Source organism: Siphateles boraxobius, unplaced genomic scaffold (genome assembly GCF_051911475.1).
Source record: "Siphateles boraxobius isolate OS27281-9 unplaced genomic scaffold, OSU_SipBor_1 2, whole genome shotgun sequence".
In the NCBI taxonomy this organism is placed as follows: Eukaryota; Metazoa; Chordata; class Actinopteri; order Cypriniformes; family Leuciscidae; genus Siphateles; species Siphateles boraxobius.
In genome coordinates this window covers 105,680-177,768 of record NW_027508810.1, presented here as the reverse complement: position 1 = coordinate 177,768, position 72,089 = coordinate 105,680, and the positions used below count along the sequence as shown (strand labels likewise).

The 72,089-nt window shown below is 44.4% G+C and overlaps 1 long non-coding RNA gene and 1 pseudogene across 1 annotated transcript; one reads left to right on the top strand and one right to left on the bottom strand.

Moving 5' to 3' along the window:
- Positions 1-28,402: 28,402 nt before the first annotated feature.
- LOC143744165 (uncharacterized) lies at positions 28,403-29,239 on the top strand (annotated as a pseudogene).
- Positions 29,240-41,043: 11,804 nt separating this feature from the next.
- Positions 41,044-42,489, bottom strand: LOC143744175 (uncharacterized). The gene is made up of 2 exons (XR_013205785.1): positions 42,359-42,489; positions 41,044-41,274 (listed from the first exon to the last, which is right to left on the bottom strand). It is a non-coding gene; the product is annotated as an uncharacterized LOC143744175 (long non-coding RNA).
- Between the last annotated feature and the right edge of the window lie 29,600 nt (positions 42,490-72,089).

Sequence of the window (72,089 nt, the reverse complement as noted above, 5' to 3'; positions counted from 1 at the left end):
CTTACCTCTGCATACTTTGCACTTTATTTATATTTCTCTGATGTCTAGTCACTTGTTATTTATGTGAGTTTAATTGATGTCTGATGTCGCTGGGAGGATTCGCAGAATAAGAATTTCATTGTACTGTGTGATGACTGTTTCCTGTGCATATGACAATAAAGTTCGAATTGAATTGAATTGAACTGGACTCCGTGGCTATGACGGCCCTCTTGTCAACACAGCGCGCAGGAGTACTCAATAGATTAAAATCACTGTTATTTTGGTGTATTACACGCTGCTCTTAGGGCAGGAGTACTCAATAGGTTCAAATTGCTTTTATTTTAGTGTACTACGCGCTGCTCTCAGGGTAGGAGTACTCAATAGATTAAAATCGCTCCAGTATAGTGATGGGGACACTTTACTGTCAAAAAGTACCGTCTTTCGGATGAGATGTTAAACCGAGGTCCTGACTCTCTGTGGTCATTAAAAATCCCAGGATGTCCTTCGAAAAAGAGTAGGGGTTTAACCCCGGCATCCTTGCCAAATTTGCCCCTTGGCCTCTGTCCATCATGGCCTCCTAATCATCCCCAAATACTGAGGGGCTTCATCACTGTCTCCTCTCCACCAGTAAGCTGGTGTGTGGTGGGCGTTCTGGTGCAGGCGCATCATCCAGGTGGTGCTGCACATTGGTGGTGGTTGAGGAGATTCCCCCCTTCCATGTAAAGCACTTTGAGTACCCAGAAAAGCAATATACATATGTAACAAATTATTTTAAAACATTATAATACAAAAAAATCATAATTTCCATGGGTCTAGTCTACTCCTAACATCTGTTTGTTTTAAGTTTGAATCAGGTCTTCTCCGTTGGAGAAAATTTGCCTGTGTCACAAAAAACTAGGTTCCTAGAAATTAGGTCCAGCAATATTCAGGTATTGCAGGAATTTTGTATTGGTACTATGTGCTGATATAATTGCATTGGATAAACTAAGGTAAGCTCTAGAATAATTACATCTTCTCTGTACTAATCATTGTTAATTATTTTAAAAAAAACACTCATTAAAGCATTCAGAAACATAGCTGTCAGCTCCCAGGGAATTCTTCAGGGCATCACTGTTGTAAAACTAAAGCAAAGTTGTAACACAGGAAGTCCCATAATTTACAGTGTACAAAATATTTACTCCCTCATTTGTTCTATAGGTATCACTTTATTTTCCATGTTCCCTATGTTATGTACATATTATAGAAACTGGGTTATAACAAGGTAGTCACCCTGAATCTACCCCCAAACCTAACTGGGTTAACATGGGTTAAGGTTAGGTTTGGGGTTAGGTTCAGGGTGACTACCTTGTTATTACCCTGTTACTATGTCTCACCTTATATCATCTAGTACTTTCTTAGGTAAGTACACTGTAAAGTACATGTAAGTGCAGATACTGTAAAAAAAAAAAAAAAAAAAAAAAAAAAAAGTGTAACCATTCTATAGTATTGATATTTTGGTATATTTGTTTCCATTTTTTTATTTGCTGGTTTTATAGTCTAGTAAATCTATACACAATTTTACGGGTATTTGATTAGTTTTAATCATTTCATTGTTACATCAGTAGGCCATTTATTTTCGGTTTATTATTTACTTGTTCTTTTATCTCATTCTTTAGTTGCCTGACTGAGCTGGCAGAAACTGGATGAATCAAAGGAGCAAACACTGAAGAGGCCTCTGATGCTGCCCAGTCTATGATTGCAAAAGGCGTGGATGCAAAGATGGAGAACGTTTGGTTCCACCTGATACAAGCGCACAATCTCACAGAGTTGAGTTTGTGATGCATAAATCCTAATGCGGATCTATGTGCAAACACTTAATTTTCTCACTAGGTATTGCAGAGAAACAAGGACTTGTAATTTAAAGAGTGCACAAAGCCTGTAGGCCGAAATGTGTGTACTTAGGGGGGTTTTGAATCGTCACACCTTTAGTACAATGAGGGAAATTGTAATTAACTGATTGGTCAGTTTGAACGTCTCACATTTGGGTTGCTCTGGCCCTTTCATTCTCTGAATCTCTCTCTCTGTCTCTTACTCTACACTCTCTATCTTTCAGGTAACATTTTACATATATGCTGGGTACAATTAATGGTAGAAGTTATCATCTCATCTATTTTGTAACTATTTTAAGTGTAACCATAACCACATATTGTCATTAAACCCTTTCCATTACAAAAAATTGTCTAACTAGTTTTGATCTGGTATTGATTTTGAAGGGCTACCTATTGCAATACAATATCATCACACTATATCGACCCCTCCACACGTATTTAGCTATTGTAACTGCGCTTATTTCCGTCTTTGCTATAAGTACATTACATTTATTCATTTAGCTGATGCTTTTATCCAAAGCGACTTACAATTGCTAGATATGTCAGAGGTCACACGCCTCTGGAGCAACTAGGGGTTAAGTGTCTTGCTCAGGGACACATTGGTGTCTCACAGTGGATTCGAACCCAGGTCTCTCACACCAAAGGCATGTGTCTTATCCATTGCGCCATCACCACCCCAAGTAGAAGTGGGTGGTAATAGACAAGAATACCATTTTCTATTATCTTACTAATAATCAAGCGTAGCGTCAGTGGTCCTGACAGAAACATTTACATGAATTCATTACATGTGCATCACAGCATTACAAGTGCCATAGCCTAGCTCTCTGTCTGTACGTCACCCAAATCCGTCCGTGCGTCACTCCAATCTGTCCCCTTGGGAACATGACAGGAAAACTAACAATCCACTTGTTACATCCTTTCTCTTTTTTCTTTTTTCTTTTCCTCACAAGTTATACATTTTCTTTGTAAACAAAATTAATATTTTCTTCTTTGTAAACAAAATTAACATTTTCTTCTTTGTAAACAAAATTAATATTTTCTTCTTTGTAAACAAAATTAACATTTTCTTCTTAGTGCCTTCAGATGTAAAACATTAATGCTTCAGAAAAATGCATGTAATGATCTTGCCTAAACTCAAAAGCAAACTTATAATATGTCCTCTTAGGATATTACTTCAAGTGCATATTTTGTAAACTTATTCTTGACAAATTAACTGTGCAATCAATAACTCATTTCCCCTTTTCCCCTCTCTTGTACAGTGCAACCGCAACTCACAACCATACCTAGAAAATGACCAAACAGGTCATATTTTAAACTCACTTAGTATAATCCCTCAAATAGGTAGGCATTTTAACCTGACGACCAGAACTCGTAGTAACAGTGCTTTGATCACTACCCTGACCACATTCAGCAGCTACAGTTCGTGTGTTTGTCAAAACCCCTGTTTGTGCAGACGTTGAGGGTGGGCAGTAGTTGTGCCTGAGGTGGCGACGGTTTCTCCTCAGAACACTACCCGACTCCAACTCAACCTCATAAGATCTGGGACTCACTGGTCTAATCACTCTAGCTGTTTTCCAGGTTTTACAAGGCTCAAATGGTTGGACTCGAACACTGTCCCCTGATGTGAAACAGTCCAAGTCTTTTGCCGTACGGTTGTAGTATTTCTCCAGTCTTTGTCTGTTGTTAATCAGTCCCTGTTTGTTGTTTGACACTTTAGGCTCCAACAGTGTCTCTTTAGTAGGAAGAAGGGTCCGGGTCCTCCTGCTGAGAAGTCTCTGTGCTGGACTGGTGGCGAGACCTTGGCTCGGTGTGTTGCGATGGTCCAGTAGGGCTAAGTATGGATCCTGTCCAGCAGCTGCAGCTTTCTGCATAAGACGTTTTGCTGTTTTGACAGCTGACTCAGCCTTTCCATTGCTTTGTGGATACCCGGGTGACGATGTTCTGTGCATAAATTCCCACTTTTGGCTGAACATTTTAAAGTCGTGTGATGAGTACTGTGGTCCGTTATCAGAGATGAGCACATCTGGAATACCCTGCCGAGCAAAGTGTGCTTTCAGTTTGTGAATCACTGTGGTACTTTTGGTGTCCGGTAAATAATCCACCTCCCAAAAATTTGAATAATAGTCCACAGTTACTAGGTAGTCTTTATTGTTCCAAGAAAACAAATCAGTTCCTACCTTAGCCCAAGGTCTGTAGGCAATGTCATGGGGATGCAATGTCTCTTTTTGTTGCTTAGGGTCAACTGACCTGCAGATGTCACATTTGGAAATAAACGTCTTTATTTGCTCAGTCATCCCTTGCCAGTACACACACTCGCGTGCTCGTCTGAGGCATCCTTCCACGCCCAGATGTGTTGAGTGTATGCGGCTGGTCAGGTCAGCTCTTAGTGTGTCAGGAATAACTGCTCTTTCTCCCCTGAACACTATGCCATTCTGAAAGCTCAGCTCGTCCTGAAAAGCAAAATAGTGTTGAATGTATTGCTCAATGTCTTTTTTGTTCTTAGGCCATCCTGTAAGAATCAACTTAATCACTTCTTGCAACTTTGCGTCCTCCTTTGTTGCATCGCGAATGGCTGTTAGTCTTTCTGCAGAGATAGGCAAGTATGTGATCATGTTAACAGTCTCTAGATCTGCCTCTGTGTCTCCCTGATTGCTTTCAGGTAAATATGCTCTGCTTAGTGTGTCAGCTAGTAGCATGTCTCGCCCAGGCACATAGATCACATTAATGTCGTATTTCTGCAGTCTGAGTAACATTCTCTGCAATCTCTTTGGTGCACTAAGTAGCGGTTTTCTCACAATATTCTCCAGTGGCTTATGGTCACTTTGAACAGTCACTTTTCTACCATAAGTATATTGATGGAACTTTTCCATTCCGAACACTATGGCCAAACATTCTTTTTCTATCTGTGCGTAACCCCTTTCTGTGGGTGTCAGCGCTCTGCTTGCAAATGCCACAGGTTTACCTTTCTGTGTCAGGGCTGCTCCTAGTCCGGTCTCTGAGGCATCACATTGCAGGGTTAACTCCTCATTTTGATCATAGTACTTTAGCAGTGGTGCGTTTGTTATTTTGTCTTTCAATCTTTTAAAAGCTGTCTCGTGCACCTCAGTCCACTCCCACATGGTGTCCTTGTGTGTAAGTTGTCTCAAAACTTCACAGTCATCAGATAGATGATCACAAAACTTTGAAAGGTAGTTCAGCATACCTACAAGTCTCTGTACCCCCTTGACATCTGTAGGCCTCGGCAACTCCCGCACTGCCCGCACTTTTTCCGGGTCAATGCGGAGGCCTTCTGCTGTCAGCAAGTGTCCAATGTAGGGTACAGACTCTCTCCTCAGTTTAAACTTCTCTGCATTGAGTTTAATGTCTCTTTGTCTGCACCTCATTAGAAAACATCTCAAGTTTTCCTCATGATCCTTGTCCGCTTCCTCTTGTGTATCACCCTCCCCCGTGATCAGTATATCATCCGCAATGATATACAAACCCGGTAAGCCCTCTAGTGCTTGCATGAGTTTCCTTTGAAAGACTTCCGGAGCTGGGCTTATACCCATTGGCATCCTGAGCCAACGATACCGTCCGAAGGGGGTTGCAAACGTGGTGAGGTAACTGGACACTTCATCCAGCTTGACGTGCCAAAATCCATGCTTTACATCACAAACAGTGAATACCTTGGATTTTGAGAGTCCTGGTAGGACATCATCAATAGTCGGAAGAGGAAAATGGCTCCGTTTTAGTGCTCTATTCAGTGGTTTGGGGTCTATACAGATCCTTGGCTTTCCATTTGGTTTTGTCACTGACACCATACTGCTTATCCAGTCAGTGCTGCGCTCCACAGGTGCTATGATTTCTTGGCTTTCAAGATTCTTTAGTTCCTCTTTGAGGGGGGTCATCATTGCTACTGGCACTCTGCGTTTAGGCAGTTTTACTGGTGGTACACTTTTGTCTATTTCAATGTTGTACTCGCCTTCTAGGCAGCCAACGCCTGTGAAAACATCTCCGAACTCTGACTTTATTTTCTCCATATTTGTCAGCTGCACACCGTTGTCAGTCGTTTTGTCTGTACTTTGTGTTTTCACTATACTGTCAATCGCCAGTATGTTCTCATACTGCACTTTGATCAATTTCATGGCTTCACTAGCCTTTCTTCCCAGTAGCGGGATCCTGTCCTCCTGGTCCACCACTTGAAACTCAAGTCTGTATAGTTTCTCATTTCTCGGATTTCGGAGTTTGACATTACATTTTCCAAGTGGGCGTAATCTGCTTTTGTTGTACATGACAAGTACTTTCTCTGTGTGATCCAATTGTATATTTGGGTTCAACAGTTGCATTGGGATAACATTACAGGTAGCACCACAGTCTATCTGAAAGTTAACTAGCTTTTTGTCCAACAACATCCCTGCAAAGAGATGTTGACTTTTGCTGTGTGCTTCTTTCACCTGATTTATTGTCTCTTGGTTTTCTTTGATGTCTGTTATTGTCATGATGTCCTCACACGATTCACTTGACTCTGAAATTGTGTGTACCGGTCTGCCTTTCTTGTTTTTCTCAAACTTTGACTTGCATTTTGCCGCAAAGTGGTTCTCTTTCCCACATTTCTTACACTTCTTTCCATAGGCCGGACATTTGTGTTTATTTTTCTCATGTGTGTTGCCACAAAAGTTACAGTTAATCTCCTCCTTTTTGTCTCTCCTTGGATTTGTCTTCATTGCATGTATTTCTTCCACCGTTTTACCTTGTATGGTTTTGCTGTTCTCTTTTGACAGTTCAGTAGCTCTGCATATTTGCATGCACTTATCCAGCGTTAAGTTGTCTTCCCTTAACAGTCTTTCCCTCATCGCAGGGCTCTGTGTACCACACACAATGCGGTCTCTTATTAGTGAGTCCTTAATGTCACCAAAATTGCATGTGCTGGCCAATACTCTCAAATCTGTGACATATCTGTCAATATTTTCGTCTTGACCTTGGTCTCTAACAAAAAACTTATATCGCTCAACAGTCTCATTCAGTTGCGGATTGCAATGTTTATCAAACTGCGTCATCATTGCACTCACTGTCCTCCTTGCCGATGTATCACCGCTTGTCAGCGTGTCTAAAAGTTCCCTCCCCCTCTCTCCGAGGAGGTAATTAAACAACTTAACTTTAGTTGTCTCCTCTGCATCGGGCATCGTGAGGTCCGTATACAGCGTAAACTCCTCCTTCCAACTTTTCCAAGTTTTCGCTAAGTTGGCCGTATCCAAACAAAGTATTGGAGGCGGCCTGAGACCATCCATCGCGACGTCTGGCGCTCTTTTCTGCTCCCGCTTCGGCTCCGTAAACACTGGGCTGTCCCTTGCTCGAGCTCGCGGGCTAGGCTAACTACAACAAGCTAGCGGCACTTTTTCAGTCTTCACGGCTCGGTACTAACTGCGGCTGAATTCACGACCGCTGCCACCATGTTTCATACTGTTCTGTTATTGTCAACTATACAGAATGGACGATTAAAGCAGTATCATTGCTTACTTTATTCATTACATGTGCATCACAGCATTACAAGTGCCATAGCCTAGCTCTCTGTCTGTACGTCACCCAAATCCGTCCGTGCGTCACTCCAATCTGTCCCCTTGGGAACATGACAGGAAAACTAACAATCCACTTGTTACAGAAAATGCCTAGGAACCCTGTTTTACCTTGCTTTTACTGTCTTTTCATTCAATGACTGTTGTGGAGATTCTTTGTTTAAGAACAAAATGAAAGAACAAACGTTGATTGTAAATAATCATTTCACTAATTATATTTTTTATTGAATGGTGTTTTAATATTAGTCCGATGTTACAATAAAATAATCAATTCACATATAATTGACTTTCCTTTTTTTAAACTATTACAAAATATTTCCAGTGAATTAAATTTACAAAACAGCAACATATCCCAAAAAATGCAGAGCAAAGATGTATCATTAAAGTCCCTGTAAAATCAAAATTAAGTATGTGTTCTGAGTTTGTCACACCACAGAAAAATGTGTTATTAGCCACCCAGCCAAATTTTAATGATAAAAAAGCCACAAGTACATAAAATAAGCTTTCAAAATCCTGAAAAAACGAGCAGTAGTCTCTGCTCTCAAACGCTGGGGGCGTGTCCGCTGGCTTCGCTGAAACGACGCCCACTCACAGGAAAGCTGCCGTCGCCACACTCAACTGTCACCGCTACAGCCTGAATGGATGAATTTAGTAGAGTTACTGTGGACTACCTACTATAATTATAACTTAAAGCTCCCGTCGGCAACAATTTTTTGATCATATTCAGTGAAATCGACACTATAATCCGACAGAACAACATAAATAAAGTGGTTTTAGAAAAAAGACGGAGCTTCTAACTCCACCTGGAGCGTGTTATTTGTTTTGGAAAAATCCACCCGTCCCGGATCATCGGGTCCAATCAGCGCAGGGGGGTGTGAGATCTGACTGTCAATCACAGGTCGTGCACACGCCACCCCTCGCGCACGTTACAATCACATGCACACACCTGAAGTTCGCGCAGTAATGAAGAGTGATGGCGGAAAAGATTCCAATTCCTCGGTTAACCTCAAGAGCTAGGAGGTCAAAAACAACACAGGAAAAGAGAACACCTGCTGAAAATAAAGAAGTAAAGAAAGAAAGTGCGTAAATAAACCAGGATCAACATCGGATCGGCATTTGAAAGGTGGAGAGATTTACGTGATTTAATTGGGTTCAAGCTGGATGCAGAGCTTGCAACATTTCTTCTCCACCGGTAATTGTGCTTTATCAACCAGTTACTTTATTTCTTAGTGTTATGTTAGTAATTCCACAGGTAATTGTGCTTTATCAACCAGTACCTTTATTTCTTAGTGTTATGTTAGTAATATAAGTATGTTTGCCCAAATGTATTGGTATGGATAGCTAACGTTAGCACTTGTTGGGCAGGTTCGTTTGTTTGCATTGAAATCCGTGTGAATGTAACGTTAGGTGGATAAACATGTCCAGATGAAGGGATAAAGTTCGGCTTTTAGGAAGAATCAATGCTACTCTATCTTTCTTACGAGAGTAAGAACAGTAGTAAAGCTACTGTTATTGTATGTGCTATCTTACTAGCTCTGATATATAAGCAGTAGAAAAATGTACAATGACCATATCTGCAACATACAGCAATAATAGCGTTTCAGACAGACGATGGTGTTTATTTACGTTTAATTGGTGGGTAATCCATTTCATAACAATCTACACCAAAATGACAAAACAACAATAACAAAATACTTCATGGTGTTGATGGATGCTGATGAGACGGGCGCGTTCACAGAAAATCTGGTGCACTGGCACTGACGAGCACGAAGCCACGAACTCGGTGGGAGGGTATTCGTTGATAGTGGGGGACGGGCATGAGAGTTGTAAACATTCAAAATTTTGCCTAAGTCCACTCAATCTGCAGACTTGCCGACTGGAGCTTTAAGCACACAAGGCAACTTACTGTAGTGTAACCAACTGGTCACTAGATGGCACTCCAGTTGAGTAAAGGTTAAGGAGTGCGAGAGAGGATGATGAAGAATAAATGGATGTTCAGTAACTGAGCTGTTTGCGTGTCCTGAGGTTTTATTTCAGAGTTTAACATATAAACGTCTGTTACATGGTGTCAGAAGTGATTTTCACAACCTGAAAAAAGGAAACAAAGAAGTGAGAGGAGAGAGTGATGTTGTACACGACGGCTAGAAACAAAGAAAATTGAAACAGTGCACGAGTGCAATTGAGAACTGGTCTGTGAAAAGAAAAGAAAAGAAAAGGAACAGCGGAGCAGTGCGCACGAGATTAAGAGTGAGTGAACACAGTCAAAATATGGATCAGATATTTTCGCTGACACCTCCGGGAAGTTTCAATTTCGACGAGCCCAGTTCATGGCCACAGTGGATGCGTCGCTTTGAGCGATTCAGAGTAGCATCGGGCCTTGAAGAAAAACCCTCCGCCTACCAGTTAAACTCTCTTCTTTACATTATGGGGGAGAAAAGTGACGACATATTAAATACGTTACCCCTAAGCGAGGAAGAGAAAAAGAGTTATGAAGAAGTCAAGAAGGCTTTAAGTGAGCACTTTATTGGCAGACATAATGTTATTTATGAGAGAGCGAAATTCAACAGCAGATTTCAACAGCCTGGTGAGTCAGCAGTGAGTTTTATAACGGACGTGTATAAGCTCGCGGAACACTGCAGATTTGGCGACCTCCATGAGGAAATGATCAGAGACGGTATTGTAGTGGGCATAAGAGATGCAAAGCTATCAGAAAGACTGCAACTAGATCCAAATTTGACATTGGATAAATCAATAACTCAGGTCAGACAAAATGAGGAAATAAAACGTCAGCAGCCAATACTAAGACGAGAAAAGTCCGAAGTGAAAGAAGTGAATGTTGATGCAGTAGTGACAAAGAGAACATCTAAAGCAAGAATGACATCGCAAAAAGCAGAGGGGACAGTTCAGAGAACGCAAAGTTTTTATAATGCAGCTCATAAAACAAAACAGACGGATTCCTGTAAGAGATGCGGAAAAAGTCCACAGCACCCATGGAAATCGTGTCCAGCCAGAGAATCGGAATGCAGAAAATGTAGAAAGAAAGGTCATTTTGCTGCAGTATGCCGGTCAGTTCAAAGACTTGAAACGATAGTTGACAGTTCATATGATGAGTCTGCTTTCTTGGGAACAATCCAGACCCAAAAACAAGAGAATATGTGGCAACCAACAGAAAATCCTGGTGAATAATGAACCAATCTCCTTTAAAATAGATACAGGTGCAGCAGTTACAGCGATTCCAGCATCTATGTATTCAGCTGAAAAGCAAGGGAAACTCAAAGATTCTAAAAAGATGATCTTGGGACCTAACAGTACTCCTTTGAAAGTAATGGGTACGTTTAGCGCATGGCTGCAGAAGGATAAAAGGAGAATCCGGCAGGATATATATGTCGTAACGGATTTAGTGATGAGTAGAATCCAAAGCTTACAGTTACTCCAACAGGTAGCCAACGTACATGAACCTGGAGAGCAGTACAAGGCAATGTTCCCCAAAGTGTTCTCGGGACTCGGAAAATTAGAGGGCAGCTACAGGATCAAACTGTCAGAAGGAGCCGTCCAGTATGCACTATCAGCCCCACGACGAGTACCTCTGCCGCTCGTGGAGAAAGTGAAACTGGAACTCCACAGAATGGAAGAAATGGGAGTCATTCGACGAATCGAAGAGCCTACTCCCTGGTGCGCTGGAATGGTTGTCATGCCAAAACCAAATGGCAATATCAGGATTTGCGTCGATCTCACAAGGTTGAACGAGAATGTGTGCAGAGAAAGACACATACTGCCAGCTGTGGATGAGACTTTAGCGCAGCTAGAGGGAGCAGCTGTGTTCTCAAAATTAGATGCCACATCTGGGTTCTGGCAAATACCCTTACATGAAGACTCCGAGCCACTAACAACATTCATTACACCCTTTGGGAGATACTGCTTCCGGCGTCTTCCTTTTGGGATATCTTCGGCCCCGGAGCATTTCCAGCTCAGAATCTCACAGATCATTGCAGGAACGACTGGAGCTCTTTGCCATGCAGATGATGTCCTTGTGTTTGGAAAAGAAAAAAAAGAACACAATGAGAGACTGTGTGAGGTGCTGAAGAAGTTTGAAAAAGCAGGACTGGAGCTGAATGATAAGTGTGTCTTCGCTGTCGATAGAGTGAAGTTCCTAGGCCATACAATAAGCGCTCAAGGGATCAAAGCAGACAAGGACAAGATTAAAGCCATTCTCAACATGCCTGAGCCAGAGAATGTGGAAGGAGTGAGACGTTTCATGGGAATGGTTAACTACGTCGGGAAGTTTTCACCTCATCTGCCGACTCTCACAAAGCCACTGAGAGACCTGTTAAGGAATGACAGCACCTGGACATGGGATGCACAGCAGAAAGAAGCATTTGCAAAAGTAAAGGAAGAACTCAGCTCACCAGCCATACTGGCACAGTATAGTCCGAACAACGAGACTGTAGTTTCAGTCGATGCGTCATCCTATGGTCTTGGTGGGGTGCTCATGCAGAAACAAAAAAATGGTGATTGGAAGCCTGTCATATATATCTCAAGAAGTCTAACACCCACAGAGACACGATATGCACAAATCGAAAAAGAAGCTCTTGCGACAACATGTCCATGTGAACGACTCAGTGCATATTTGCTTGGATTGGAATTTACGGTGCATACTGACCACAAACCCCTAATTTCACTGTTGGGCAACAGACCAATTGATGATTTACCTCCAAGAATTCTTCGGTTCAGACTGAGGCTGCTCAGATACAAGTACAACATCACGTATGTCCCAGGAAAACAACTGGTCACGGCAGATGCGTTGTCACGAGCGCCATCGGGACCTGAAAAATCAACAGAAAACAAAACTTTGGAGGATGAGTGCAGAATTTTTGTGGATCTCATAGTTCAACAAATCCCTGCAACAAAAACAAAACTGAAACAGATTCAGGAAATACAGAAAGAGGATCTAACCTGCCAACAACTAAAACAGTATACGCAAAAAGGATGGCCAGGACATCAGAAAACGGTGTCGGAACATCTTGTGCCATACTGGTCTCATAGAGCAGATATCCATGTAGCGAATGGGATCCTAATGAAAGGGGAAAGGATTCTGATTCCAAAACCCATGCGGAGAGAGATGCTCGAAAGAATTCATCAAGGTCATCAAGGAATGACGAAGTGCATTGCAAGGGCACAGCAATCTATATGGTGGCCAGGTGTTATAAGGGACGTAAGAGAGTTAGTGGAGAGATGTGACATCTGCTGTCAGCATTCACAGCAGAAAACGGAGCAATTGATGCCAACACCTTTACCAGCGAGACCCTGGCAACGAGTCGCAGCTGATATCTGTCAATGGGAAGGAGGCCATTATCTGGTGGTGGTCGACTATTTCTCGAGATACATCGAGGTTGCAAACTTGCCAAAACTCATAACAGCAACAACAGTGGAGAGGCTGAAGGTTATTTTTGCCAGGTTTGGGATCCCTGAAACACTAGTGACAGATAACGGTCCACAGTTTGCATCTTGTGAGTTTGCAGAGTTTTCCCAAGACTATGACTTTGAACATGTCACAAGCAGTCCACGATACCCTTAGAGCAATGGAGAGGCAGAGCGAGCGGTGCGTACAGTAAAACAAATGCTGAGAAAGAACCAAGACCCTCAGAGAGCTCTTTTGGCCTACAGATCGACTCCATTAGCTCATGGGATATCACCTGCAGAACTCCTGATGGCGAGGAGAATAAGGTCAACAGTCCCAGTTCCACCTAAATCTCTCACGCCAAGATGGCCTGACCTGAAAGTGTTCAGAAGGAAAGATAGGATGTTAAAAGAGAAACAACAGGAAACATTCAGATCTAGACACAGGGCGAAAAATCTACCAGTCATCATACCTGAACAGAAAGTGTGGATCAGGACATCGAAGTCCCCTGGAACGGTCCGGGGAGAAGCATCAACGCCCAGATCGTATCAGGTAGAAACTGAGATGGGAACACTGAGAAGGAATAGAGCTCATCTTACTGTTCTTCCGGAACCAACTCAGCAAGTTGTCAACGGTACAGTGACAAGGTCGGGTAGGATTTCCCGTCCACCAGTAAGAATGGACTTATAAGCTGAATTAGCATAGGAAGACCTGCTGTCAAGAAATAGGGCAGAATAATCCCTTCAGCAGAGTCAGGAATGTCCAGGCAGTCTACCCTGGCTTCCAGCTTAGGAAAGAGATTACAATGTTATATGTTATTGAGATGTTTGTTCCCTGAGAAAAGAAAATATACAACCATGGGAATATAACAAGAGATGTTCAGACTAAAAGGGGGGGATGTAGTGTAACCAACTGGTCACTAGATGGCACTCCAGTTGAGTAAAGGTTAAGGAGTGCGAGAGAGGAAGATGAAGAATAAATGGATGTTCAGTAACTGAGCTGTTTGCGTGTCCTGAGGTTTTATTTCAGAGTTTAACATATAAAGGTCTGTTACACTTACAATCATTGGTGGGCACGAACTACCGATGATGGCACCAGTTGTCGGCGCGAAGGGAGGATGAAGGCCGAGGCAGGAGATAGTCGGTTTGGCCCCATTCACCTGTAACAGTGGATTATCAGTGAATCCAACTTGGTTCCGACGAAAGTTTACAAAACTATCCCGTGTAAAATGTCGTTGAACTTGAATGTGCTTCCCATTAAACCAGGCCTTTCTTTTGTGGAGTAAACTTGGTGCCAGGAATGTTAATGAAATGTATATCACTTGAATATCAATGTAATTAACTATAAATTTAAATACAACTTACAAGCGATGCTTTCCCAAGGCACAAACAGAGTGGGAACAGGATAAGGTGACTGAAGCTGCAAGCTGACCGCATGGATTATAACTACTAATGTTTCCTTATCAGACTGCATCATGTGATAAAATCAGCCAATGAAAGCAATGTAAGAATTATATATGAACACAATGAATTACTCCCAGATGACCACTAGGGGGAGAAAGTAGCAAACTAAATGCAAAGGTCTTACAGAACATAATTACTATTGAATGTAGTTTCATGTTCAATTAAATGAATGTATACATATTAATAACAATAATATCACAATAGTTTACATTTAATCAATTATTCATAGAAAAAAAAGTCCTACAATATAACTTTGTATATTGTTACTATTAACTCTTAAATCTTATTTTCCTGGTTCAGTTTTGCCACTGTATTTCTTTTTAAGGGCCTTGTTTTAACATTATATCCTAATCTAAACACACACACACACACACACACACACACCTACGATGCTTTTGGGAAACGCTGCCCTAGTTATTTGTGCGATATGGTGAGTAAAGTTACACAATCTTATTTTTACATCACTTCATTTTATCATCACACTAAACGCCACTTCAGAATTAAAAATTGTAAATAAAATTAGAGAAAGGAAGAGTAGCTTGCCTGTACTCACCATGCAGAGATGAACAGCGGAAATGAAAACATGCTAGAATCGACCAGAGCCATATAGAGTGAGAGTTGCGACAACTCCATTGACTCCAATGGAACGTTTTTTTACTGCAATGGCGGCTCGCGGAGCCTCTCAATAGTTCCCGGAAGTAGCAGCAGCGCGGTAGAGTTACAGCAGAACAGACCGTTTGTGATGCACTTTTAAAAGGTAAGACGTTTAAAGAATAAGATTGTATATTATCAGTACATCTGAATCAAATTAACTTATGTATTAAGTGCATGCTAGTTGATTATTGCTCTCTAAATTAGTAGTTTTAGGGGACGTTATCAGGTAAAATAAAGGTCATTGGATAAAGTTAGTACCGCATAACAAACCACGAACAGCCTATTAATGGTTAAACGCGTTTTATTAATGCATGTTTATCCTTTGTTGTGTAATAAGAGGGAAAGACTTCTAAACAGGGGTTAAATATAACATTGGGGAGTGTGATAGTTGTAATTGATAAAATGAGTCAACAGAAACACAATTAATAAAAAACTCCAACCATATGTTTTTGCTTACTCAAATATGAAATCTAAAATAAGGATTTTTTCCCCCGTTATGGCACATTTAATATGGTTTCATTCCATATTCATGCTTGAATATGTAAATAAATGTTGTTTAGAAGTCTTTCCCTCTTACTACACAACAAAGGATAACGTAAACATGCATTAATAGAACGGCTGTTCGTGGTTTGTTATGCGGTACTAACTTTATCCAATGACCTTTATTTTACCTGATAACATCCCCTAAAACTACTAATTTAGAGAGCAATAATCCCGTTATTGCACATTTAATATGGAATGAAACCAAATGTGCAATAACGGGAAAAAATCCTTATTTTAGATTTCATATTTAAGTAAGCAAAAACGTTGTAGTTTTTTATTAATTGTGTTTCTGTTGACTATTACCTGTCTATTATGTTTCAGCGCAGCTGATTTGTTTTGATGGGAAAGGGAGATGGAAGTTTAAAGTAAGATTAAAAACCATGCTTAAAACGGCAGCAAGCCGTGTTCTAGATCAAATCACACTAGGCTAAATGGGGTATTATAAAACCATAACTGTATTATATACTAACTACTATATAATTTATCCCGTTTTTGTTTCCTTTATCTCTTTCAACACAAGAAGCACAAAGGGGATTCGGTGGATCCTGAAGACTCCTGCACTGACGCTGTACCCTCACCTTCAGTCTCACATCCTTGGATTTAGCAAGACTTTACTTGCTCCTTATTTTTTTTAAAAACATTAGACTTCCCAGTGTTGGTCTTAGGTGTATCTTAGGTGTTGGTCTTAGGAGTGACTTCCTGCTCAGCTACTGTTCGGACGCTCTCGCTTACTGCGCCGCGCTTTGCTCTATCGCTTTTATATTTCTATATTTTATCTCCTTTTATCACCTAATTTTAACTTCAGCAAATCAGCACAGTGCTCAAACGCTTGGATTACTACAAAAAAAAGGCAAGGCAAGGCAAGGCAAGTTTATTTATATAGCACATTTCATACACAATGGTAATTCAAAGTGCTTTACATAGAAGAAATTAAAATAATCAAAAGAAATCAGAATAATTAAAACAGTTTAGAATAAAAGATAAAATACAGAAATCAGAATAATTAAAACATAAAATAAAATACAGTGCAAACAGTCGGACGAACAGTGGTACAGTGCTCATTCACTAAATGCACAGCTAAACAGATGTGTTTTGAGTCTGGATTTGAATGTGACTACTGTAGGAGCACATCTGATCTCATCTGGAAGCTGGTTCCAGCTGCGGCTGGCATAGTAGCTAAAAGCAGACTCGCCATGCTTAGAGTGAACCCTTGGTATTTCTAGCCGATGTGATCCTAATGATCTGAGTGATCTGTTGGGTTTATATTCAGTGAGCATATCTGCAATGTATTGAGGTCCTAGGCCATTGAATGATTTATATACCAGTAATAATACTTTAAAATCAATCCTAAATGTAACTGGCAGCCAGTGTAAAGACCTGAGGACTGGTGTGATGTGTTCATATTTTCTGGTTCTGCTCAGAATCCTAGCAGCAGCGTTCTGTATGAGCTGCAACTGTCTTATGGTCTTTTTGGGAAGGCCAGTGAGAAGTCCATTACAATAATCCACCCTACTGGTGATGAAAGCATGCACAAGTTTTTCTAAGTCTTGACTGGAAACAAAGCATCTAATTCTTGCAATATTTTTCAGGTGATAATATGCTGATTTAGTTATTGCTTTGACATGACTACTGAAACTAAGGTCTGACTCCAGAGACACACCCAGATTCCTGACTTGATTTTTAGTTGTTTGACCCCTAGACTGAAGGTATGCGTTCACCTTGAGAACTTCATCTTTGTTTCCAAACGCAATGACTTCAGTTTTGTCTTTGTTTAACTGAAGAAAGTTTTGGCACATCCAATTGTTTACTTCATCAATGCATTGGCAAAGGGAGTCAATGGGGCTGTAATCGTTAGGCGATAGGGCTAAGTAGAGCTGTGTGTCGTCTGCATAGCTATGGTAAGCGATTTGGTTCTTTCTCATTATTTGGCTCATTGGGAGCATGTACAGGTTGAATAGGAGTGGCGCAAGAATTGAGCCTTGAGGGACTCCGCATGTCATGGATGTCCACTCAGACTTATGGTCTCCTATACTCACATAATAACCTCTGCCTCCTAAGTATGACCTGAACCATTTTAGGACTATCCCAGAAAGCCCGACCCAGTTTTCCAGCCTGTCAAGAAGTATTTTGTGATCGACAGTGTCAAATGCAGCACTGAGGTCGAGTAGTACCAGCACTGATAATTTGCCTGTATCAGTATTTAAGCGAATATCATTTATTATCTTTATGAGCGCGGTCTCTGTACTGTGGTGCGGTCGGAAACCAGATTGAAAATGGTCAAAGTATCCATTCGAGCTTAAGAATTTGGTCAGCTGATTGAAGACAACTTTTTCAATGATCTTGCCTATGAAAGGAAGATTTGAGATCGGTCTATAGTTGTTTAATATGGTCTTATCCAGATTGCTCTTTTTCAGGAGGGGCTTGACAACAGCAGTTTTCAGGGAGGTCGGAAAACTCCCAGAGAGAAGTGAGGCATTTACCACTTCTAGGAGATCTGCTTCTAGGCTGTGTAACACATTTTTGAAAAAAGATGTGGGAAGTGCATCAAGGGCGCAGGTTGATGTTTTTAGTTGCTGTACGGTTTCTTCCAAAATTTTGCCATCAATTTCTTCGAAATCAGACATAGTGGCTACTTTCTCGTGCTGTTGTTTGATCTGCCTGACCCCAGCGCAACTCAAGGATGAGCTGATCACCTTTCTGATATTATTGATTTTCTCAGAGAAGAAAGAAGCAAACTCACTGCACTTTCTCACTGAGAGCATTTCACTGGGAATCTGGCTTGGGGGGTTTGTCAGTCTCTCTACAGTAGCAAAAAGAGTGCGCGTGTTGTTTATATTGCTGTTTATAATATTCGAGAAAAAAGTCTGTCTAGCTTTGCTTAGTTCCTTATTGAAAGCATGGATGCTGTCTTTGTAGATGTTATAATGGACTACAAGTTTTGTCTTCCGCCACATGCGCTCTGCTTTTCTGCATTGTCTTTTCATATTTTGCACTGCTGTTGAGTTTCTCCAAGGTGCTTTTTGTCTGCCACTCTTCTTCCTGACTTTCACAGGAGCAATATCATCAATTACACTCTTAACTTTTGAGTTAAAAGAATCAAGGAGAAAATCAACAGAGTCAGCAGATATGCTTGGTGTTAAAGATATAGCCTTCATAAATAGTACACTAGTATTCTCATTTCAGCATCTCTTCTTGACAGACACAGATCTAGCTTCAATGGCAGGAGAGATCAATATATCAAAGAAAATACAAAAATGATCAGACAGTGCTACATCCTTAATAACAATTGATGAAATGTTTAGACCCTTACTGATAAGTAAATCTAGAGTGTGTCCACGATTATGTGTGGCTCCATGTACATGCTGAGTCAGATCAAAAGTTTTTAAAACAGTTTTGATTTCTTTTGCCATATTGTTTTCTGCATTATCTATGTGAATGTTAAAATCTCCAGCAATGGCAAAGCAGTCAAACTCTGAGGAAATAGAACTTAACAGTTCTGTTAAGTTCTCAGCAAAAGCTGGAGAGTATTTTGGAGGCCTGTAAACAATGATAAGTAAAATGCGTGGAGCACCTTTTAACACAATACCCAGATATTCGAAAGACGGGTAATTCCCAAATGATATTTGCTTACATTGATAGACATCTTTATAAAGAGCAGCTAAACCTCCGCCTCTTCTGACAGCTCTGCAGACACTCATAAAAGTAAAGTTAGGAGGGGCTGTTTCATTGAGGACTGTTGCACTGCAACTTTCTTCTAGCCAAGTTTCATTTAGCAACATAAAATCCAGGTTGTATGTGGTTATTAAGTCATTGACTAAAAGTGATTTATTTTTAAGTGAGCGGATGTTTAAAAGTGCTAACTTAACAGTCTTACTTTTTGTCCCCACAGCAATCTTGGTATGTCGTGTAATAGGCACCAGATTAGATGGGTTTGCTGTACGGCTTTTGAAGGCCTTAGACTTTCTATCATGTAATTGAACAGCAATAGAAAAAGATACAGGCACACTGGGTTCCCGCTTGTTCTGTAAACATTTGAGAAAGTTATTGTTATCATAGCGGGGACCCGACACATATCACTGAGAGCTGGTATCAGTTGTTTTTGGTTCACCTCGAGCCGCTGGAGGAGGGTGTGGGCCCTGGCGCTGTGGCAGAGGCCGAAGAGCTCTCACAGGGGGAGGGGGAGGGCGAGCTGGGCCCGTAGGCTTTGGTGGTTGTGGGGCCTGGCGTTTTTTGGTTGGTATCTGGGGGCTCGCAGCAAAAGAGTGGGATAGTCTAGTTCCAGCGTGCACCAGTTGTTCCATTTTCTCTGAGAAGCACAGAAGTGGAGATGCTGGAGAGAGTGATAATGTTTCCAGTGAGAGTGATTTTTGCTCTGGTGTTATTGGAGGCTGTAATATGCTGTCCTGGTTTCCCTGGCTGTTTTCCAGAAAGTCGTCCTTGGGTGCTGTATATTGGAGCAGTGCTGGTATGTCACAGTCTGTCTGTGGTGAGCTCTGTGGGCAGGGCTCAGCTGAGATTGTGTCCGTGAGCAGAGGTTGTTGTGGCTGAGTGGTGTTATCACTGTCCTTGTGTGATGTGTCAACCGCATGTCCATTCAGGGGCTGAAGTGAAATCCTGTGGTCATTCATACTGTATCCAGGTGTGTGTGTGCCATCCAGGTTGAGTGGATTGGCACACATTGCAGAAGGATGACGGAGGGAGAAGTAGATATTGTCCTTTAGCACTCTTGAACCAAGTTTGTTTGGGTGGTGGCCATCCTGTTGAAACAGTTGCCTCTGACTCCAGAAAAGATTGAAGTTGTCAATAAAGTTCACTCCTTTTATATTGCAGGTTTTTTGCAGCCATGTATTAAGCCCAAGCAACCGTGAAAACCTGTTTGTTCCTCTTGCTGGGAGTGGTCCACTGATGAATGTTTGAACTTTCAGTCTTTTAAGTGTTTCAAAAAGTTCATTGAAATCCTTTTTAAGAAGTTCCGACTGCTCTTTATGAATATCATTCTTCCCCACATGAATGATGAGTCGATTTGCAGTCTTATGTTTCATCAGAATGTTCTGAAGTTCCCTGTTTACATCAGATGTTGTTGCTTGTGGAAGGCAGCACGTTGTTGTATCCCTGCTATTAATGTTTCTGATTACGGAGTCGCCCACTATCAGAGTCCTGGGCTCGGCTGCACTGTGAGCTGAGTGCCGCTGTCTGCTCGACCTTGAGCCCCAGTTAGCATCAGTGTTAGCTACTGGCTGATTCTGTCTGTGTGTGATCACATTCATCAAATTTGGGGATTCCTCATTCATTAATACTTCAAATCTGTTCTCAAGATGTATAGGCGGTGGTAGGAGACCAGTGTTTGCAGTCCTTGTCAGAGCCGTATCTGGGGTAGAGGATGCTACTGCAGTAATATGTGATGCTCGTGACAATCTGATGTCTCGAGTGCCTTTGGGTCTCGCACCCTGTTTGTGCCATTGATTAGTAAAACGATCGGCTTGTTTCTCTACACTCAGTATGGCCTGTCGAGAAGCACTAGATTCATGGGACTCACCGGCTGTATGCTGAGGACGTCCATGACGAAGATCTGTTATGTGTTCCGTCTGGTTTGGTGGTCCCGCAATTAACTTTGTTTCAAGAATTGCAATCCTTTGTAAAAGTCTGTGGCAGTTGGAGCAGCAAGTAGATTCCAGAGGAGGCATTTTCTTATCCTTATGAATGTAGGCAGTTTTGTTTTCTCTTCCCCGGAATGTAAGCTTTCAGTGGGAGGCTGGTTGAATAAAATAATTCTGCTTTATTTTATAAAAAGCAGAATTATTTTATTCGACCAGCCTCCCACTGAAAGCTTACATTCCGGGGAAGAGAAAACACAACTGCCTACATTCATAAGGATAAGAAAATGCCTCCTCTGGAATCTACTTGCTGCTCCAACTGCCACAGACTTTTACAAAGGATTGCAATTCTTGAAACAAAGTTAATTGCGGGACCACCAAACCAGACGGAACACACAACAGAGATTCGTCATGGACGACCTCAGCATACAGCCGGTGAGTCCCATGAATCTAGTGCTTCTCGACAGGCCATACTGAGTGTAGAGAAACAAGCCGATCGTTTTACTAATCGATGGCACAAACAGGGTGCGAGACCCAAAGGCACTCGAGACATCAGATTGTCACGAGCATCACATATTACTGCAGTAGCATCCTCCACCCCAGATACGGCTCGGACAAGGACTGCAAACACTGGTCTCCTACCACCGCCTATACATCTTGAGAACAGATTTGAAGTATTAATGAATGATGAATCCCCAAATTTGATGAATGTGATCGCACACAGACAGAATCAGCCAGTAGCTAACACTGATGCTAACTGGGGCTCAAGGTCGAGCAGACAGCGGCACTCAGCTCACAGTGCAGCCGAGCCCAGGACTCTGATAGTGGGCGACTCCGTAATCAGAAACATTAATAGCAGGGATACAACAACGTGCTGCCTTCCACAAGCAACAACATCTGATGTAAACCGGGAACTTCAGAACATTCTGATGAAACATAGGACTGCAAATCGACTCATCATTCATGTGGGGAAGAATGATATTCATAAAGAGCAGTCGGAACTCCTTAAGAAGGATTTTAATGAACTTTTTGAAACACTTAAAAGACTGAAAGTTCAAACATTCATCAGTGGACCACTCCCAGCAAGAGGAACAAACAGGTTTTCACGGTTGCTTGGGCTTAATACATGGCTGCAAAAAACCTGCAATATAAAAGTAGTGAACTTTATTGACAACTTCAATCTTTTCTGGAGTCAGAGGCAACTGTTTCAACAGGATGGCCACCACCCAAACAAACTTGGTTCAAGAGTGCTAAAGGACAATATCTACTTCTCCCTCCATCATCCTTCTGCAATGTGTGCCAATCCACTCAACCTGAATGGCACACACACACCTGGATACAGTATGAATGACCACAGGATTTCACTTCAGCACCTGAATGGACATGCGGTTGACACATCACACAAGGACAGTGATAACACCACTCAGCCACAACAACCTCTGCTCACGGACACAATCGCAGCTGAGCCCTGCCCACAGACCTCACCACAGACAGACTGTGACATACTAGCACTGCTCCGAGATACAGCACCCAAGGACGACTTTCTGGAAAACAGCCAGGGAAACCAGGACAGCATATTACAGCCTCCAATAACACCAGAGCAACAACCCCTCTCACCGGAAATGTTATCACTCTCTCCAGCATCTCCACTTCTGTGCTTCTCAGAGAAAATGGAACAACTGGTGTATGCTGGAACTAGACTATCCCACTCTTTTGCTGCGAGCCCCCAGATACCAACCAAAAAACGCCAGGCCCCACAACCACCAAAGCCTGCGGGCCCAGCTCGCCCTCTCCCTCCCCCTGTGAGAGCTCTTCGGCCTCTGCCACAGCGCCAGGGCCCACACCCTCCTCCAGCGGCTCGAGGTGATCCAAAAACAACTGATACCAGCTCTCAGTGATATGTGTCGGGTCCCCGCTATGATAACAATAACTTTCTCAAATGTTTACAGAACAAGCGGGAACCCAGTGTGCCTGTATCTTTTTCTATTGCTGTTCGATTACATGATAGAAAGTCTAAGGCCTTCAAAAGCTGTACAGCAAACCCATCTAATCTGGTGCCTATTACACGACATACCAAGATTGCTGTGGGGACAAAAAGTAAGACTGTTAAGTTAGCACTTTTAAACATCCGCTCACTTAAAAATAAATCACTTTTAGTCAACGACTTAATAACCACATACAACCTGGATTTTATGTTGCTAAATGAAACTTGGCTAGAAGAAAGTTGCAGTGCAACAGTCCTCAGTGAAACAGCCCCTCCTAACTTTACTTTTATGAGTGTCTGAAGAGCTGTCAGAAGAGGCGGAGGTTTAGCTGCTCTTTATAAAGATGTCTATCAATGTAAGCAAATATCATTTGGGAATTACCCGTCTTTCGAATATCTGGGTATTGTGTTAAAAGGTGCTCCACGCATTTTACTTATCATTGTTTACAGGCCTCCAAAATACTCTCCAGCTTTTGCTGAGAACTTAACAGAACTGTTATCAACAATTTCCTCAGAGTTTGACTGCTTTGCCATTGCTAGAGATTTTAACATTCACATAGATAATGCTGAAAACATTATGGCAAAAGAAATCAAAACTGTTTGAAATCAAAACTCAGCATGTACATGGACCCACACATAATCGTGGACACACTCTAGATTTACTTATCAGTAAGGGTCTAAACATTTCATCAATTGTTATTAAGGATGTAGCACTGTCTGATCATTTTTGTATTTTCTTTGATATATTGATCTCTCCTGCCATTGAAGCTAGATCTGTGTCTGTCAAGAAGAGATGCTTAAATGAGAACACTAATGTACTATTTATGAAGGCTATATCTTTAACACTTTAACACTGTAATTGATGATATTGCTCCTGTGAAAGTCAGGAAGAAGAGTGGCAGACAAAAAGCACCTTGGAGAAACTCAACAGCAGTGCAAAATATGAAAAGACAATGCAGAAAAGCAGAGCGCATGTGGCGGAAGACAAAACTTGTAGTCCATTATAACATCTACAAAGACAGCATCCATGCTTTCAATAAGGAACTAAGCAAAGCTAGACAGAGTTTCTTCTCGAATATTATAAACAGCAATGTAAACAACACTCGCACTCTATTTGCTACTATAGAGAGACTGACAAACCCCCAAGCCAGATTCCCAGTGAAATGCTCTCAGACAGCAAATGCAGAGAGTTTGCTTCTTTCTTCTCTGAGAAAATCAATAATATCAGAAAGGTGATCAGCTCATCCTTGAGTTGCGCTGGGGTCAGGCAGATCAGACAACAGCACGAGAAAGTAGCCACTATGTCTGATTTCAAAGAAATTGATGGCAAAATTTTGGAAGAAACCGTACAGCACCTAAAAACATCAACCTGCGCCCTTGACGCACTTCCCACATCTTTTTTCAAAAATGTGTTACACAGCTTAGAAGCAGATCTCCTAGAAGTGGTAAATGCCTCACTTCTCTCTGGGAGTTTTCCGACCTCCCTGAAAACTGCTGTTGTCAAGCCCCTCCCGAAAAAGAGCAATCTGGATAAGACCATATTAAACAACTATAGACCGATCTCAAATCTTCATTTCATAGGCAAGATCATTGAAAAAGTTGTCTTCAATCAGCTGAACAAATTCTAAAGCTCGAATGGATACTTTGACCATTTTCAATCTGGTTTCCGACCGCACCACAGTACAGAGACCGCGCTCATAAAGATAATAAATGATATTCGCTTAAATACTGATACAGGCAAATTATCAGTGCTGGTACTACTCGACCTCAGTGCTGCATTTGACACTGTCGATCACAAAATACTTCTTGACAGGCTGGAAAACTGGTTCGGGCTTTCTGGGATGGTCCTAAAATGGTTCAGGTCATACTTAGGAGGGAGAGGTTATTATGTGAGTATTGGAGATCATAAGTCTGAGTGGACACCCATGACATGCAGAGTCCCTCAAGGCTCAATTCTTGCGCCACTCCTATTCAACCTGTACATGCTCCCAATGAGCCAAATAATGAGAAAGAACCAAATCGCTTACCACAGCTTTGCAGACGACACACAGCTCTACTTAGCCCTATCGCCTAACGATTACAGCCCCATTGACTCCCTTTGCCAATGCATTGATGAAGTAAACAATTGGATGTGCCAAAACTTTCTTCAGTTAAACAAAGACAAAACTGAAGTCATTGAGTTTGGAAACAAAGATGAAGTTCTCAAGGTGAACGCATACCTTCAGTCTAGGGGTCAAACAACTAAAAATCAAGTCAGGAATCTTGGTGTGTCTCTAGAGTCAGACCTTAGTTTCAGTAGTCATGTCAAAGCAATAACTAAATCAGCATACTATCACCTGAAAAATATTGCAAGAATTAGATGCTTTGTTTCCAGTCAAGACTTAGAAAAACTTGTGCATGCTTTTATCACCAGTAGGGTGGATTATTGTAATGGACTTCTCACTGGCCTTCCCAAAAAGACCATAAGACAGTTGCAGCTCATACAGAACGCTGCTGCTAGGATTCTGAGCACAACCAGAAAATATGAACACATCACACCAGTCCTCAGGTCTTTACACTGGCTGCCAGTTACATTTAGGATTGATTTTAAAGTATTATTACTGGTATATAAATCATTCAATGGCCTAGGACCTCAATACATTGCATATATGCTCACTGAATATAAACCCAACAGATCACTCAGATCATTAGGATCACATCGGCTAGAAATACCAAGGGTTCACTCTAAGCATGGCGAGTCTGCTTTTAGCTACTATGCCAGCCGCAGCTGGAACCAGCTTCCAGAAGAGATCAGATGTGCTCCTACAGTAGTCACATTCAAATCCAGACTCAAAACACATCTGTTTAGCTGTGCATTTACTGAATGAGCACTGTGCCACTGTTCGTCCGACTGTATGCACTGAATTTTATTTTATGTTTTAATTATTCTGATTTCATTTGATTATTTCTGTATTTTATCTTTTATTCTAAACTGTTTTAATTATTCTGATTTCTTTTGATTATTTTAATTTCTTCTATGTAAAGCACTTTGAATTACCATTGTGTATGAAATGTGCTATATAAATAAACTTGCCTTGCCTTGCCTATCTGCACTTTTTCACAAAGTATGATTAGCACAAAATGTTTAGTTCTATTCAGATTTCTCCTGACTCGAGCATATTTTCTGCTCTCTGTGTCGGACAGTAGGCTACAAGAACAAAAAAGAGGAAAGGGCAGATAACATGCTTGACGTGCAGTTTATTAGACATTTATAAATCCCTTTGTGCTAAATCAGTGCAAAAGTCTATATATAAATATATATAGGTCATTGACAAATATACAAATAAATGTTTTTATTAAATCTTTTCAAAACTGATGTATATTTTTGTGTCATGAACAATGTATTTAAACAAGTTTTAGTTGTGAACATTTCTAAGTGTTTAAATTCACCTGAAAGTATACCAACCTACCCATACTTGAAAGCAGTTTTTACCAGTATTTGATAGAGATCTACAAGGATCATTAAGGCTCCTCTGGACAATGCATTATCATGCATACTGTAATTACCATAATAAGAGAGCCATGTTTGCAGTTGTGCCACCCTGACATGCAAATTGCTAGAAAAAAGGTTTTCAATTATCTCAACAGCTATCAATCTACTGAAATGTATAAAATTTGTTTATATGAAAGGGTAAAATGATGCCATAGAATTTCATTTTTATTTTTGTATTCTTAAAACACCATTTAAATGAGTATTTTAGTCTGTTCATTTGTGCACAACCTGACATTTTGGGGGGTTTAAGATAACAAAACATTAAATATGTATTATCTAAATGTACTAAAAATTAATTTAAACTAAATAGGTTTTATAGATTAAAGTGATGCATGTCATGAATTTAACAAATTATGTTAAGAAAATAATGTACTTGGACACTTAGGAAATAATGTATGTGTGTGTGTATAATCATGTTTTGTTTTAAAATTAAATATATTATGTATTCATTTATATAGTAATAAGTAAGCATTGTAAACATTAAGATGAATGCAATTTTACATTTTACTTGTTTGCAATGGCTTTTTAAGACAATCACATGTTTCCTGCAAGTCTCCTGTCCTTGTGAAACCATAGTGAACATTACATGATAACCTTTAAATAACATACAAGTTTAAGAACACAAAAATACTTCAAAACAACTGCAAAACGGTCTGTAACCAAGGTAAAGTTAGCCAGAAAATATGTTAACAAAGGCAGGCAACGCTGGTTGACCACAATAAACATTAAATATTAGCCGATTTTTATCTTTTAAAAACAATATTGCTGTAGCTACATACACATACTACATCCAAATGTCAATGTATTATATACACATATTGCAAACCAACGCATTTATTGACTACAAAATACCAAAAAATCACAGTTCTGCTCTCTAACTCCATCGACTTGAATTGGCGCCGAAGCACTTCCTGGACTATCTGAGGTCTACGTGAATCACGTGACAACCAAGTATTTAGAACTTCCGTTGTCGCAACTCTCTCTCTATAGACAAGTTTCCTGAGTGAAATAGGCGGGCCGCCATTAGCCTTTCACTCTGCCAACGACTTCCGGTTGTGTCTGCCAAGCACTTCCGGTTAGCGTCTTTTACTGTCTTTGGTTAGCGTGCTGAAAAAGTAAACTATGGATGGTGTTACACGCCGACACGGCTCCGGGACATATTGTGCTGTTCGCGGTTGTAACAACTCGTGGCGATTGCTGAATGTTTGATCGGAAGGAGAATGTTTCGACCATCAACCATCTACAAGGCGCCAATGTGGATGTGCTCCCCCATTTGCGTTGTATGAGAAACCAAAAACAGATGTTGAATCTCGGAAGTGGCTAGCGGCTTTGAATTTGAAGAATCCGCCCAAAAGACTGTTTGTTTGTTCTTATCACTTCATTGATAAAAAGCCCACAGAGGAAAACCCTTTCCCGGAACTTTGGTTGGGGTACGAGCGACCTCCCCAGCAAAAGAGACGTAAACTCGACAGAAACACAAGTGACACGCAATCGGATGGTAAGTGTATCTTGATATTTCTCTAGTTAGCTAAAGTTTGCAGCATAAGTTCGACTGTTTATATATGTCTCTGTCCTGTGTTAGTAGGGTATATACATTTATAGTTGATGCTGTTTGTCTTTTAGAAGTGTGCATCGAGCCGAAGTTTAAAGATGCTGCAACACAATGGGAGGACCTAACAAAAACTGACCATAGCTACGCGGCAAAGTTGGACCACGTGAACAAATCGACGCAGACTGGGGATCAGACTGTGGCTGATGATATGCTCCTGGATGATGATACCTCGCTGCTGTACACAGGACTGCGTCTATTATATTTTCTTACTTTGGTGAAAACGATGTTGCCATTTAGTAAACCATCATGTAGTATTCCTGTTGTTGACCAAATACTGATGACCCTCATGAAACTGAAACTGAACCTTGTGTTAGGGGATGTGGCAAAGCGCTTTAAAGTGTCTAAAGGTGAAGTAAGGTGATTGCTCACTGGATTGATACATTGGGTGAGCAGCTTGAACCCATGGTTGCCTTACTGCCAAGAAGTGTTATTCGTGCTAACATGCCACCATCCTTTAAAAAGAACCACCCCCAGACCACTTGCATCATCGATTGTGCTGAAACGGCTATTCAGAGAGCTACAAACCTTAACTGTAGGAGTGCCACTTTCAGTCATTACAAGGGAACCAATACTGTCAAATATCTTGTTGCTGTGTCACCTCATGGGCTGATAATGTTTATATCAGAGGCCTATGCAGGTAAAAGCAGTGATAAGTTCATCACTATAAACAGTGGGTTTCTGGAGGCCCTAAGGCCTGGTGATGAGGTAATGGCTGACAGGGGTTTCACGATTCGAGATGTACTACATGAAAGGAAAGTGAAATTGAATATTCCTGCCTTTACCCACAAGCGTGGTCAATTGACCAATGAGGAGGTAACACGCACTAGACGAGTGGCCAATGTCCGTATACATGTGGAGAGGGCAATCCGAAGACTTAAAGTCTTCAAAATTCTGTCCCAAACTGTCCCCATCTCCATGACCCCGAGGTTGGACAAGATTCTTATCATATGTGCTGCTTTAGCAAACATGAGGTCCAGACTCATCCGACTGCCACATGAGGTGTAAGTTCCTATGAAAAGTAAAACCTGGGTTACCTGCAGGTTTTTTTTTTTAAATTGTACATATTATATATATATATATATAAAATATCAGCTAGAAAAACCTGTGTAAATCTATTGTTATTGTACCCTTTCTGGTGTTATGATTGATAAGCCAAAACAGTTTTAACTAAGAAAGACTTGTGTGAGTGCTATTCTTTTTCTTGTATTGTAAATATTGACACATTACAATAAACAATTTGTTTTTTGAGAAGAAATGAATAAATTTGTATTTATCCTATTCCATAACAAAGGGACAATTTCATTAACTCCTTATTGGCTGCATTTTTTTTATAATTAAATAAAAACAAAGTAAATACAGGAAAAAATCTCAAAATATTACAAAAAGAATAAAATAATACATTAAATATATAAAGATAAATGATAAGTGACTGATATAAAAATAAATAAGAGTAAGTAAAATAAAATTAATTACATAAATCAGTTTGATAAAAATAAATAAAAGCTAGAAAGGATTTGTCACCAATTTGTGACAACAGGGGACAAGGGGTTAAAAAAGGAATGACTAATCAACCCAGTACACATAAGCAGGTCATACTGATTTTACAACATTCATGTACCTGGAGCACAACTCCAGTCTTCCATCATCGAAGTCATCGACAACTTTTGGCAACATGTGGGTGAAATAGAAGGAGTGCAGCCTTGAGATATGTCCCTCAACAAAGGTTTGGTCGTAGGACACGTTGAGCTGCAGACATTCAGTGTTACTCCAAATCACCAACAAGGCTTGCCGTAGGCCTGTGCAGTGCATGCCCAGTTGCACCTGCATGTAATATCCCTTTGGCCCATTGAAGGACAGATGGAAGTCCCCTGTGGGCATGCGTTTGATCTCACTGCTTTTAGCAGCAAGTGCTTCAGTAAGGGACTGGTTTTTGACTAAGACAGGGCACTTGATCTCCAGTAGTGTGTCTCTGTTCATGACACCATCCGGACTCGCAGCAAGCCATGGCTCACTCGGGCAAACCACCAAACCTTTCACATCGATGTCATGACCTTGGTCTTGCAGGTATTGCCTGGCGTGCTCTTCACCCTCTGCTCCTTGCCGGGTTGCAGCGTTACCGTGAAAGGTAGGATGGAGGTGTTCAGACAAGAATTTGTCTGGTGCTGTGGTAGCCCGAACTGGCACATTCTTGGCTGTGCTTGCTGTTATCCGTACCCGTCGCATGTCATGCCACAGTTGTTCCCTGCTCTGTTCTTTTGTGTGCTGCTCAATGTACATAAATTGGGTTGTGGTCATGTCAATGTATGTGGTGTAGAATGCCCTACATTTCTCACATTCAAGTTGTGTGTTGTGATCACCATGATGTAGGGGCAGTGGAGCTTTTGCTGTCTCGGCAGACTGAGCAGGGAGGCTGGTGTTAAAAGTGAGCTGCATTAGTCCACTGCCAGGTGCAGTAAAAAGTGCCGCTATTGGTGTGGAGAGACAGTAATTTTGCCATTCTTCCAGTGTCTCATGGACTTTTACCTTGCGACTATGTGTAGAGCTGGAGGAGGATGCTTTTGATGCTGGTTGGTATAAATTATTTCTGCTGTGTCTTCGGAAAGACACATCTCTGATTTTTTGCTGCCCAGTATTGCTTTTTGTCCCGGCATTCCAGCAATTCTGCACATCAGTGCAGGCAAGCCCTGTCTTCCCTTGCCTCACAGCATTTTCTACCTGCAGACAGATAGAAACAAAATCACACACTTTTTAAATAATGGTTTGAGCATCATAGCACAATTGACTTCTTTTAGAGACAACGTTTTGTAAATCAAAATAACAAGGGTATGATGAAGGCAGAGCGTTTTTGTTACTTTTTTAAAAACAATTAATGAGCTGGGCCTGCAGTCATCAACATCAATGTTTAACCCCTTAATGCCTGCATTTATTTAGACTTATATAAAAAAATCTGGAAAAATAGGAAAAGAATAATAAAAGAATAAAAGAAAATATAAGTATTAAATAAATAAATAACATTTAATAAAGTGATAAATGATAAGTAATATAAAAAAATGAGTAAAAGCAAATAGATAAATAAAATAAATCAGTTTGATAAAAATAAATAAAATAAACAAAAGCCAGAAAGGGTTTGTTGCAAATTTGCCCAATTCATACGGATTACACCGTTTTCTTTTGTTTTGATTTGTTCTGTTTAAAAGTATCGTTCCTAGTGTTTGTTTTATATTGGTCTGTGATTGGTTCACACACCAACCGCATTATATATCATTAGATAGGCTGAAGTAACATTTCTCTGTTTTGCGGTAAAATGCTATAGATTTGCACTCAAATACGGAATGCTTATCATTCGCGGAAGTCAACACAGTCTACTCATTATTACGCAGATTAACACACGGATACATACAAAACATCTTAATACAAGCATAAGATGGGCTAACGTACCTTCCAAAGCACGGCGGCTGCATGGCTACAGGAACGTCCAGGTCCGGCGATACAGGTACAGCCTGCAGTCTCCACATCTCCCGTCTTGGTAACCAAAACCCAGGCGTTATGCGCTGAATTGTTAACGGACTGGCTTGGTTGAACATCGGCCTTTAGGTAAATTAAACTGCCCATATCGTGTAAAAGTACACAGCCCACTTTGTCGGAATGGAGGTACTGAAACGCCTCTGAGCTTTTCAGGTTATTAATTGCATTCCCATCCACCGCCATGGAATCAATAAAATAAGAAAAGATCTTGGATGTTGTGATGCTGGGCCATATCAACATGTTGTCCGCCCATGATGTTACCTTACTTGGATGCGGAATGGTCAAAACACCATTTTTAACGAGATTTTCGGTCGAATGTTGCCATTCCAAAGCCATGTTTACACCACTACTCAGCCTGCGCCGGAAGTTCTTGGCAGAAACAGGAAGTAAACCGGAAGTGCCCGGGAAACTTGTCTATAGACAAATCCGCCGCGAACTCTATGGGCGCCGCCATCTAGCTTGCCGCCATTACTGCGGGCCTGCTAAGGATGACGGTGTGACACTTGCCGGTGCGCTCATGACATTTCAATGAAAGCGGATCCTGCTCATGAAAGAAAAAGTCTGGTGAAAAGGGAACATTAGATGTGGTCAGGTATAGTAGTCAAAACTTACAGATAAAGCTAATTTATTGACAACACTGTCAAATGCGTCAAAAACACTGTAAAAATGCGTCAGCCAAATGTAATGTAATTAAGACGTGTATTAATTGATGACAACAATAAAACTGAACGCTGTCATTACTAGTTGTGTTGCTAATACGTTCACAAGCTTCACAAGTTGCAAATAACTCAGTGTTTCCCCTATTGTTTTGTAATAATACTATAACGTTACCCCGCAATAATACTATTTAAATACGAATCCTACGTGTTCTGTGTGAATGAATGGTGCAGTCAACGCGCAGTTTCATTTAACACGCGCGCGCACACACACACACACACACTGAATCATGTGTGACGCTCGAGCTGTTTAATTGCCTACATGAGGACACGACTGCATGAACTTCCTCGAGACGCGCTTGATTCCTGCCGGTTCCATAGTGAGAGCAGCGCGGCCAGAGAAATGTTGGGCGCTGCGGGATATTACATATTATAAATAGTTTTTCAGCGTGAGAAATACAATGTGTGGCGGGAGAGCGTGACATAAGACCGAAATGAGTGACACTTGAGAGCCCTGCAACTACTTTCTATGTTACTTTCTCCCGCCGCAAATAGACTTTTTTTCTGTACCTCCAAATAGTTTCAAGTTAGCCTACATGTCGCCACCATACACATCAGCGTAAATACGCCTGATAAATTATTTGTTATTATTAAAGCATTAAAGGTATTGTAGGTAGAAATAATCCACAAAAATACTTTTTGTCAAAATTTGTTTAAACTGTCTTTATATATCAATGTATACTTAAAATGTAAGTACTCTGGAAAAGAAATTATAAAAATCGAGTGTCTGTAGTCCTCTTAGGACTACAATAAACCCAGCTCATTATTCCATTAACTCCCACTCCCTCCCTACTCGGCTCCTTCCAAAGCCACGCCCCCAAAACAAATGAACGCGCGATCCCGGCCATTCGCTCAGCTGGAAGAGTCGGACGTGTTTACCAGCTTTACCAGATGTAGTGACATCATGTCAGAATCACAAGTAATAAAATAACTAACTTTATCAGTATGAATATAAACAATTAACATGGCTGTTAGTACTCACTATCCAGCTCGCATAACGATACTTGTAAAGTTTAAAATATTTTACTAGCTCGTAACGGAATCAAACTCAATGTAAGGCAAAGCTATAAATAGCTTCATTGATACAGTTTGCCGTTACTATCAGTTACACTGTGATGAAGGTGAATTTGTAAGATTCATAACATAAGATTGTTTACAGATAAACTGAATTACATACATTCAAACACCTTCTCACAACTGCATTGCAGACCCAAGATAATATAACACACACACACACACAACATATATTGTATAGCACATACAGATACAACATAAAGACATATGTAAACATATGTAGAGCATATAACAACAAACCAAACGTGAAAAAACGGAGTAGATAGAGTTCACGGTGAAAATAGGAACACAGTTTAGGCAGAGGGTAAAGATAGGTATAAAAATAGATCCCCTAAACTTTTTAACCTAAAGTTAGATTCGGCGAAATTAAATAAAACAGCTTTCGACTGCAGATAGGCCTATTGCTTATTTATCGTCTCAACCCTGGCTCACTAACAGTAACGTTATACTAGTCGACACCAAAGTTACACGGTCATAGCTAAGCCAGTACCGTTAGTTATGCTACGTAACGTTAGGTAGCTAATATTAGGTAGTTAGGTGTGCTAGTGATACATGCTTCATGAAAAAATAAATGCCATCAAAATGAAAACAGCAAGATTACCTGTCCAGCAGAAATAAAGCCATCATGGAGTCACTTTTCAGCCCCTTGAGATCACTCAGTAGTAGCCAACGCTGGAAAGCCACGCCGACTCCCTTATGATTTCTTTATTTATCCAAAGACTTTTTGTTCATAGCCTTTTCAAATTCTGTCTTCCTTTTTTTAACTCGTTTGACTTCGCTGCCTCTATATGCAGGTAACGTTACTGAGAATTGTGACTGTTCTTTCTCTGCCATAATTGTTTGTTATTACTAGCTTCCGTTCCTTTTCAAACGGGTGCGCGCATTTGGGCTCCTCCTGTATCAGCAGAGGTGGTATCCATGGTAGCGAGGGAGAGTGACAGTCGCCCCAGCCAATCATTTCTTTCGTCCCGAATGGAATAATGAGCTGTGTTTATTACAGTCCTGAGAGAACTACAGACACTCGATTTTTATAATTTATTTTCCAGAGTAGGCCTACTTACATTTTAATTATGCATTGATATATAAAGACAGTTTGAAAAAAATTGGAAAAAAGTATTTTTGGGGATTTCTACCTACAATACCTTTAACACACCACTGTTATAAAAGCAAGCGGGCTACTGCGTGCATGGTCTGGAATGTCTGAATGCGCGCAAGTGCGCTCCCTTAATAATTCCTAAAAAGCTGACATCAGTTCATCGCGAACTCACACATCTCTATTATTATCAATGAAGCTGACTGCACAATGAATATTTCATAATATATACACTTTGTTTGTTATAATTAGAGGATTTGCCAGCATACAGAATTCACACACAGAGTGAGTGCATTACCGCCGCACCAGGAACTCTGTGTAATCCGTATGGCCTTAAACATGGGCAGTCAATGCGCAACAAAGGTTTGTGAATTTTACAAACGGTATTATTTGTTGTTAAAACAGCCAATCACACAACACGCTCTTCCCGGCAGGACAGCATACGTACTAAAAAAACTACACAGAAATAACATTTCGTACAGCTAACATCATGCACATGCAGCCCCGCCCCAGGTGCACCCCCGCCCAAGGTGCACCCCCGCCCAAATCTGCAGGCTGCAGCCAGGTGCTTCTCATCTGATTGCCAAAGCCTTACCACGCCCCCCACAAATTAGCCCTGTTATTTAGTGGCGCTTTGCCGTATATTCCATGTATTATCATGGAATCATTATCATTTATGTTATAGTGACCATTCGCTAAGACCCGCCTTTTTTAGTTACTGCGTGACAAGCCAGGCGGCTCTCACAAATCACGCACATCATGTTCTCACTCACGCAGTGAAAAATACATTGCGGGGCAAAGACTAAGTTTACACTGAGTGACTACGCGCCGACATACAAGAGAGAGCTCAGAGCAGCTTACTGTTGATATGAAACAAAGTCTCAACTCTCATATATTGTCATTTAAGTAATTTAAACAATAATGTTTTTCAAGTTCAAGTCCACCGACGTTAATCTACTGACAGCTTTGTTGTTGGACAAAATTGTGCATTCGGCGTTATGATTGGTCAGGTCACCTGTCAATCAAACCCCCATGGGCAGCAGGGCATGGTGAATTGAGACGTCACGTTTCAATTTGATATACCAGTCAAATACATTTATTCTATATTTAACTTGTGAACGACCGACCTGCTGCTGCATGTAGGCCAATCAGATGATGGCGGCCTGCGCCTTATTAGAATATATGCATCAACCAATCAATCGCCTCCACTCTTCACTTCTTTCTAGACTATTCTTAAAATTGTCACGCATTATCTTCGTCTTCGATAACATAGCTAAAAATGTCATCTTTAAAAAAACATGTTTGAGTGGGGCTCAAAAAAGGATTTAAAAAAAAGCTGAACAGCAGAGGAAACATGAGCTGCTCAGTAAAATCCCCAAGTTATCTGGTTATTTTACTAATATAAAAAATATATTATTGCCATAAATATTATATTACATAATATATGGCTAATATAATGCTGATGATCACGGAGAAGTTGTGGAACAGCAAGTAGGCCGGGCACATGTTTGAGCAGATAAAGACACAGCGTCATCATCATCGACCCCACCAATTTTCGATAAGTTTGATTATTAACCCCTTACCAGTCGCCCCCCTTTTGGCAATCGAGTGCAAAATCACATACCCATAATAAAATGGTTGTTGCTAAGGAGTCCTTCTGACTACACACAAAACCAAGGTATCATTTAAAAGCTAACACTTGACAGTTTACTGTGAAATACTCAGAAGTGCTCTAGCAATTACTAATAGAGAGATAAAGCAGCTCAAAAACAATGCACAATTTGTTTTAATGTAAAATTCGGGATCACCAGTGATCCCTGCGGCTCATTAACTTGATGGATGTATGATATTGCTTTTTGTGTTTGATCAAAAACTCTATATTCGCCTAAAGGGCTGGCGATAATATATCTGGTAGAAATATGTCAATTTTGCTGCGCCATCATGATGTAAGTTTATAATTTAAACGCGTTTTTAAGAATTGTGGTTTAGAAACAAATTATTTTAAACTGCTCAGGCACAGTAAGCAGTGGGAGAGAATTCATTTTGTAAATGCTAGTTTTGAGACCATGGTGAGCTTGAGACGGTTTTTGCCCAGCGCACTTGAGTTCCGACCCTGAGGTCTTAAAGTGACAGAAGCTGCTAATAAAGCTGCTGTCGCCATTTGTGTCAATAATGTTAATCAAACATCAGAAGGAAAGTAATTTACTGCCCTTAACTGAATCACTTTTGTAAAATAAATAAGAATGAATGTTGAATTTATAGGGGAAACTATGTATTTGATTACTTTATACAATATATGTGGCATTTATCTCTGTAGTTGGTGATCTAAAGTGGTGGTTGGGGGGGGCTGCAGTAACTCATAGCCCCGGGGCCCAGTGAGCTCTTAATGCGGCCCTGTGTATAATTCAAACCTTGTTTGTATAGTGTGTAACCACACGTTTATAAATGTTTTTTTTAGAGATATTGTATTAAAAACTGTGCATGTTTTCTGTAAAGGCAAGACATCATAATTGCTATGTTTATACAAAGGCCAGCACATCAACACGAAGCTGTAGAACGAGGGATATTGGCGTGCAGACAGAAACATCACATAAATGTAATTTCGTTTGTATGTACGAAACGTTATCACAGTATTTGTGTTTGTAGTTTCAAAAAATTGCACCAACGTTATCACAGTTTGTGTGTGTCTGTGTGTGTATGTTGCACATCCATAATTGCAAAGGGGACGCGATTACAACTAGTACATACATGTATCAAATAACCATTCCGAGACGTCCTGGTCCATTCCCATTTGTGTTTCTTCTGCCGGAGTCTCTTCATCATCTGGGTCTGATTCCGGTTCAAACATGTACGGCTGAATGCCATACAAAACAGCGGGTCTGTCATTCTCAGCCATTCTGCTTCTACCGACTGTTTATTGCCATAGGTATGCAAGTTACGCCCTCATCCAAAGGCAGGGCGGGGATATGCAGCTCATTTACATTTAAGGTGGTACACACCAAAACAGCTCTTTTTAAAACAGGCCCCAAAAATTACATTTACAAATGGTTATAATAAATTAACTGTGTGGTATTTTGTGCTGAAACTTCACAAATACATTCTGGGGACACCCGAGACCAATACTACATCTTGTAAAAAGGGGCATAATAGGTGCCCTTTAATATAGCTAATGATGTCTCAATGAAATGTATTTCCCCCAAAATTTTAAACATTTGTTAGGCTTCAAAAAAATAACTTTTAATTAAAGTGAACTTAAAACAATCCTCACTTAAACCCATAATAAATGTCATATTTATCTGTACCTTTCCAACAGGTATGAAATATACAGAAATTGAATAGGGTTATAAAATAGTCTGCACCGCATAAATTATAAATTAAATTAGATTAATCCTTATTAAAGCTACAAGCGTTCTTTAGTCAAAGAGTAGTTAGTAGTTTTCTATGTTCCCTTTGTTCCTAGGTTAACTTTACTGACATAGAGAATTAGTGGCTGCTGTCACTTTAAGATCTGCCGCTGCTGACAGGATCTCAAGCATCTCATTCTCTCACTACTCTTTAATTCCATTCACCATCATGACGGACAAGTTTTTTTTTTTTTTACCGCTAGTGGCATAGTGAAGCTTTTTGTGGCAAACTATGCAAAAACAAGCTCCAGGCTCCGGAAGTTTACTGCACCAAGTGCCTAAAGCCTTCCCGTTTTGTCCTCTTTCTTCAAGCCATGCCCAGCGCCACTTGTTTGTTACTTTCTTCTCCAAAGCAGATGTATTTTTTCCTGGTTTGATAAACTCCATTCTACATAGCGTGTGTACAAGCTAACTGCGAACTGGTTCAGTTCCTGCACAAGACCCGCCCTCCTCTCTAGCAATTGGCTAAGACAACCTAATATGATGCTCCCATTGGCTGTGACAGCTGTGCGCGCTGACTCTTGAATCAAGGTGGTAGGTTGAAGGGGACCGGTGTTTTATTCAAGTCAGATTAGGGCCTGTTCACATATCGCGTCTTTTGCGATCATAATGGAAGCGACGCGCTCGTTTTTTCCAAGTGCGTCCGCGCCGAAAGTGCCTCCGACTGTAATTTGCAGCCTGTTAAATAAATTTTGCCTGCGCCGGAGGCCGGACCTGCCCTCAAGCTGGAAATCCGGCCCCCGGCCAGAATACTTTAAGCCCTGCGAGTAATACACTAAAATAACAGCGATTTGAATCCATTGAGTACTCCTGCCCTGAGAGCAGCGCGTAATAAACTAAAATAACAGCAATTTGAATCTATTGAGTACTCCTGCCCTGAGAGCAGTGCGTAATACACTAAAATAGCTGAAATTTGATTCTATTGAGTACTCCTGCCCTGAGAGAAGCGCATAACACACTAAAATAACTGCAATTTGATTCTATTGAGTACTCCTGCCCTGAGAGCAGCGCATAATACACTAAAATAACTGCAATTTGATTCTATTGAGTACTCCTGCTCTGAGAGCAGCGCGTAATACACTAAAATAACTGCAATTTGATTCTATTGAGTACTCCTGCTCTGAGAGCAGCGCGTAATACACTAAAATACCTGCAATTTGATTCTATTGAGTACTCCTGCTCTGAGAGCAGCGCATAATACACTAAAATAACTGCAATTTGATTCTATTGAGTACTCCTGCTCTGAGAGCAGCGCATAATACACTAAAATAAAAGGGATTTGAACCTACTGAGTACTCCTGCCCTGAGAGCAGCGCATAATACACTAAAATAAGAGCGATTGTAATCTATTGAGTACTCCTGCCCTGAGCAGCGCATAATACACTAAAATAAGAGCGATTTTAATCTATTGAGTACTCCTGCCCTGAGAGCAGCGCATAATACACTAAAATAAGAGCGATTGTAATCTATTGAGTACTCCTGCCCTGAGAGCAGCGCATAATACACTAAAATAAGAGCGATTGAAATCTATTGAGTACTCCTGCCCTGAGAGCAGCGCATAATATACTAAAATAAGAGCGATTTTAATCTATTGAGTACTCCTGCCCTGAGAGCAGTGCGTAATACACTACAATAACAGTGATTTTAATCTATTGAGTACTCCTGCCCTGAGAGCAGCGCATAATACACTAAAATAAGAGCGATTGTAATCTATTGAGTACTCCTGCCCTGAGAGCAGCGCATAATACACTAAAATAAGAGCGATTGTAATCTATTGAGTACTCCTGCCCTGAGAGCAGCGCATAATACACTAAAATAAGAGCGATTGAAATCTATTGAGTACTCCTGCCCTGAGAGCAGCGCATAATATACTAAAATAAGAGCGATTTGAATCCATTGAGTACTCCTGCCCTGAGAGCAGCGCATAATATACTAAAATAAGAGCGATTTGAATCCATTGAGTACTCCTGCCCTGAGAGCAGCGCATAATACACTAAAATAAGAGCGATTTTAATCTATTGAGTACTCCTGCCCTGAGAGCAGTACGTAATACACTACAATAACAGTGATTTGAATCCATTGAGTACTCCTGCCCTGAGAGCAGCGCATAATACACTAAAATAAGAGCGATTTTAATCTATTGAGTACTCCTGCCCTGAGAGCAGTACGTAATACACTACAATAACAGTGATTTGAATCTGTTGAGTACTCCTGCCCTGAGAGTAGCGCGTAATACACTAAAACAGTGGTTCTCAACTCCAGTCCTCGGGACCCGCTGCTCTGCACATTTTGTATGTCTCTCTTATCTGACACACTCAGTTCAGATCAAGGCGTCTCTCCTAACGAGTTGGTGATCTGAATCAGTTGTGTTAAATAAGGAGACATAAAAAATGTGCTGAGCAGTGGGTCCCGAGGACTGGAGTTGAGAACCACTGCACTAAAATAACAGCGATTTGAATCCATTGAATACTCCTGCCCTGAGAGCAGCACGTAATACACTGAAATAACAGCGATTTGAATCTGTTACTCCTGCCCTGAGAGCAGCGCGTAATACACTAAATTAATAGCGATTTTAATCTGAGTTCTCCTGTCCTGAGAGCAGCACGTAATACACTAAAATAACAGCGATTTGAATCCATTGAGTTCTCCTGCCCTAAGAGCAGTAACTTACTAGGGCGGGAGATGTATCAGTTAGACCATTGAAATATCGCGGAGATTTGAACGAGTTCTGTTGTCACATATAATTTTCACACACAGCGATGAATTTTAACAAAATATAGTAACATCACTTACCTTGCAATAAAAGTTTCTCCCACGAACATCTGTTTGTCTTGTATTCCAGACTAATCGGAATTTGCTTCAGTTTCATTGGTTGAATCTGTAAACCAATCATTTTCCTTTCTGCCCTCGGAACATGTTTGAGTAAGTAAAACCAATATTATCTGTCTGCAGTCCCAGAGGCTGCATTTTCAGGACCCCTGAATTAGTCTTTTCAGTCACTAGATGGACCACATTTTCAAGTACAGAGGGAAGACAAGGATGACTCTGGGGGTAGATTTAAGATTGTGTATTTTACAAAATAATATATAACACCTGAACTTGAACAGACAAAATATTTTACAAAATAATGTATAACAACTGAAATTGAACACAAAATATTTTACAAAATAATATATAACAACTGAACTTGAACACACACAAAAACAAATTTGATCATGACGTGAACCACATAGACAGAACTTCAATGGATGGACAAACACATGGACAACATCATCACTGACTCCTAAGAGAGAGAAAGAGAAGTGAATTAAATAAGGAACATTTAGTTGAACATGTTCTACTCTCATTTTAAATTTCATATTTAAAAGATCTTAGTTACCACAGAGTAATGATAATGATAAAAATAATGATATCAATCTTCATAACAATTAATGTTCATAATACAATTATTGCATACTGTTCAAAGATTTGTAAAAAAAATATATATATTGATGTTGTGGGAACAAAAGTTCTAGAAACACTCATGTCAATAAAGCCCATCTGAACTGAGAAAAAATAATAATAGAGTGAGATGCAAGAAATCTGAATAGAAATAACATTATTGACATGACTTTTCCTGACCATATATAAGATTTAAAGCACACATTGTGATGTATGCAGCAGCACTACCTACCGATCAGGAAAGGATCTCCCTTCTTGGATTGTTATGTGTTTCTTGAAAAACATTTTTAAGTTAATTTCATATAAATAAATAGACATAAATTAGGCCTAAGTCTAAGCCTAGTACTTAACCAATTTATTTATTTATCTTTTGTCATACTATTGCCTACCCTGAGCTGTGTAGTTGATAGCACTTCATATAGAGTACAGTATACAGTAAATGACACAATCTAACACGTGGGATTTTAATAGTCAATTATTATAATGGCCTCTCTGATATGTCTGATTATTAAAATGTCATATGTCTCAACCAACTTTATAAAACCATGTCAAAATGAAGAGACGTACACATGTATTGTGGGTAACGTTAAACAGGCTGACTGTGAGCGCGTGACAGTGAAAACATTAAGATTATTTTAACTGAATTAAAATGGAAAAACAATGAGTAATTAACAAGCTTTCGGAACGAACATGCTACAGTTTATTGTGCCGTAAATAAGTCAACACAGGCTTATCATGCAACAGTTCTGTTAAATGAACGTGATAACAATTCATTTTCCAGCATTAGAGGCTAATATATGATGGCTATGCTTTCAAGACTGTTTAGCAAATCATCAGCACGTTGGCAACTTTAACTTTCCAATGAAATGCATCACAATTGTTTTTAAAGTTAAACAAATAAAAATTGATTCGCATTTGATACTCACACTCTGAATGTCATCCATCTTCGCTGGTCCTCTAATTCGGTAGGTGGCGTTGTCACTAAAAACCTAGGGTCCTAGAAATGCGGTCCTAGAAGTGGGGTCCTGAAAATGCAGCCTCCGTTTTTGCAGGCAGATGCTACTCAGTAAAACTCCCATCTGCAAAATTTCCTGATTTCTATCTGTCTGGTGCTGTATTTGAGGTTTGCACAGAGACTACATATTTGGGGCATATTATTGCAAATGACCTGTCTGATGATAAGGATATCTATAGGCAGCGTCGGAAGCTGTTCCCAAGCGAACATGTTGTGTCGTAAGTTTAGCATGTGTTCGGTATCTGTGAAGATTTTACTCTTTAGAGCATATTGTACACCTCTGTATAGTGCACACCTGTGATGTCGTTATAAGCAAGGCAGCATTAGAAAACGTCTCAGGTTACTATTGTAACCATAGTTCCCTGAGAACAGGGAACGAGACGATGCATCCATCGATGCCATGGGAACGCCCCCAGCGTGACTGCGTCTGAAGCATCTATGTCAACTAGTCCAATGGAAAGAATGAGCGTCACGGGCGGGTGACGTCATGACCAGGATATGATAAAAGCACATCCGGTGCAAACCGGCATTAGCTTCGAAAATTGCCGAAGCAAGCCGATCACAGGGATGCAGGAAGTATGGCAGGGTGACGCATCGTCTCGTTCCCTGTTCTGAGGGAACTATGGTTACAATAGTAACCTGGGACGTTCACTTACGAAGGGAACTCAACGATGCGTCCATCGACGCCATGGGAACGAGAATACCCAAAGCGCCAGAATTCCAAGTACCTGAGTGTCAGTCTGTTGTAACTAAGCACTAAGCACCTGAGAAACTGGGGCAGCATTCAGGTCTAAACTGTAAAATCTAACGAATGTGAGCGTAGAGGACCAGCCCGCCGCATCACAGACGTCCCGAAGAGAAACCCCATATAGTAAGGCTTTAGAAGCCGCCATACTCCTATTAGAGTGAGCTCGGACCACCAAAGGACACGGCTGGTCCGAGAACTCGTATGCAAGTGAAATAGCCTCAACTATCCACCTACTGACCGTCTGTTTAGAAGCAGGAAGACCCTTCTTAGGTGATCCAAAGCAAATCAGTAATTGGTCGGACTTCCTAAATGAAGATGTCCGAAGCAAATAAGTGTCCAGTGCTCGTACTGGACACAAGAGGTTCAGTCTTTCCTGGTCCGAAGATGCAAAAGGAGGAGGACAGAAAGCCTGCAGCACAATAGGCCTCGGAGTCGAGGTCGGCACCTTAGGGACGTATCCCTGTTTTGGATATAAGAATGCCTTGACCATCCCCGTTGCAAACTCAAGGCAAGTGGGGGAAACCGAAAGGGCCTGAAGGTCTCCAACTCTCTTAAGGGACGAAATAGCTAGCAGAAAGATAGTGTTAAAGGTAAGAAACTTATCTGATACCGAATCTAAGGGCTCAAATGGAGCCCTAGACAGGCCTTCTAGTACTATAGCAAGATCCCAAGCTGGCACCCTAGTGCGAGTTGCAGGCCTCAGCCTCAAAGTGCCACAAAGGAAACGTGTAACCAGGGGGTCTCGACCCAACGATGTACCCCCCACCAGGGAGTGGTAGGCCGCAATGGCCGCCACGTAGGCTTTAAGCGTGGAAGGACATAGGCCTGACGTAAAGCGCTCCTGCAGGAACTCGAGTACTATCTTCACAGAACAGTTAACTGGATCCCACTGATGTCGGTGACACCATAAAGAGAAAACTCTCCCTTTAAGCGCATATAGTTTCCTAGTAGCTGGGGCTCTGGAGCTTAGAATGGTCTCAGCAGCCTCGGCTGAAAGACCACTCTCTATGAGTTGGGCCCCCTCAGAGGCCAAACCCACAGGTTCCAAATCGCTGGTCGAGGGTGAAATATTGTGCCCCCGGCCTGAGACAGAAGGTCTCTCCTGATCGGGATCTCGAAGGGAGGACCGTCTAGGAGATGGATCAGGTCCGAAAACCAGATCCGACTTGGCCAGCGTGGTGCTACTAGCAGTAGGCTTATTCCATACCGGCGGACTCGCTCCAGAACTCCTGGGAGCAGAGCAACAGGGGGAAAGGCATACAGACGTAGCCTCGGCCACGTCTGCACCATAGCATCCAGCCCCAGGGGGGCTGGGTGAGTAAGGGAGAACCACAGAGGACAGTGCTTCGTATTTTGAGACGCAAACAGATCCACTTCTGCTTGGCCGTAAAACTCCCAGATTTTCTCCACCACCTCAGCTCCTGCCTCGACGGGATGTCTGCTCCTATATTCTGGACCCCAGGAATATACACTGCCCTCAGAGAGAGTACCTTCCCCAGAGACCACAGGAGGATCTGGTGCGCCAGTTTGCAAAGCGGACGCGAACGCAGGCCCCCCTGACGGTTCAGATAAGAGACCACTGATGTGTTGTCTGTTCATACGAGCACATTATGGCCCCTCAAGGCCTGGGAGGAACTGCCTCAACGCATTGAAGACAGCCATCATCTCCAGGCAATTTATGTGCCACGAGAGATGATGACTCTTCCACAGACCCTGAACCGAGCGCCCTTCCATTACCGCTCCCCAGCCGGTGAGGGAAGCATCTGTCGAGATACCGTAACCCGATGGCAAAGAGCTCCCAACACCGGACCCTGGGTTAAGAACCAGTGCTTCCTCCATATAATACGAAGTGGGTTTCCCCTCGGGGAGAACCCTCTGGTCCTGAGCCACCACTGTAAAGGCCTCATGTACAGCGGGCCAAAAGGTATCACGTTGGACGCTGCTGCCAAAAGACCCAACAGTTTCTCGAACTGTTTTACAGTGCGTGACTGGCCTAGCTTCAGCTCTTTTGTGGCTGACAGGATAGCAGCTACCCGAACGGGCGATAGGGTGGCCCGCATCGTCACTGAATCCCATACCACACCAAGGAAAGTGGTTCTCTGTACTGGAGAAAGCACACTCTTCTTGGCATTGAGCCTCAACCCCAACATCTGCATATGAGCGAGAACAACACCTCGGTGCCGAACCGCCAACTGCTCTGATTCCGCTAGAATCACCCAGTCGTCGATGTAGTTCAGAATACGTATGCCCTGAAGCCTGAGAGGGGCTAAAGCTGCATCCACGCATTTCGTGAACGTGCGGTGTGATAAAGCTAGACCGAAGGAAGAACCCGATATTGGTATTCTTTGCCCCCGAAAGAAAACCTTAGGAACTTCCTGTGCTGAGGGAGGATGGAGATATGGAAGTAGGCGTCCTGCAGATCTATCGTGACAAACCAGTCCTCGGATCTGATTTGAGTCACGATCTGTTTGAGTGTTAGCATCTTGAACTTCAGTTTCTGAACTGACCGATTTAACAGATGAAGATCTAAAATAGGACGCAACCCTCCATCCTTTTTTGGAACAATGAAATAACGGCTGAAAAAACCCGACTCTCGGTCGGGTGAGTACACCTTATCTAAAGCATCTTTCGCTAACAGGGCCTTTACCTCTTGCTCCATTACCAGAGCCTGTTGCACCACTGTGGGCAACACCCCGTTGTAACGAGGAGGACGAGAACCAAACTGGATTCTGTATCCTTTCTCTACAATCTGCAGGACCCAACGAGAAATATTCGGCAGAAGCTTCCACGCTGCCAGAAAATTTACTAAGGGAACCAGCCTCTCGAGGCTGGTCTCTGGTGTTACTGAGACAGCTAATTCTGGAGCCTGGAACATCATGGCAGGAACTACCTGAACTGGCTGCTCTAAAGCCCCCCTCAGAGGGCGCGAAACCGATGCTGTGCCGCAGCATAGCATCAGCGACTCGCTGGAGACCGCTGCGCCCTGAAGCACCAAGGGTGGCAGGGTTGGCAGAACGGTCCCGTGAGGACCCCGAAATGGAACGAGCCCTGTATAATGAGGTGTACACCCTCTACTTCGGTCGGAGCTGTCCTCACAGACCTGACGCATTAACATCAGGACCTTTTTTTTTTTTTTGCCGAAGTCCTCTTCGTCTGAAGTACGGTCCTCAGATCCGGCTTCGACTTAGAAGACTTCGGTTGACAGGGTTGCGTCTGTCTCCAGTGTCTAAGTGGAGGTGCACGAGACGCAACACTCTCTTTCTGTTGCACATGATGTGATGAGCTCGACGGCTGGGGCTGCTCACGCCCAGCAGCCCCAGGGGGCTGGACACGGCGAGGGATAAACTTTTTAAAAGCGTCAGCTTGCTTTTTAGACTCCTGAAATCTCTCGACGACCGAGTGGACTGCGTCGCCGAAGAGACCAGAAGGTTCAAGCGGAGCATCTAATAAAAAAGCTCGATCTTTTTCTTTAATCTCTGACAGATTTAACCATAAATGTCTCTCAGTAGCTACCAAGGCTGCCATAGACCGCCCAATTGCTCTGGCGGTCTCCTTAGTAGCCCTGAGAGAAAGATCGGTAGCCCGACGAAGTTCTCGAATATCGTCATGAGAAATTCCCTCACTACTATCCAGATCCCCCAGCAGGTCAGCTTGATAAGCCTGAAGCACTGCCATTGTATGCAGACATGCTCCAGCTTGACCTGCTGCCGTATAAGCTTTGCCCACTGAACGAATTAGCAGCTACTCTCAGTGGGGGGCTGGGACACGTTGGAAAGAGGCAGGGAACAGGCAAACCACGGTCAGATGGTTGGAGAGTTGAATCGGGTTGGAAGGAGGAGGACACAGACAGAGTTCAGCCAAATTCACCTCAAAGGGTGTATTTATTAAATTATCTTTTATCTTGTCTTCTTGGCTGGTATATGGGCGTATGGGTATGTGGGTGTGTGGTCTTCAATTACTTTCTACTTCCGGTTTAGGCTACTTCCGGTGGCATAGTACACGCGATACCGCTGTTTAGTAAACAAACACTCGCAGCCAACTCAATTGCACGCTAACAGCCCACAATGGATAGCAAAGGCAGCTGAGAGCATTAGGGGTTGGTGTGGCAAACGTAATACCACCGCAACCACCACCAAGTCAAACATTTGCAAGTGGAGAAAGGGAAGTAAACTCACGTTTGGAAGACGCACACAGGATTAATCACGGGCTAGCAGGAGATCAGGAGATGCGAGTTCGGTCAGGTCACACCTGGATGCAAACAGGAGCACTGCTTGATCAGGTAAGTTATATCCCCTGCCTAATAATTAGTGACAGGTGTGTCTTCTGTGCAACACGTGAGGGAGTCGCAGCTGCAGGCAATTCGGGCCAATCATGGGGGATAGAGCGGGCGAGTGAGGCTTTTGTACAGCCGCCCCGGAATTTGTCACAAATTCCATACCGTAGAAAGAATCACGAGCTTCTGCCTCCCTCCTCCTCATCCTCATCTTTCAACTCGGGTAAGGGGATGAGCCTCGCAACAGGTCTGATGTACCTCTTCTCACCGACCCTCACCTCCACTGTCCGGACTCTCCCGTTCACTCTGGAGATGACTTGGGTGATCCGTCCCACTGGCCAGAGAGCCCGAGGGAATTGAGGATCGACTATCAGGACGGGCTGTCCAACGGTCATGTTGCTGGTATCCCTCCTCCATTTCCCTCGCGGCTGCAAGGTGGGTAAGTAATCTCGGATGAATCTCGACCAGAAGTGGTCAGCAAGAAGTTGACTGTGACGCCACCGGCGTGTCCCGACAAAGCTGGTTGATGCAAAGGTCGCTTGCGGAAGTGAGGAGTCACGACGGCCCATGAGGAGCAGATTGGGGGTGATCGGATCAGGATCTGAAGGGTCGGCTGAGATGTATCCTAGAGGCTTCGCATTCAAGATACCCTCCACCTCTATAAGTACGGTACGGAGAACGGTTTCCAGAATGGGCTGACTGCCAAGGACCACTTGGAGGGAAGTTTTGACCGATTTGATCTCCCTCTCCCATACACCACCAAAATGAGGTGCATGGGGAGGATTGAAGCGGAAGGTGATCTGCTGCTCAGCCAGTTGTTGCCTCAGATTGGGCTCCATAGCTTCAAACGATTTGCGGAGTAACACATCACCTCCCCTGAAGTTGGTTCCTCGGTCAGCCAAGATTTCGAATGGCTTCCCTCTTCGAGATATAAAACGTCGGAGGGCCATAAGGAATGCATCTGTATCCATACTCTCAAGTATATCCAAATGTATACATCGGGTAGTAAGGCACTTGAAGAGTATTCCCCAGCGTTTTTCACACCGGCGGCCCACTTTGACCTGGAATGGTCCAAAGCAGTCGACCCCCGTTGACCAGAAGGGAGGCTTGAACAGGCGAAGACGGGCAGTTGGTAAGTCCGCCATTCTTGGAATGTCTGGCTTGGCTTTCCACTTGCGGCACTCCGGACAGATGTTCTGGTGTTGCTTAATGGCTCTCCGGCCCCTCAACACCCAATACTTCCGCCGTATCTCACCATGAACTCGCTCTGGTCCAGGGTGCAGAAGCTGCTCATCATAGCTCTTTATAATGAGTCTGGAAAGGGGATGATCACCGTCAAGGACAATCGGATGTAGGACATCAGGTTCCAACTCCGCCCGGCGCAGTCTTCCGCCTACCCGGATCACGTTCAATGCAGGGTCTAGCTCAGGGGAGAGGGAGATGAGTCGGCTATTCCTCGGTAAATCTCTATCCTTGAGTAGAGCTTGAAGCTCTTCTGGGAAACTCTCCGCCTGAGCTCTCTGGATTAGCAGTGTTTCCGCTGCAAGGTGAGAAGCAGCAGTAGCCGCCCCATCAGAGGCCATCTTGGATACTGCTGCGATCAGCTCTCCTAACCTGCTGTATTGTGAAACATCAGGCAGCGGAAAGGCAGATGTCTTGTGAGTCAGGTAACAGGCAACAGACTTCCTGAGCTCATCCGTCTCACTCTCGGGCAGTGGAATGGATAATGGAGGGAAGACCGGCCACTGACTTTCAGGTTTCCACAAGAACGATGGTCCCTCATTCCATCTTTGACGTTGTGCTAGCTCTTGCAGTGTCTTTCCTCTGGTAATGTCGTCCGCAGGATTGCTCTGGCTATCCACATACCTCCAGCTGTTTACATCAGTGAGGTCTTGTATCTCAGCAATGCGTGTCCCTACAAAGACCTTATACCTGCAGGACTCTGACCTCAGCCAGGAGAGCACGGTAGTAGAGTCACTCCAGTAAACCACCTTGCGGATGGGCAAGGTAAGTTCAGTTTGCACGGTGGATGAGAGCTGGGCTCCGAGGAGGGCAGCACAGAGCTCAAGGCGGGGCACCGAGATCTGTCTCCTTGGTGCCACTCTCGACTTGGCCAAGACAAAGCAAACCTGAACCTCACCATCTGCAGGCTGTGCTCTGAGGTAAGCTACTGCCCCATAGACCCTCTCAGATGCATCACAACAGACGTGGAGATCCCATTCTGTTGCAGGGGAATCAACTGATGCAGGCACATAACACCGGGGCATCTGCACTCGATGAAGATCCACCAATTCACGCTCCCACTCAAGCCACCGATCCATCAGCTCAGCTGGGCGAATAGGATCATCCCAATCCTGCTTGGTCTTCCATAGGTCCTGAACAATCACCTTGGCCCTCGTCGTGTAAGGCAATATGTAACCTAACGGGTCATACTGACTGGCTAAGGTGCGGTAGACCACCCTCAAGGTGGGCGAAGCCGAGGTCAGTCCTGCCCTGTGTTTGTATCCGAGGGTGTCTGGGATACAAGCCCAACGGAGACCCAGGGCTGGCTCTTGAGGGCCCAAACCCATCTCGGAAAGCCACAGCTCGGTGCTGGTTGACCTTGCTTCTGGAGGGAGATGTTTTACCACCTCTACAGTGTTGCTCGCCCACTGCCTGATCTCAAAGCCGCCTTTAGCAAGTTGGATACGCAGTTTCTCGAGCAAGGTCTTGGCTGCTACGGAAGAAGGCAGGCTCTGGAGGCAGTTATCGACGTAGAACGAGTTCTCCACCGAATCCACTACCTCTTGGTCACTATCATCACAACACCTGGTGTGATGCTGCAGCGCATAGATCGCACAGCATGGGCTGCAAGCGGCACCGAAGGGAAGCACTTGCCATTCATAGGTGGTTGGCTCCCTCTCTCTTTCTAGATTCCTCCAAAGAAAGCGAAGGAGAGCCTGGTCCTGTGGCAGCAGACGGACCTGATGGAACATGGCATGGATATCTCCGCTGATGGCTACTGAATGCTGTCTGAATCGGAGCAACACTCCCAAGAGGGATGGACCCAAGGTAGGTCCCGGAAGCAAGTTTTTATTCAGACATTGGCCCCTGAACGTGAATGAACAATTGAAGACTAACCTGTGCTTTCCACTAGCCTGCTTGATAACATGATGAGGTAAGTACCACGACTCAATAGGTTGACTCTCGCCCACATCCTCCACAATGGTCACATAACCAGCATCAAAAAGCTTCTGGATCTCATTGTGGTGTATGTTGGCGAGTTCAGGATCCCTGTCCAGTCGTCTTTCCGTTCCCCGCAACAAGGGCATGACGGAATACTTTGAGATCGAAAGCAAAGGGCAATTCGGGGCACGCAGCAAGGGTGTGGCATATCGTTGAATGCCATCAACGGTCACAGGGACACTCTTGGTCCGTAACAGCTCCAATTCATACTCATCATGCTTCGAGCGAGTCACATCCTTGATGCTTCGGTGGGGATAAGCGTCCAGCTTCCACAACAACTCGACATTCCTAAGGAGCTCCGCAGTGGCACAAGGCAACGGATTGGCGGTAGAGGTCATAAAGAGGCAGGACTCGAGGTGCACATTTGGGCGAGAGGTCACACTAACAGGTCCCTGCATGGCCCAGCCTAATGCTGTATGAACTGCCACTGGTCCACCCTTCGGACCCATCCGGACAGGCTCAGTCGGAACGATCAGTTCAGGGTTATCTGAGCCGATAAGCACAAGAGGTGCTATCCGGGAGAAGGACTGAAGTGGCAACTCTCTCAGGTGAGGATACTGCTTCTTAAGGGCCTCTGCAGGGCAGGTGTGTTCAGCCAGGCTGAGGCACAGAGAGGTGAAGGGATTCTGGATGGGATATTTTATCTCCGGTTGCCCTGCCAGGGATATAGAAAAGGACACAGTCATGCCCTCCACCGGGACTACCTGCTGCCGTATAGTCTGCAGATGAAGCACCTCTGGCTCCCCCTGGAGGTGAAGATGTTGACCAGCAGTGGGCAAGATGATTGTTCGACTAGAGGCATCGTCGAGAAGAGCAAATGTCTCCAGGCTATGGCCCCCAGCATGTAAGGTCACTTTTAAGACCTTAAGCAAGACCCTCGGTGAACGAGTGGGCAGGTCAAGGTAGACCGCTTCCTCATGGGGAGATTAAACCATCAAGATTTGGGTCGTATTCTGACTGCTGATGTCATGGAGAATGGTCAAATGCAGCTGGTTACACAGGTTACAAGGTTTCCTCAGTGTGCATTTGTCTGGCGAATGACAGCGGGCACATTTGTGGCACCTTTTATTCTCCACAATCCAATCCCTCAGCTGAGCTGGAGTGAACTTCATCACCTCTGGGCATGATCCAAAGTAGTGATCACGGTTGTTGTGATAAGGGCAGTAAGGCTGGAACTTATGCTTATTTTTGAAGGGAGACGTCTTACCCTGTCCCTCTGCAGTAGTGCTGGCCATATGCCTCCGTTCAGGGTTGGAGGTAGTAGTGGCAATGGCATTCGACGTGGTACAGGCAGTGGTGAGATACAAGGTGGTTGGACTCTCTCTGCGCCTCACCTCTTTGCCAACAGGTTCTTTCCTTTCCCACTGGACAGAGGTCAGCTGCTGCACCACACTCTTGACCCTTGCCTTCCCTCGTAGCCAGGCCGACAGATGTTGAAGAGTGTATGTTCTCGTGGTCCCATCCTTCAAGTAGCCTTGAGCATAGCAGTGCTCAACAAACCCATCACGATATGAAGGGGGCAATTTACCCATAAGCTTGTCTACATGTGAGCCACACTTTAGTTCACTGCCATTCTTCCCCTCTACTGACTCTAACAGCCCAATAAGAGAACTAACAGCGAGAGCAAATTCTTGAAAGGCAGCGTTATCACCCATCTTGATAGGTGGGGTGTTCAAAATGCTGCTGATCTCATTTTGGACTAGCTGGCGAGGTTGTCCATATCTAGTTCTCAGAGCAGCCAGGGCGGAGGTATAGGGGTCTCTGGCATACATATGTGACTTAGCCAGTCTATAGGCGCTCGGGAGCTTCAAATGGTCAAGAAGGATTTGGAACTTAAAATGCTCTGAAAGATGGGTATGGATGCCCACCAGATTGCCCAAAGCCATATCCAGCAGAACAAAGTCGCTTTCTCTGCCACTGTCAAAGTAAGGCAACTTTGGTTTGGGAATTCCATATGCCGATGCAACTAACAGCTCCATCAAGTCAGTTCCTTTCTCAGGTAATGGTGATGGCCCGACATTGTTTGGAGCCGCTGGGCATGCGGGAGGTGCTGGAGATGGCTGCCGGGGCCCTGGAGGTGGATCATCCCCTCCAGGAGAGGGCACTGGAGCCTGTGGATCTGTCCCCTCACCATCAGAATTCGCGGGCCTCCACGAAGATTCAGGACACGGCTCATGACACCTGGGAGACTTTGGATACATTGGAGTCACAGGAAATGGCCCTTCATCACGGGATGTTAGACGCCCCTGCGGCTCCATGATTGGTTCCCCACCGCGGGAAGACACCAAAGGCACGGGAGGCACATACGATCCTTCATCCCGTCGTGGGTATCCCGCCCTCGCTCCAGTCTGTGGAAGCTGACGGAAAGGTGATTGAGTAAGCGTTGGGCTCTGATTTTGCTCTGTCGCGCCAAGGGGGATGGTGTGGACATGACGAGATAGAGAAGGGTGGAGATCCTCAGCTGGGGATGAGCTGAGATGTAGGGCAGGGCCTAGTCTCAGTTGCGGCCCGCCCGGCTGCTGAATATCCCAGGAGGGGCAGATGCCCGCCTGCTGCTCTGTCTCACTCTCCTCCTTGATCAGAGCTGCAACCAGCCGAGCTTCTTCCAACTCGCGTCTCGCTTTACGCAGCCTCCTCTCCTCCTGCAGTCTCTTGGTAATCCCCTCTCTTTCTCGTAGGGCCTGGCGTGTTTGTTCATCCAGCTGCTGGTACCTCATATCCACTCCTCGCTCTTCCCTTATTTGCTCCTCCAACTCTTCCAGGGCCAGGAGCCTCTTCCTCTCCTCCAGTGTGGCTACTTGCTTGTCACTGAGAGAGACTCGAGAGACCGAGGTACCAGATTTACCTCCAGTACCATAAGTATAGGTGGAGGATGATTCGCTTTTACGTGCAGAAGGCTTCTTTCGTTCATCAGGGTGTACTGGGGCTGGACCATCTGGCTGGATCCCCACGACCCCAGGCGAAGCCTTCAGCAAGCTAACATGTGGCCTGGTAAGGCCTGCAGCATCAGAGGCGGAAGCTCTAGGAACACTGGATTGAAGAGGGACAGCTCGACCCTCTCCACTCCCTGGGGGCTCATGAAGCTCTGCCAAGGGCTCTGCAGGGACTGGAGGTGGGTCCGGTTTAGCTCCGTCCACTCTCTCTGGTGAAGAGGGGGAAATCAAGTTAATGGCTAAAGTAGCACGGGAGGTGCGGCTGGAGCTCGTTGGAACAGTGTAACGGTCTGGTGGTCTCCTCACTCTGCGAGGGCGTAGATAGGTCCCAGTGGCATCAACTGGCTCAGGTTCATGGCTGATCGCATCTGGTCGCTGGAGACCACGTTCTTCGTCTGGCCTCTCTGCCTCCAACCCATTACCTGACATTGTCTCTCTCCTCCGGCTCGAAGGACCATTGAACGAATTAGCAGCTACTCTCAGTGGGGGGCTGGGACACGTTGGAAAGAGGCAGGGAACAGGCAAACCACGGTCAGATGGTTGGAGAGTTGAATCGGGTTGGAAGGAGGAGGACACAGACAGAGTTCAGCCAAATTCACCTCAAAGGGTGTATTTATTAAACTATCTTTTATCTTGTCTTCTTGGCTGGTATATGGGCGTATGGGTATGTGGGTGTGTGGTCTTCAATTACTCTCTACTTCCGGTTTAGGCTACTTCCGGTGGCATAGTACACGCGATACCGCTGTTTAGTAAACAAACACTCGCAGCCAACTCAATTGCACGCTAACAGCCCACAATGGATAGCAAAGGCAGCTGAGAGCATTAGGGGTTGGTGTGGCAAACGTAATACCACCGCAACCACCACCAAGTCAAACATTTGCAAGTGGAGAAAGGGAAGTAAACTCACGTTTGGAAGACGCACACAGGATTAATCACGGGCTAGCAGGAGATCAGGAGATGCGAGTTCGGTCAGGTCACACCTGGATGCAAACAGGAGCACTGCTTGACCAGGTAAGTTATATCCCCTGCCTAATAATTAGTGACAGGTGTGTCTTCTGTGCAACACGTGAGGGAGTCGCAGCTGCAGGCAATTCGGGCCAATCATGGGGGATAGAGCGGGCGAGTGAGGCTTTTGTACACCCACTAAAACCGAGGTGGCTTTAAGCGGTCTAGTGGGCAAAGCCGAGGCTGTCAGGGACGATGCGGGACCAGGCGAAAGATAGCTGGCTAAATTCTGTTCCGCCTGGGGCATCGCCTCATAACCATACTCTTTTAGCCCTCTTATTCTCTAATAAGTGTTAACTTGAGGGCTAAAAAGTCGTGAAGAGTAAGGTTTATTCCACGATTTCGATATTTCATTATGAAGATCGGGAAAAAAGGGAAGCCCTCGTGGTGGAGATACAGTAGTGGAAGATAAAAAGCGCTCATCTAATTTACTTTTAGGACAAGCGCCTTTATTCTCAGATGGCCATTCAATATTTAATTTCTCTACAGCCCGTGACATAACATCCACCAGCTCACCATATGCTGGGGAAATAACTTGTGAATCCCTTTCCCCCATGTGTGTGCTTTCACTCTCCATACTCATAACATCGACCTCCTCGGAGGAAGAGCATTAAGCGCGTGCTTCCGACACCGGGGGGAGAGCGCTGGATCTTCCGGGTAAGGAAGGAGAAAAGGCCCGCGGACCCGTCTCCAACCCCTCCGAAAGATCCTTTTGCGATCCCCAGGAATGCATTCTCCGCGCCGCCTCGGCAGACGCGGGTCCTGATCCCTGAGGATCGCGAGCCTGCCCACTCTTTTCATCAAAGAGTGACAGGCGAGAGCGGAGCATGCGGAGCGGTAGCATTTCACAGTGTTGACACTCAGCCTCCTCGAAGGCTGAGACCGCATGCTCCACTCCCAAACAAATGACACAAAGCTCGTGTGTGTCCCCACCCATTAAATAACGCGGGCAGGGAGGAACACACTGCTTGTACTCTTGTTTCGCCATAACGTTTCCGAATAAATTGCAACAGACAACAATAAATAGACAGAGACAGTATAACACAGATCGCTTGCTGAGGCAACAGAAGCTAATGCCAGTTTGCACCGGATGTGCTTTTATCATATCCTGGTCATGACGTCACCCGCCCGTGACGCTCATTCTTTCCATTGGACTAGTTGACATAGATGCTTCAGACGCAGTCACGTTGGGGGCGTTCCCATGGCGTCGATGGACGCATCGTCAGAGCTCCAAGAAGCTCCAGTGCAAGCAATATGTTTGTCAGTGTCGGGGTGCCTACTTGTTCTGCAGTGGTACGTAACTTAATGTATAGATTTATGTGTAGGGTTATCTGCGTCAGAAAATTACTTAATCGCACACAATTTTTACACAAACAAAATATTTACAAAATAATATATAACAACTGAACTTGAACACACACAAAAACAAATTTGATCATGACGTGAACCACATAGACAGAACTTCAATGGATGGACAAACACATGGACAACATCATCACTGACTCCTAAGAGAGAGAAAGAGAAGTGAATTAAATAAGACTTCGTACAGACTAAACCTGTACGAAGTTCTGTCAGATTTTCTTCCAGACTGTGGAACCACTGGAGAAAATGTCTGTAGGTTAGACAATCAGCATTGTGGAAGGATTGTATTTTTGCATTTTTCTATGTTTTTACTCTGTGTGTTTTTATTCTGATATGGATCCTCCTGGGTCTGAAATCAAGTTTATAAATTCATGTTAATTCATAGTGCATTAACTAATGTAAGAGACAATTTTAAAATGTATTAGTAAATGCTGAAAGGTATAACTAAGCATCGAGAAGACTTAAAGGAGTAAAAAATGTATTTCAATTAATCATAAAATGGCCCTGATATGTCACTAGACATTAAGAAATCATGTTCATTTCAAATACTTATATCACTGACAACAGTAGTCCGGCCAGGATATTGTCATTTAAAAAGTGAAAATGGAGACGGCTGAAAACGGAAAATAATTTGAAGACATACGCAAACGTTGCTAATTTTCTCCTGGACAGGTAAGATTCATCTATGTTTGGCTAACTTGTACTTGATGTAAATGGACATTTCAAATATTCATGACAGTCGAACAAAGTTATGCATGTTCGTGCAAAGTAACGTTACGTTAGCTCATATGGAGGAGGTGGGTCATTGAATTGGAAGCACTAGGCGCAATTCCACAGTAAAATAACTTTTTCTAACGTCCATAACACCAATGAAAAGCACATTGTAGCCTATGATGTGAATAATGTGTCCAACTTGGAACGTTTTGTAGCCTACTTGTTTATCATGCACGTTCTACAGCCAAAAATAATAGAATGACACGTAATCTTTCACATCACATATTTTAGCGTTATGGACGTGTAATGCAGGGTAAGTTAAATACAGCTGGTCGCTTTCACTTATAGCGTCAGCTAAATTAATAGCTGTATCTTTGATATCGATTACACACAGTGACCGAGGCTTGTGCTTGTACTTACGTTAATGACAGATACCTACCGTTACAAGTTAGACTAACAGCTACTGTTCTAACAATGTACTGTCACATACAAGCGTACATCTTTACGATTATATTTGGCTGATCGCCATTAGTAAATTTTTGAGGTCCAAGTTGACAATAGACAATGAGTTCAACTGAAGTGTGTGCTTTTTTACTGAGTGATTGATGAGGAAATGAGCAGCGGGTGATCATCGAGTGTGTGCAGGTGAGAGCCAGGAGGGATTCTTTGGAAACACAGTGCTGAGGTGACTGGACTGGTGACTGGAGATTGTGATATAACGAACACAAACTGTAAGAACAAAATCCATAGAAAAACAGAAAAGGTATTCTGCCAGTACAATATCCGTTAAATTCATGGACATTTCCTTTAACCCTAAAGCACAATGCAATGCAATGCATAATTCAAAATACAGAGAAAATTCCTTCATAGGTAACACAGAACATTTGGGCCTGTTTTTCCAGACTCATCTCTTAAAGTGCAGGCAGCTTTATAACGTTATAGTGCAAACAAAATAAAGAGCAAATGATGCACATGAAGTGCGCATCTGATGGACACTAGCTACTACTTCACTGGAAAGATGTCATGATTAGGTAGGAAGTGTTGTAGGTAACATGACAGTGCAGATTGTAAGTCAAGTCATCTTTATATATATATATATATATATATAACGCTTTATACAATACAGATTGTTTTAAAGCAGTTTCACAGTGATGAACAGGACAATTATGCACTGTTGTTCAGCTGAAGTCAGTTCAGTGTTGATTCAGTTCCGTTGTAAAGATCATCAATTATTTAAATTAGTTCATTTAAGCTATGAAACAATTCAGCAAAAAAAAAAGATGTCATCCTCCAGCTCACTTCAGTTCTCATACAGCAGGGTCAGTACAGTCGGTACATTGCACAAATGCTCATACATAGATACTATATAAAAGACACTTCTTCAACAGTAAGTTCTTCATCAATGGTGTTCCTACTCTCAGAAGGCGTCATGCCCATTCAAACTGAGGGTTCAGCATTTTGAAACAAATTAATTTTAAATGCAACTTTCAAAAGACAAAATTAAATATTTTTATATTTTCTATGATTATTGTACCGTAGTAATACAATTAATAATAGTACCTCACAGCCGTTGACTTTTGGTGAATTTTGCTGTTTTGAAGCTAAAATGTGTAATTTAGACACATTTCAACCGTGTTTCTCCTGACGCCGTCTCTCCTGTGGCTATCCGGCGATATCCTTTTCATTATTCATTGTATTTCTGTGTATTAAATCTGTACGAGGGTTGTTTCAAATGCCTCGTGTCAAGACCTGCGCCACGTGCGGATGCAAGCTGCACGAGGCGGAAGAACACGCTAGCTGCATTCCATGCCTGGGACTTCACCACGCAGAGATGCACTGCATCGGCGGATGTGCGGCCTGCGAGAGCATGCCTATCTCCGTGCTGTGAACTGGGCTAGCCCTCTCCCGTGACGGCGCCACCGCCTCTCCCACGCTTCCCTCTCCGGCCCTACTTCAGCCGAGGAAGAAGAAGCGCCGCAGCCAACGGCAACCGAAGAGCATGGATGTTAGTGAACGCACGCCGGCCACGTCCCCGCGTGCCTCACTCTCTCCAGCTTGTTCATCTCCGGTCCTGTTGGAGGGAGATCAGCGTGATGTCTCCTTCGGCGGGCCCAGCGAGCAAGATGACAGCCTGTCTATCGCCGCGTCTGAGGAAGAATGGCCGGGCTCTTTCGACCCCGTCATGGCTTCCCAGCCGACGACGAGCGCCTCAGCTACCAGGACTAACTCCGACGCGGAAATATTTCGTATCCTGACGCAGGCCCTAGCGGAGCTCGAGTGAGCCGCGCCCGTTGAACCCCCTCGAAGTCGGCTGGATGGCTGGTTTCTACCGGGGCACCAACAGGCCCCTCGTCACAAGCCAGCGCCATTTTTTCCGAAGTACACGAGGAGCTTACCAAGGCCTGGCGCACTCCTTATTCAACACGAGGCCCCGCAGTTTCCGCGACGCTCTCCTCCGTGGACGGAGCAGTGGAAGGAGGCTATGAGTCGTTGCCGCCCCTTGAAGAGGCGTTGGCCGCTCATCTCTGCCCGAACACAGCTGCTAGCTGGCGAACTAGAGCTGTTCATCCCATAAAGCCACGCCGTAGCACTTCAGCCCTCGCTGGACGCGCGTATTCCGCCTCCGGTCAGGCTGCCATCGGCCATGCACACGATGGCCGTGCTGCAGGTTTACCAGGCCAAACTACTCCGGTCTATGGACGAGGCTGGCCCAGACCCTGAGGCCTTCCGGGACCTTCGAAGTGCCATGGACCTGGCCTTGAGAGTTACCAAGGCCACAGCGCAGGCTATCGAGAGGAATATTGTGAGTTTGGTCGTGCTCGAGCGCCACCTCTGGCTTACCCTCACTGACATTAAGGAAGCGAGAGAACGAGGTTCCTCGACGCCCCAGTGTCCAGCTCCGGCCTCTTCGGCCCGGTGGTGAAGGGGTTCTCGAAGAGATACACCGAGGCACAGAAAGCGTCCCAGGCCATGCCTCACTTCCTGCCTAAGTGCTCTAGCTCGGCGTTGAGTGCTCACAAGCCAGCCCCGTCGACGCCTCGACCAACAAAGCACGCGAAACAGGCCTCTCAGCCCCGCCCTGCGGATGATGCCCAGCGCCAGCCAAGAGCAGCCAAGCGCTTCCCGCTACCCCGACGCCAAGGCCCGAGACCAAGTGCCGCGCCCCACACAGCGCCGCCAAAGTCGTCCTAGCACGCAGGGGAAAGAGAGAGGGCACGGGTCCCGCGCTCGCCGGACCACCCTCAAAGAAGCCAACAAAACGTCCCACAGCCCCCTGTTCAGTTCAGGCGGCTGGGGATTTTATTACTGCAAACAGGACCGCAACAGTAAGCGCGTCTTTGCAAACAAACGCCGTTTTCACAGCGATCCAAATAAAGCACGAAAACAGCATGTTTCACAAACACAACACATGGGTTCACTGTCCCCCTTCATCAGGCGGCCCCTCCCCCATTGTAACACTGACTTCCCCACACGCAAATGCTTGTACAGTCAGTCCAATACTCAAAGTGTGCACAAATCACAATATAAGGGTATCAGGTCCACCTACATTAGGCGACCAGCCTTATCTATGTGTCAAGCTATGTGATTTGAGACATTTGAACAAAGCTCTCATGAGACGGCCGTTCAAAATGTTAACTATCAAACATATCCTCACGCAAGTGCGCACGGGGGATTGGTTTGTCACAATGGAGCTGAAAGATGCTTACTTTCACATTCAAATAAATCCTCGTCACAGGCCATTCTTGAGATTCGCATTCGAGGGCCAGTCTTATCAATACACCGTTCTGCCGTTGGCACCCCGTACATTCACGAAGTGTGTGGATGCAGCGCTTTCTCTTCTGAGACATCAGGGAGTGCGCGTGTTAAATTATCTCGACGACTGGCTGGTGCTGGCACAGTCGAGAATCGAGCTATTAGCTCACAGGGATTTGATTCTCGGCCATCTAAAATGCCTGGGTTTCACAATCAATGTTTCAAAAAGCAAACTAACCCCCTGCCCGAGCGTGATCTTTCTGGGCACAGTTTTAGACTCGAAAGCTATGACAGCGCGACTCACACCAGAGGCACTTTCAGAGCGCGCGAGCGCACGCCACTGAAGAAATTTCAGAAACTGCTTGGTCACATGGCAGCAAGATCACCAGTACTCCGCATGGGATTACTGCGCATGCGACCACTGCAGCATTGGCTGAAACGTCGTGTGCCAACTCACGCATGGCAGTCAGGAGGCTTGCGCGGTATGGTGAATCACGGTTGTTTAAGAACCCTGATTCCTTGGCGGGCTCAGAACTGGTACCATGAGGGATTGACAATGGGAATAATTTCCAGGAGGAAAGTGGTTCTTACGAATGCGTCCAACCTGGGTTGGGGAGTGCTGCACGAGGGCATGCCTGCATCCGGCCTCTGGTCGAGCACGGAGCAGAGCTTACATATCAACTGTCTGGAGATGAAAGCAGTTGGGTTGGCCCTGAAGGCATTTCTGTCGAACCTCAGCCGTAGCCACGTCTTAGTCCGCACAGACAATACGTCAGTGGTGGCCTACATAAATCGCCAGGGGGGCATCTGGTCAGGAAAACTGGATGCGATGGCGAGAGACCTCCTCTTATGGGCACAAACCAACCTGAGCTCTCTAAGATCAGCGCATATCCCGGGCGTCCAGAATGTGGGCGCGGATATGCTTTCACGGGGCAACACTCCCCTCGGCGAGTGGTCCCTGAACCCACAGACGGTCAGTCTGATATGGAAGTTGTTTGGCGAGGCCGAAATCGACCTTTTCGCCTCGAGAATCAACACCCACTGCAAATTGTTCTTCTCGAAGAACAGGCCCCAGAACTGGCCCATGGCTGGCCCAACCGTCCCCTTTATGCCTTTCCCCCCATCTCGATGATTCCACAAGTCATCAAACGGGACATCAAACGGGTGCCCAGTCGTTCTGGTGGCCCCTCTCTGGAAAACCAGACCGTGGTTCCCCGGAACTGGTTCAGTTATTGGACACAATTCCATGGCCTGTCCCACTGAGGAAAGACCTCCTCACACAGGCGAACGGGACATTGTGGCATCCGAGACCCGATTTATGGGCCCTCCATGTTTGGCCCCTCAACGGGTACCCAAGGACCTTCCTGAGAAGGTTTTAAACACTATATCTGAAGCCAGGGCCCCGACGACTCGGCGCCTGTATGCTTCAAAATGGTCAGGTTTTTCCAGCTGGTGCTCGAAAAATCAGGCTGACCCAGAGTCATGTGAGATATCTGTGTTTCTCTCATTCTTACAGGAGCTGCTGGATGCGGGACGCTCCCCGTCCACGCTCAAAGTGTATGTGGCAGCCATAGCAGAACATGATGTTCTGACGGCTGGCCAGTCGCTGGGAAGAAATGACCTGGTCGTACGATTCCTGAAAGGTGCTAGGAGAATTAACCCCTCCAGACCTCCGTCTGTGCCGCCTTGGGACCTCTCCACGGTCCTGGGGGCTCTGAAAGGTCCGCCTTTCGAACCGCTCCTATCGGTTGATCTAAAACCCCTCTCGCTGAAGACCGCTCTCCTTATGGCGTTGGCGTCTATCAAGCGAGTGGGAGATCTGCAGGCGCTCTCTGTGAGCCCTGCATGTTTGGAGTTGGGTCCAGATGACTCCAGAGTCATCCTCAAGCCCAGACATGGTTACGTTCCTAAAGTGCTCTCAACACTGTTCAGAGCACATTATCAGCCCTCCCTCCTTCTGCAGAGGATGGAGAGGTTAATTTTCTCTGCCCTGTCAGAGCGCTGAGAATCTATCTGGAGCGTTCTGCGTCTTTTAGACAATCAGAACAGCTTTTTGTCTGCTTTGGTGGTAGATCCAAGGGTGATCCAGTCACTAAGCAAAGACTGTCTAGATGGATAGTGGATGCTATTTCTATGGCTTATACCGCAGCGGGTCAAGTTTGCCCTATAGGTATCAAGGCCCATTCCACCAGAGGTATGGCCTCGTCATGGGCTTGGTCATCTGGCATTCCCATTAGTGATATTTGTGATGCGGCCGGCTGGTCCTCGCCTTCCACATTTATGAGTTTCTATAATATGGAAGTGCCTTCCCTGCAGGCAAAGGTGCTTTCGGTATGATTAAGACCCGTCGGTGGCCGGTCTTGTCATATATTACTTTGCACAATCACATTCACATCAGGCAGCCCCTCCCCTATTGTAACAATGTATATATACAATGTATATATACATACATATATATAACATGTATATATAAAACCCGCAGCTGGCCGGTTGTATTTCATGCATAAACCCACTGTTGCCGGTTATATTTACAGTATATATATAAAACCTGCTTTTGGCCGGTTATATGACATATATAAAACCTGCTTTGCCGGTTATATTCCATACATATATAAAACCCGCTTTGGCCGGTTATAATTTCATGTATAAACCCACTTGACTGGTTATATGTTCATATACTAATAACCCCGACTTTGTCTGGGTTCATTGGTGTAGTATGTTGGGTTATTTCTAACTGATGTGTGCTATTTTAGACCTGACAGTGTCTGGTCTATTTATAAATAATTATGTGGTTATGGCTTGTTCTGTATGCTCAGGGGTCCTGAGTTGCAGTGGCAGCCAGTTACTCAGTACGGCGTTTTGCATGGCGTCCCCACTGCGTATAGCTACACAATATGAAGTGACCGTTCGAAAGGGAACTACTCGGTTACTCACGTAACTTCAGTTCCTTGAGTTAGGGAACGAGTATTGCGTAGCCAGCCGCACTATAGTAACATGGCAAGTTGTCGCTTCAGTCGTTAAACCTGCTATAATGGTGAATTTGGGGACTATAGACCGAGGTCACGCCCCCTTGGATGTGCAGTTGCCGCAGCGCAGCCTATGAGCGAGCCAGACGTTCATGTTCTAGCTTTGCAGCTGCAAATGCGCTTTACATAAAGGCTTCAGTAAATCGAAGAAAGGAGTTCTTGAACTGAGTTTTTGTGAAAGTTGAAATCCTGATAATATTTTGGAAAACCGCTTTCTTGAGATGTTGTTAAGCTATATTAAATTTGAAAAATAAAAATATGAATCATTCTCTCAGTGTTACTACTTGTCTGGTAGGGCTAGTAAAAATACTCTTTTCACTTATCCCTTTAGAAAAATACACAGAAAAAGCGTTTATGTAGATGCCTGTATTTTAGAATACATATAACATTACATTTAATAACAGAAATATGATTTCTATTGGTAATTGTAAAAGTGGTATTTTCCTCTGTTTTTTTCTGTAAAATGTGGATCAATTCTGAGTAGTGTCAAGTCTTCATATATCCTCTATTAAAATGGTATATTATATTATTTTTCCAAAGTAGAAAAAACACATTATGAACAAAACATACAATAGCATCCTCATAAGCAGGCCCGCAACCTAGGGTAATGTTTTTTAAAAGGGTAGTTTACCCCCCAACAAATTAAAATGGTCAATATTTTGATTTCAATGTTTGGTCAAAAAAAAAAATGGTTAGAAAATTCTTTATGATAAAGAAAAATCATATTTGTAATAATAATTGTATCAGTCTTTTTTTACATGAACACTTTAGTAAGTGTTCTGAATAACAAAGTGACAGCTTTTTATTTGAATTATAAATCTTATAATGCTTGTTTTTTTATTCTTCCCAGATTTCCCTCGGTGATTCTAATGTAAAAGTCCCCAAAAGAGTCTATGACAGACTGAACAAGTCACAAGCTTCTCTTTTTACTCAAGATTTGGCCACTTTACATATTGGAAGAGAAACTTTATCCAGATGCCAGGGACGTGCACAGGAATTATGAGGGGCAGTTGCTCTGACCTGAAAAAAGGGCTTCCCCTACATTCAGTTGTGCTTCTTGCTCGTATTCAGTTCTGATGGTAGGCTACGGGCAACTACGCATGATTTGAGGTATGATTGCGTAAAGGGAACAGGAATTCCGGTAGGCAACAGAATCGACTGCTAAATCCAGGGCCGATCCTGAACTCCCCTGGGGCCCTAAGCAAAAGGGGCCCTCTACCTGACCTGTGACGCCGTGAGCTATGTAAACCATTTGCCATTGCCACACAATCACACCTGACACTTCAGTGCTCCCAATACAATCCTCCCTCCTTTAAACAAAACAGTCAAAGAATAAGTACAACAATATAGAACAGAATGAGGTTCAAACAAACAATATTTATTGAATAGAGTATTTTCTATAGAATGTTAACATAACAAGTGAATATTAACGTAAACATAAATAAGAAGAAAATAATAAATTATAACCCTGAGCTTTGGCTTTTGGGATTAACTTTGGTTCTCTCTACAGCCTGGGTATTTTCGGCATCAGTATGATTTTTTTTATTTATTATTATGCATGTTGAAGCAATTCTTGATTTATGGTTATTATTTACCGAGGGATGTGCATCCATATTGACCAGTATGTCCAGCTAATCAACATTTTAAATTCAATATAGCCTATAAATCAATAGTCAATCAATGTCAAATTGTCAATACATTGCTTTCTATCTTGCATAATTAGTGCAGTTGTTTAGAGTTTTTAACTACACTGAGACTAGATAATCAGTTTCTTGTTTTATAAATGTGACTTTGATTGGGAGTGCCATTATTCACGTGCATGTATTGTACAGTATGTCTGGTCTCCACATATTTCTGCTTGAAAAATGCGAGTTTCATTTCGTGCACGCGCATATGAACGCACGATAACACACGCGACGCGGTTATGTTTTCCGAGCTGCAGTAAACAAACACCGTTGCACTTTGTCGTTTATCAAAAACAAACGTAATAATTTTTTTTATTTTACTCTCACTTTTGTCAGGCACAAAGTGATGCAAGAGATGCACTGCCTGCCCAGCTAGGTTAGCAAGACCGAAAAACATCAAACTTTGCTGACATCAAACTTAGAGAGGAGAGAACGTCCTGGTTGCGTATGCAACCCACCGTTCCCTGAAGGAGGGAACGGAGGACGTAGTCGACGCGACTGAAATGGGATCACGCTAGGGAGCCTATCATCTTCGATTACTATTGAACGAGCCAATGGAATTTGGCGTGCGTGATTTGCATCACACACTCCGCCCCCGCGGCGCGGGTATAAATACGGAAGTGGATGCACGCACTAGTTGCTTTTCGCTGAGGAGCCGAGAGTAACCCGGGGTCAGCGGTGGTCCAGCGGTAGTGGCAAGGGGACTACGTCCTCCGTTCCCTCCTTCAGGGAACGGTGGGTTGCATACGCAACCAGGACGTTCCCTTTCAGTCGATAACGTCGGACGTAGTCGACGCGACTGAAATGGGATCAACCATTGAACACGCCACTAACGCTGCCACCTTCCAGTGCCTAAACCAAAGCCTCCTGATGCCCCTGCAAACTTAAGGCGGGGAAGGACAGGGCTTAGGCCAGGGAAGTCACTGCTGTTCCTACAGGACCACTGGGAAAGCGTTCCCCGTACGTTGGAAGGAAGGGACGCTGCGGAAGCCACATCCAACCCGAGGGAGGTAACGTGGAGAATACACATATGAACTGGGCGGAAACCGGGCAGTCTAACATATGGAATGTCACTGGGGTGGCTCCAGCCTAAGACGGGGGGAGACACACCGGACAGTGACGGCAGAGAGACTCTGCCGAGGGAAGACACAGGCTCACCGCAGGGAGCCGTATCGTGGAAGAATACACATATGGGGTCACCGAAGGTACCGCAACATATGGACCCAGCCTAACACAGGTTCCACACTGCTTACGAGTGGTAGGCCTAACACCATACGTTCCGCACGTCCGACGTCGGAGGGGTGTGGAGGAACTCAACAGGGTTCAATTTTAAGGGAACTCAACTGGAGTAGAAAGGCGCACGTATCCAGTTCATAGGAGGGGAATGGCGCAGCAAGCCGACACTTGAACCGGGCTCACGGTGAAACTGGCTTCATGAGAAGGGAGCCCACGGGAAGCAGCGGTTCAACCAGGTGTCGTCCAGCCCCCAACTCTAGAATCTGTTTAGCAAAGTATATTGTCAACGCCCAGGCGGAGCACTTTACACTCATCATAGAGGAGCTCAACACCTAAGTGGACATGTTGCATCTCGGATCTTTGCCGAAATGAAGGCAAGCACTAAGTGCAACTTTGCATGGAAACAGCCTTCCCTCTCTGCTGAATTCCAACAGATATTTGAAGAGCTGGTCTGAGGTCTATGACTTGCATTCTGTACACGTCCAAGCGAACGGACAGAGAAGCCAGGGCTGGATCTGCCTCCTCCAGGGCAGCGCTTGCAGGCTCACCACCTGCTCCTACTACGGGAGAGGTAGGAACCTTGGGCACAATCCGAGCCGGGGTCTCAGCTTGTGAGAGTTAGCCGGCCCAGACTCCAGGCACAATACGTTGACCGAAAGCGAGCAAGTCCCTACCCTCTAGTAGAGACCACGCGAGCAGGAGAACTGATATAACAGAATTTTTAACTCACTACCTGCAGTGGCTCAGGGGCGGCCTCTGCAGTGCAGTCGCACCAGGGACAAGGCCCAAGAGGATAAAGAGGGACACAAGGATTTACAAGACCTTGCTCCTCAGGAACCTGACGATCAGAACGTGCTTCTGCATACTTCTGCAACCCGATGAGCGTCGTTTAAACACCGAGGCAACATCATTTTGAGGGTGATTTAGAAAAACAGCCTACTGCAACCCATTTTGCAGGAAAGAGAGCACTGAAGTGATCGAAAGCTTTCAGGATCTCCTCTGGAGAGAAGACGCACTCAACGACTAGGTTCCACTTCTAAAGGCGTAAGCACGCTACCCCATTCTAGGGGGTGCTCGCAGAAGTGATGGTAACTATCACACATTCTTGTGATAGCCACCTGAACCTCCGCGTTCAGATGTAAGACCGCCCGGAATCCCCGGGGGAAGAACGCGTGTGCCATCGTGCCCCGCCCCTGAAGAGTTTTCCGGGGAAGTCAGGAAGGCTGTTGATGGGAGCCAGGTCTAGTTGGGCCAATAAGGGACAACTATGAAGACCTGTTCCTCTCCTGACTTGGCACGTAGGTGCAAGTGACGGGCGCAAAAGACAGGAGCATTGCTCAACACAACATGTGAAGATCACTGGGCTTCAGGAGCATTTTCTGCTCAGCACTTGGGTGTGACAAGTTCACTGAGCTTCAGGAGCATTCCTGCTTAACACCTGAGTGTGATAAACTCACCGAGCTTCAGGAGCATTTCTGCTCAACACTTGAGTACGAAGAACCTCACTGAGCGACAGGAGCATTTCTGCTCAGCACTTGAGTGTGACAAGTTCACTGAACTTCAGGAGCATTCCCTCACTGAGCTTCAGGAGCATTTCTGCTCAACACTTGAGTGCGAAGAATTTCACTGAACGACAGGAGCATTTCTGCTCAGCACTTGAGTGTGACAAGTTCACTGAGCTTCAGGAGCATTACTGCTCAACACCTGAGTGTGATAAACTCACTGAGCTTCAGGAGCATTACTGCTCAACACTTGAGTGCGTGGAACTTCACTGAGCACCAGGAGCATTTCTGCTCAGCACTGCGTGTGATGAATTCACTGCGCTACCTGTGATGGACTCACTGAGCTACAGGAGCATTGCTGCTCAACACCTGAGTGCGATGAACTTCACTGAGTTTCAGGAGCAACTCTGCTCAACATGAAGTGTGATGATCTCACTGACTTGAGCAGCGCAAGGCGACCCTGAGTCGCCGTCACTTCTTAGAAGGCTCACTGGGGTTAAACGTATTCTGCGGGCCCCTGGGACAGCTGGGACCCAGTGTTTGTCCAAGGGTAGTCCGCTCGGTTTACCCAAACACTGGCGGAAAAATAAAACCGGGGGGGCAATTGAGCGGCCCCGGAATGGTCAAGACCCAGCGGACCCAGGGGATGGAGTCTCCACTTGCCCTGGCTATAACTGTCGTGAGGCTCGATGGCGGCACGATTGAGTAAGCGGGAGGGGTGGAACAAGGCGCCCTCAGAAGCGTCTGACTCCAAGGAGGAGGTGACGGGAGAGTTTGTGACACCCGCAATGTCTAACAACTCGAGGCACGAATGCCCGTGTAGTCGGGGGTTGCCCAGGCCCCCGTTAAAACACGCCCTTTGTACATGGCCCCTCTGCTGAGGAGGGTTTGGCAGCAGACCGGGATGAACTATAGTCACACAGGGTGAGCTGCTCTGCCACGGTCACCTCGGGACTCGATCGTAAAGCTAGCGCTGAAGCGGTCACATACGGAGGAAGCCAACTTAGGCTGCGCCATCGTATACCCCAGGAGCCTCTAAATCTTTTCAGTGGGACCCTTTCTCACTTCAACACCAGCTGAACACATTCTCACTGGAGAGACGTGTTGGACCGAGTACCTCTCCAAAACTGAAAAAGAGATACTCAGCCCGTGGGCGAGATTACTCTCTTCCAGTTGACCTGAAGACCCAACGGGCTCTGGAGCACTCGAGGGGAAGGACACCACGTGTCCTTCAGGTCAAAGCTGCAGACCAATCTTGGGCCAAGATGGTCACGACCCACCACCTAGTAGCACGAAGAACGAGTTTACAACTGGCCTTCGTACCGGCTGGAGGAGCGGCTATATCAAATCCTTCGCCAGCAGGATAAGATAAGCACGCACAAGTCAGGAGCACTGCTCAACACTTGGTGTGAAGAATATCACAGAATTTTCAGGAGCACGTCTGCTCAACACCTAATGTGATGTTACTATCACTGACTTGAGCGGGGTAGCCGAGCCTGAGGTGGGGCAGCAAAGTAAAGATAGTGGTGTTAGTGTGCAGTGCAACACTTACCTGTCTCCACTAGCGGCAGGGGACGTGAGAAGGCGGATGACCGGGTCCTCGAACGCCCCAAGCTGCCTGTTGTCGACCAAGGGAAGCTGGGGGATGTAAGGCTATTATACAGGGTCACATCCGCCATACTGGCCCACTTGGGACTCAGGAATAGAAAAATTGCTCTTTTTCTGAATATGTGGGTACCGCTGACCCCGTTTTTATAGGGGCCAGCGGCGGAACAGACACACACATAACAAAAAACTCCAGCCGGCCCTCCAACCAGCCAGAGGGAGTGGATCGGCGACCACTCCACAAGCAACTCTTCCATCCCTGAGAGCCCGTCCAGGTTCAGCGTTTTCTTTTGCGCTGGAGCTTACCACCTGGCTTGGCAGCGCCTGGAGCGGGCTAGGCACCCTTCCGCGGCCGGCTCCGCGCCGGAACCTGGGTGAAGGCTGCTGCGGTGGTCCGGCGGGAGCTGAGGCGGCTGCAGGCGGACGCCCTCGGCGACGAGCAGGCGGAGGATCTGACCTCGGGGGGCGGGTGAAGGCAGCAGCGTCCCTCCGAGGCAGGATGTGCCGGATGGCCTCCGTCTGCTTCTGAGCTGTAGAGAACTGTTGGGAAAAGTTCTCCACAGCGTCGCCGAATAACCCAACCTGGGAAATGGGAGAGTCCAGGAACCGAACCTTGTCCGCATCTCTCATATCGACCAGGTTGAGCCAGAGATGGCGCTCCTGGACCACTAGTGTGGACATCGCCGAACCCACCGCGCGAGCTGCAACCTTCGCCGCCCGGAGGGCGAGGTCAGTTGCAGTGCGGAGCTCACCCATGAGCTCAGGGTCCGAACTACCCTCGTGCATGTTCATGAGTGCCTGGGCCTGGTGGACCTGGAGCAACGCCATGGCATGCAAGGAGGAAGCGGCTTGCCCACAAGCTTTGTAAGCCTTGCCCGTAAGAGCGGACGAGAACTTACAGGCTTTAGAGGGGTGACGAGGATCACCTCTCCAGGAAGCGGCCGCCGTCGGGCATAACTGCATCGCAACGGCCCGCTCCACCGGAGGGATAGCCTCGTAACCCTTCACCGCTCCCCCATCAAGGGTAGTGAGGGGGGAGGAGCTACTCAGGCGGTTTCTGGCAGAGAAAGGTGCCATCCATGCCCTCGTAAGCTCCTCATGCACTTCAGGAAAGAAAGGAACCGATATACCAATCATCCAACCGAGACGGCTCGGGACACGGTGGAGGGTTCCACACGAGCCCTACCGCCTCGGCGGCCTTTTTCAGCATAGCTGACATCTCTGGATCTGGCTCGGGCAACACTGGTCTCCCGGAGGGAGGCAGTGCAGCCGAGTCATCATCTCCAGAGTTCAGCTCCCCCTCCGATGCTGCGATTGACAACGTATCCCCTGGAGGGGCCCCAAATTCAATTCAATTCAATTCAATTCAATTCAATTCAAATTTATTTGTATAGCACTTTTCACAATACACATTGTCTCAAAGCAGCTTTACAGAAAATGACACGGCTGGCCCGTCCATTACAGAGGGACCAGCGGGATCAATGGGGAGCTCCACCGGTTGCGGTGTGAAAGAGGAGTGAGGGACCCACGGGGCGTGGCCGGGCGGATTACCCCTCACTGTGATCCTCAGATCACCCAGCTTGGACGGCACCCCAGTCCTCCTCTGGGAAGGTAACCCAGAGGAAGAACAGGGGCGGGGCCCAGAGGTGGGGACTGCACCAACGCTTTTAACGAAGGCGAGTCTAGATCTCATGAACATATGAGGATTTCACTTTAGATTACTAAAAAATGTGTTGACACTTTATCTTGTCTTACATACTGTAAACGTGAATTTAAACATACTTTGATTATTGTAAGACTTGTTTAATGGTTACTTAATTATTGAATATATAATAATAATAATTTCTTTGTGATTTACAGTACAGTAGAAATTTTCTTGATCAAATATTACATGCACAAACTTAATCTTTTTAGTACATACATTTATTACACAATAATTTATCCAATTGACTAATAAGTTGCCACCTGTTCTAGCAAAACATTACACACAGAAGACAATATTCCTCCGCCCAGGCGAGCAACCACCAAGAAAAGGTGTTAAAACCAATTCTCGCCCAGAACAACGGGAAGCTGCTAGGGACTGGAAAATGCTGGCTGATCTTGATCAACGGCTTATTTTTCCACCTGAGATTGCCACCACTAACGTCCGACCAGATATGGTTTTGTGGTCTGGATCAGCACGCATTGTTCAACTGATAGAGTTAACAGTGCCATGGGAGGATGCAGTAGATGAGCCATATGAGAGGAAGAAACTGCGGTATGCTCATCTGGCCACTGAAGCAGAACAGCGAGGATGGAGAGTCCGGGTTTATACAGTGGAAGTAGGTTGTCGAGGATTTGTGGCACACTCTACAACCCGGTTCCTCAGAGACGTCGGATTCAGTGGCCAAGAGCTGCGTCGCACAGTAAAGAACTTATCTGAAGCAGCAGAAAGGAGCAGCAACTGGCTGTGGTTGAGACGGAAAGATTCTAGCTGGCTGTGTACAGGCCGCCATGCTACGGTTTCGTAGAATTCTTGAAAACTTGAAGAGTCTGTTGGTTTATTTGAATAGTTTGCATAGTAATTACAGTTATT